This window comes from Aulostomus chinensis, chromosome 10, assembly GCF_037954235.1.
Source record: "Aulostomus chinensis isolate RoL2024-O1b breed Wild chromosome 10, RoL_Achi_v1.0, whole genome shotgun sequence".
NCBI lineage: Eukaryota > Metazoa > Chordata > Actinopteri > Syngnathiformes > Aulostomidae > Aulostomus > Aulostomus chinensis.
Window position 1 is genome coordinate 13,903,962 of NC_141329.1, and position 72,089 is coordinate 13,976,050.

Sequence of the window (72,089 nt, forward strand, 5' to 3'; positions counted from 1 at the left end):
AGTGATAATATAGCATCTTCTTGGGTTCACGTTATAGTCTGGTAGGTTAGCCAAATAGCCCAAGTCGTGTCGAGGTTCCCAACAACGTCATAAACAAAAGGTTACGACGACTCTCCAGCCTTTTTTCAATCTGAAATGCGCCAAAATCAAATCAAGAGAGATGAAAAATCCTCGACCTCTCCAAGCATTTTTGTGCCGACTGGAAAACGAAATCCTTTCTAGCCAGTTGTTGCTTGAACAACTGTTGCTTGAAATGCTAATTAAAAACTACCCTGATGATAATGATCATTGATCAAGCATCCCTACCTGCCATGCAAGGACAGAGTATGAACGGTGAGGCACCCATAGAGGGGAGTTACATTGCTACAGTGTAAACACAGGAACACAGGGAAAACCAAATACTGCACCGTCTCACTAGCGGAAGCAACTCACCTCCTTCTCTCTTTCTTTTCCTCTGGCCTGCTGGCTTTCCAAAGCTGAGTTTCGTTTGTTTTAGAGTAGACTTCTTCATCTTGCTTCCATTTTCAAATTCAACCCGACAAAAAAAAACTGACTGCGCGGAGTTTGAAGAGAACGTAGGCTATGTCCCGCGGTGCTGAGCTGACTTTCACGAGGCTGCGTCATATGATACAATGTTTCAAGTGTTCAGCTACGTTTTGAAATGGTGATGATAAAAAAGATTGTCTTATGTGGACTTTATTTTCAGAATAAACAAATGAGAATAGCAGCTTAATTTTCCACCAATCAAGCAAAGTCAGAAGGATTTTTATCATAAATTTATTTAACATTTCTGAGTTAAAAAAAAAAAACGTGGGAAAAAAAACCACCTAGGATAAGACCTCGGTGTCCTCAATGGTAGTTACGGGCCTGTCATCAACTGTCTCAAATGCAACAAAACTATGATTACAGTACCATACTTAAGTTTGGACACCTTTTGTGAATAAGTACTCATAAAGAAGATCAAACTTCTAGATATCAAATTAAAAATAATAACCACAATATTAGTAATGTGTTTCTGTCATCTGTTCCTTCTTCTTTTTTTTTCTTCTTTTTTTTTACCAGTAATCACCTACGTCTCAACAGTTTATGGGTCAGACACAGTCCTGTTCCTTGTGTCTGTCTCCCAGTCAGCTGTTGTCTCCCCTTGTGTTCTCCCACCTGTTTCATGTGGTGTGGTGTGATTAGTTGATATTTTAGTTAAGCCTTCACTGTCACTCAGTGAGATTGTCTGTTTAGTTTATATGTTTTTCTTCATGATGTACCAGCCTGTTTGTTCTTCCTGTGTTTTTTCTTGGTAATTTAATCTGTTCAGTCTGCGATTTGACTTTGTTTACTTTGACTGTTACACATATTTACTTAGATTAACTGTTCCTGCCTCATCTCTCATTTGGGTCCACCTACCTCCTGCACCATTACCTGTTGAGTTTGGCTTACACAGCAAGAAGAATTAACTTGTATCTATGTGCATTGACAATAAAGACATCCTGTTCATAATACCCAGTGAAATACATAAAATACCTCTTATTCTATGTTATCACCAAGAGAGGGAAATAAAAAAAAGCCATCCACAGAGGGCCAAAGAATAGTCAGTACAAATTATTTAACAATCACCGTGAACGAATGTGTGTAAGAGTGTGGCCATCACGATTCATCTCAAGAAGCCTGAAATATTCCTAGTTTTAATATTTCCTGTCCTTTCCACATCTTCATCGGACTTATCTCAATCCCATAAACTCGCTCTGTGTATGGATTTTTTTTACTTTTTTTTTATTCAACTTTTTAATTCTGTTCAATTACTCCTTAAATACAGTGCATTTTAATCAATTCTACCTGTGAATCATGGACACGACTCTGGTTAACGGTAAGTTTTTCCCCAATGCCTATTTATTTTAATGTGTTTGTGTTTAACGTAACTGTTATTTCTGTGCGCACAAACGTGTCCGTTTCCTCTACCACAGCTCGCAACAATGTGTGATATTATTAAACGTGTTTGATGTAGACATAATTAGGGTTATTGGGGGGTGTCTGACCACATGCCATGTGTGTGTGTGTGTGTGTGTGTGTGTGGTGCGTGTGTGTTTAAGTCTAGGTTTGTCCCGCAATATGCACATGCCCACATTGACTTTTGACAAGCTGCACTACACATCGCTCTCCAAATCTATCATAGATGACATGGAGATATCTTTCAAAAACGATCAAAAGGTGCACCTAACGTTTCTGTATGGGAAGGCGATCATTAAATTACACTTTAGACCTGTGAAGATTAATTTTTAAATAAGATTGCAGCCATGTATGCCCCTCACGTGAGCGACCATGGGCGATATATGACATATTACATGAACCAGGCAGGTGGGGCTACGCCGGGTTTCATAGGAACGAGCACCCAATATGGTAACGGCCTGGGGGGTATTTTTCGCAGTTTATTCAGGATTGCCCTGCCACTGCTGCGAAGAGGTTTAAATATAGCAAAACCTCATTTAAAGACAGCAGCCACCAGCATTATGGGAGATGTGGTGTCAAACATAGCGAGAAGTGCCATGCCGGGGCACCAGGAAGGAAATGGGTTTATTGTACGCTGCGCAAGACCAAGAAGAAGACCCCCCAGTGTCACCGCCCCTAAAAAGAAGAAAAGGAATAAAACACCTGCCAAAACACAAAGTTGTTCCAGAAAGAAGGCAGCACCCAAGAGGAGAAGAACATCATCAGCTCGCGGCAGACCAGCGATAAGAGACATATTTTGAAAAAATGTCGCTGATTCACACCCAGTCAGGAAGAATGTGTGAAAACCGAGCTGAACCTGTTCACAGTCCCATACACGCAGACGTCTATTGAGAAATCTACATATGTGGAGGTAGCACCAGTCTCAGCTCTCACAGAGAATGGCCCCCTGGAGTTCTATATTTCAGCATGCAGTGAGGATTACCTGGATTTGAACGACTCATATATCTACACACGAGTGCGGATCCAAAACCCGGATGGGACGGCTGTGGACGGTCAGGCTGACGTGGGGTTTATTAACTACCCCGGATGCACGTTATTTTCTCAAGTTGATGTTAAAGTCGGGGATAGGTTGATCACACAGAGCTCCAACACATACCCATACAGGGGAATAATTGAGTGTTTAATCAATTATAACACGGACACTCTGAACACACAATTTAGCAATGTGCTGTTTCGTAAAGACGGCCATAATCACTTGAATGACACGTCTATAACTGGCGCTAATCCCGGACTCGCCCACAGAGGAGCGTATACCGTACTCAGCAGAATTGTTGAGCTAATTGCACTGATACATGCTGATTTGTTTTCCAAGAAAAACTTTTGCTCAATGGAGTCGACATATCGTTAAAGTTTTTACACTCTACAGACCAGTTTTGTCTGATGACTCCACAAAATGTCTTGTATAAAGCCAATATCATGTCAGCCAGCATATTTGTGAAAAAAGTCTCCATCTCTCCCGCTGTCAGACGAGCTCACAGCAGAGCTGTCCAACACACAAACGCAAAATATGCAATCAACACAGTTGCCTTAAAGACAATTCTCCATCCCCCAGGGCACCAGGGTGTGCAATCAGGAAAACCTTTACAACGGCCAGGTCCTGAAATTTGTAATTGTATGCTTTGTTGATAACGAGGCCTACACAGGGTCACATATCAGAAAACCATTTCATGTTCAGCATTGCAACACCGAGTTCATCAGCCTGTATGTTGATGGTGCACCCTATCCAGCCAAGCCGTTTCAACCACATTTCCCAAATGGTCAATATGTAAGAGAGTACTTTCAACTCTTTCAAAGCACGGGTCGACACCTGTAGGACAGATCACTCGCCATAAACAGAACAGAATTTGGGTCTGGCTACACCCTGTTTTGTTTCAACCTGGAACCTGACGAGGGTCATGGCGGAAACGTTTCTCTGATCAAGTCTGGAAATGTGAGATTGGAGGCACGATTCAGAAATCCCACAGCCATTACTGTTAACCTCATTTGTTATTCAGTGTTTGACTCAGTCATTGAGATATCCAACAGTAGTCAGGTGCTGCTGGACTCCTACTGAGAACCATGAACACCGCCGAGCTGACCAGAGTTGTTAAAAAAATACTGAAGGGAGACCAGTGTTTTTTAGGTGTACTGGCGTGTGATGAGCTCCCGAAAAAGAAAACACCGTGGTTCCCTGCAATGACGATTGTTAACACAGATCCGTCACATGTGCCCGGAGAGCATTGGCTAGCGCTTTACATCACAAAAGACAAGAACGGATGCTGTTTCGACAGCTTTGGGAATACACCTGATATTTTTGGCCCCGAGATAAACACTTTTTTTTGGAAAAAATCTATAGCTGTGTCTTATTAAAAAAAACAGGTTCAAAGCCATCAGGCTGTCTCCTGTGGCCAACACTGTGTGTTTTTTCTTTACCACATGCAGAAAGGAATGTCTTTTGATAGAGTGTTAAAAATGTATACAGATAATTTACTGCGTAATGATGCTATGGTGTGTACGTTTGTAAACAATATCAAACCTGTAGCCGTGTGCCACGGCCATGATTTTACATGTGTGCAGTGTGGAAAATAAAAAAAATAAAAACACGAGAAATCAGTATGCTCTCAAGCATATTTTATTCTCATAGAAAACATCATTACATATGCACCAGCATTTATTTATAGTAAAAACATACAAAGCAAAACGTGTGTGATAAGTAAAAAAAAATCATGGATTTACATCAACCAAAATGCTTTTAAAAATAAAAGCCGGTATAATGCATGTATTGACAAGGACAATAAAATGACAAAAAAAGAAAAGAAAAGAAAAGAACAATGCAGACATCAATTCCATCAGCTCTTTCACATTGATCAAATAGCTTTTTTAAAAATAAGCCTGTATAATGCATGTATTGACAACAATAATAAAATGAAAGAAAGAAGAAAAAAAAAACTAAACATCAACAGGTCTCCCACAACTCGTCACCCAACATTGTTCTCTTGCTGCCTCTTCTAACAACAGGTGTTGAACAGGTAAAGCTGACATCGTCTGCGTGTTTCATGTCACCGATAGCTCTGCGGACATGAGTGTGTGGTGTCGCCAAAAGCGGCACATTTAAACCAGCCAAAGTTTTTAGAAAAGTCGACCACCGCCTCGGTCTTGACGAGTCGCTCACGTTGTGCCTCGCTGTGACATTCTTGATCAAATCATACACATGTGAGCCTTTAATTATTTTATCATTGAGAATAATCTCCCCTTGGTCTGACCACGACACAGTGTCTGGAGCCCTCCTCAGTCATGTCAAAATGTGCTCCGCGTTTCTCCGACTCCTCTTAGGCATGTGTTTAATTAAATCTGAAACTACGCGTCTCTAGCGTCTGGTGTGTGTGCAGCAGATGTGGCAACAGCGCCCTCTTCAGCATGAGCAACGGCCTGAACAGGGTTTTGGGAAATAGGGAGCGACAGAGTCAACACATTCTTTTCCCGCTCACCTTGTCTCACAAGTGTCAGATATCTCTGTAAGATGGATGCATATTTTTTGGCTTTTTCATGCAAATTCACACCTGGCTGATCCAGAACCTCGGCCATGGCTTTGTCCAGCTCGTTTTGCACATCAACTCTAATTGAGCTGGTGCTCTGCTGCTTCAATGAATCCAGCTGACGTTGGGGAACCAGATACATTTTATCCGCATTTTCCATGGCTCCCTCTACTTTCTCCGGACGAGGTCAACAATGAAAGGGATTGCAGCACCTAACAGCGGCAGTAAAAAGCCCCCAGACTGGTTTACAGATTTTCTCTTTTTAACGAGTTTGACTTTTTTGTCTGCAATGAGTCTGATCTGTTTTTTTTTTTCTTCTTAAGCTGTCTGTATTGCCGGGTGTTCAGAGGTATGTTCCCATTTTGCACATTAAGCGCTATTTCACACAGAGGAATGATGAGATCGGACCCCGAATTTGCTATAATGACCTTTCTCATATTCGGCGGTGACTTATATAGCAGTTCGAGCAGTGGGAGGTTTCTTTGTACGCGTGAAAACGTCATGACTTTTTTTCCTAATCTTTCTTTAGGCACGTAGACGACCGTCTTCTCAGCCAAAAGATTGCTTCTGAGTCTCAAATGATCAGGGGTCTTTGCTTTATAATCTATGAATAGGTACCTGTAAGTGGCGGAGGTTGCGTCATTGAACGACTCTAAAAAATATTTGCTGTTTCCTGGAAACATCTGTCTCCTTAATAATGAGGTTTGGTAACGGTCCCTGGGGTTTTTGAAAAGGACCGGATAGTTGGCGTTTAGGCTTATGGTCCTGCTGGCTTTGCCTTGGATAAACAGATTTTGCACCAGATATATGCAGCTAAGATTTCGATGATGCACATATTTTGTAAAAACATTTTGAACTTCTATATTACCACTGGCGTCATTCATCAAGTCGTCAATAATTAGTAGATTTTTTTTTTTCAGGCGGTAGTAGAGAATCGTCACACAGAGAGTCCGGTGAACCCTTCACAAAGTTTATCTCTCTGAGTTTTAAGAGTTGGTTGTACAGCGGCTGCCAACACAAATAAATGTAAACAACGTTGTCTATAGGGTGTGAAATAATCCACTGCGCCTTTTCTATAATATCTTTAACAAAAAAAGTTTTTCCACAATTGGATGGGCTGCTCACCACCATGCTAAAAGGGTGTTTTAACCGGGGGTCAAAACCAGAATCCATTTTTAAAAACCGTAAGGCAGAGCGGTGTAATCGGTAAACACACGGAGCTTGTTATAAACTACCTGAACTCTTTTAACTACTGTGTCATTTTTAAGGTAGAATCGCTTTTTATCGCGCTTGATCGTATCCAACACAGCTGTCAAGTGGGCGTCTGTGTTTTTATTGGCTGCGAATGATTGAACCAAGCCCTTCAGGGATTGGGGGGTGACGGTTTTGGAGTTGACAGAGTTTAATGTCACACCCTTGCATTCAACAGCGGTCTTGCCGTGGTGTGTTTGGTACGCGTAACACTTGGGCCCTCCAGACACAAACTCTGTGATAAAGTCCCCATCCTCTAACTCATCTGTTAAATCACCCAGATACGGACCTGTCGGGGGGACCCACTCCCTGGTTGAGATGTGAAGATCACAGTGTCGGTGTCGCAGTAAAGCACGCGCTCCTGCAGCTTGTCAAGCAGGTTGTAGAGCTCGAGGCATGCATGCGCGGTGGTCATGGCGCCTATGAACACATTCACGTCTTTCACCCGAGCCCCCACACCGTCTGCGTGTGACCATTGCACCATAGCATCGTCGTCAGAGATGAAACAAAACTGGCTCACTTTGTAATGATCACTAAACATGAGCTGGGTGAACCTCTCAGGCTCTGGTATCAGCTCACATGTGACCATGTAACAACGCATGCTAAAACGGCCCCAGAGCGAGTTGAGGAGGAGTTTGTTACAGCTTCTGACTGCTTTGTTGACACCAATTTTGGCCGGGTCAAGTCTGATACCCTCCTTTTCATAATAGTCGGCTATGTATTTCTCACGTTCCTGAGGTGTTGTGGCGTGTTTGGGGTAGCCTGAGGATTCCTGTTTGCATTTCAGGAAGGTCTTGACATATTCTTTAAACAGCGTGTCGTCTTGTTCGGAAAGTGCCAGACTTCAATGTGCAACAAACGATACCCCTTTTCCAGAGCTTTTTGAAGTTCAAAAGAGACCCACGTCCCAGACAACTGACGCTCTGTGTCACTACGTCTGCACTCATCTGACTGATTTAGCTCTTCAGCACAGGTACGGCATAGTGGGAACATGAGCTTGGCGGGAGCCTTGTATGGGAGGACGGGGTGATAGAGCCCCCGCGGCGGCAGCACAACACATTTAATGAGACCAAAATAGCTTTCAATGTTATCAAAGTTGTAATGAATAATTTGCGGATGACCTACAGGGTATTGTTTTTTTAGACTGCACTGTGGGGTAAAGGCTGGTGAAGTCGTAGTAGTGAATTTTCCCACCACCCATGCACTGGTGGTACAGTTTCATTGCATTTGTACGCCCCCCAAACAATGCATCTCTAGAGTTGAGACGTTCGGGTTTTCTGTACGTGGATAGAAAACCTCTAACGGCCTGGTCAGATCGACACAGTGCACTCCACTCACACCCCCACATCACAACCACTCTCAAGCCATACTGCATTCTCAGGGCTGTCACACGCTCAGAAAACTGGTGGAAGAGTTCACCGTAAGAAATTTTGGACACTGGGTTCTTCTCGCTCTCCACATGACACTTGACACAGCCGTGGTAAAAACAACCAGCAAATTTATAACACATCTTTGTAGACTCACAGAAACCATCAACAAAGTATGGCCCGATCTTCTGCTCACCCGCGTTAAGAGCGTGTTGGATGTGTATGTTTTCAGCGTGCATAACATACTCCAGCCACTGTATGGAGGCGTTAGAGCAGGTCTTATTTTGTGTCACATACGCCCCATCGTATGTCAGAGCCACTGTGTCGCGGGGTAAGAATAGTGTTTTATAAACCCCCATGCAGCTACCCACTAATGTGGTGAAACTGTATGGATCTATCTGTGTACAGTTTAAAAATGAGTCGCAGTAGATTGTGTAGGCCTTTCTCAACACCTCCACATCATTGATGCAGTATTTGCGCATTTCAGATTGTAGGTCAAATGTTTCATGACACACTGTGTTGTACCACTCCATAAACTTCTTCTGCTTGCTGACGCTCATTTTATCAAAGCCGTAGCAAGACGGTTCTGGGTATTTACCCTTGTAGATGTCATTTGCTCTTGTGTTAAACTGGTGCGGAAAGTGTCCTTTTTCCAAATCTTCAAATCCTAGAGTGTTGGGGTTTTTTGCCAAACACATCGGTAGAAAAGAAAAAGAGTCGATCCATCTCTGGTCGTATGATTTATCGTACATATGGATCACTCTGCTTTTGTCCAGCGGGGGATTGTTCTGTCACAGAACAATCCCCCGCTGGACAAAATGCTCCAGCAGGATGTAGTTGTCAAAACCAATGCTCCAGCAGGATGTAGTTGTCAAAACCTGAAGTGTTGTGGGCTATGAATGTGAATCCGCGAAACTTGGGCCATCTGTAATGATCAACAAATGCCCCGACACAGCGCAAAGTGTTGAAACAGAATTTGTTTCCATCCATGTCCATAGCACACACAAAACATGCCTCGTGTCTTCCCTCGTGGTACCGGGTTTCAAAATCATAAAATATGTATTTTCTCTCCAGGTCTTTTTTTTCTATAGGCTGTATAAAGCACATGTGGCCTGAGCTGCCGCTGATGAGACATTCATTACAGTGGGCACATTTTGCAGGTGCACAAGCGTGTTTTTTTTTAACCAACTTTGTAAATCACCCTATTATGTTCGTGTATGACTCAATAACCACACCAGGTGCTTCGTTTATCTTGCCTTTATCGATCTACTGCAGTTCTCCCACTTTACGACACTTGCCGTATATCACAGCTGCAGGCCTTAAAGGCACAGTAACATGTCATTAATTGTGCATAACTTCACATAGCCCAACAGGGCAAAATACTTAACGTTTTCAGACATTAAATTTTTCCCCTCACCCCCTGGAAACCGAAACATGACATAATGTCCACATCCCCCCCCAAGTGTCACTATCATCCTGTCACATAGTCCCCGTGCCAGACAGGCGGAACCCTCATTCTCTGAGGGCGCGCTGGCCTTGCGACTGCATCGGGTGGTGCTGTTGCATCAACCCCCACCCGGTTGGTTCCTGGCCTGGGCTGCCGGCCTAAGGCCGCTGCTGAAAACACGGGTGGGTGATCCAGGTGCCGTGGGGGCTGTGACTCTGTGCTGGCGGTTTGAGTGCCAACGAGTCCCATTTTCCAGTCTGTAAGTGGCCGGCCCCAGCTGCTTCGTCACCCGCAGGGGCTCTGACCAGTAAGACCGCAGCTTATTCTGGTGGTGGAGGCGTTTGATCCTGACCCAATCCCCTGCGGAGAGTGAGGGGGTCTGCACTCTGTGCTTGGCATCGAACCTCTCTTTCATCCGAGCTTGTGCACCCTTCACCTGAGCTCTGGCTTTCTGGAGGCCTGAGCTCCTACATGCAGGAACTGGCTCAGCTCTCAAGCAGTCTAGAGGTTGCTTTAGTTCACGCCCAATCATGAGCAATGCAGGAGACACTCCTGTGGTAGAGTGCTTAGATGCTCGGATGGTCAGAAGAGTTTGGTTGAGAGCGTCGCTGAAGGTTTTCCCTTCTTCCAGACTGGCTCGGATTCCATTTTTGAGTGTTTTATTCAGTCTTTCCACCCCTCCATTACTCTCTGGGTGATACACTGCTGTTCTGATGTGCTTGATGGACCGTAGTGCGAGAAACTCTGTGAACTCCGATGATGTGAACTGGGCTCCATTATCTGTTGTGACGACACTGGGGAGGCCTCAGCGCCCAAACAAGATGTCAAGGCAGTCAATAACCGAGTGCGCAGTGATGGAGCACAGTGGAAAAACCCCTGGCCACTTTGAGTGAAGATCGTGTACAACCAGCATGTAACGAGCGTGAGCAGGTGCCCCATGAAGTTCTCCACACAGGTCGATTTGGATATGCTCCCAAGGTGAAGACAGCCACAGTGTTGGAGTGAGAGGGGCTGTAGCCGGCTGACCCGTTTTTCCGCTCAGGAGACAGCAGGCACAGTTACGTACCAGCTCCTCAACATCTGAGTCAATGTGGGGCCACCACACTGTGTCACGGCAACGCTGCTTTACCTTGACCACCCCAAGGTGCCCCTCATGCGCCATGTGTAGAACCCTGGACCTTAGAACCTCCGGAACGACCGCACGATGACCACGAGCTATGCACACCTCCCCCCAGCAGGAGAGCTCGTCACGGAAGCGGTAATAGGGGAGCAGCCTGTCCTCCACTTTGGCAGGCCAGCCGTCCTGAATGTAGCTGCGGAGGGATGAGAGAGTTTCATCAGCAGCTGCAGCTTGCTGCAGCTCTGTAAGGGTGACCACTGAGCTGAGGGGTGCATGCAGGACGTTGACCCAGTCTTCATCGCTCTCAGTGTCCAATGCTACCCCACCCATCTCCTTCGTCACTGACACAGCTCTTGACAAGAGGTCAGCCACCATATAGGCCCGCCCAGGCACAAACTCAAGACTGAAGTTATACTGGTTCAGCCTGTCAGCCCATCTCAGCAATCTCATGGGCCTATGCCCTGAGCCTTGAGTCGCCAGCAGGGCCGTCAGTGCTTGATGGTGTGTGCGGATGGTGAAGGGCCTCCCATACAGGTAGACATGCCAGCGTTCGCACGCCCAGAGGCAGGCCAGTGCCTCCCTCTCCCCCACCGAATACTTCTGCTCTGTTGGAGTAAGTGCCCGTGAGGCGAAAGCCACCGGGCGTTCCACCCCCTCCTGGGTCTGGGAGAGTACAGCGCCCAGTGCCACCCCAGAGGCGTCACAGGTGACAGTGGTGGGCGCAGTCAGGCTGAAATGGGTTAGTGTGGGTGGGGACGTGAGTTGCTGTTTGATAATACGCACGGCTTCATGGCAAGCCGGGGTCCAGTCCCACACCACATCTTTCCTGAGAAGCCGACGCAGCGGAGCTGTCGCGTCAGAGTAGTGTGGCATGAATCTGAGGTAGTAGGCGGCCATCCCCAGGAAGGACGACAGCTGGGAAGGCGACTGCGGGTCCGGCAGAGACAGAATGGCCTCAGTGTGGGACATAATAGGGGTGATGCCCTTCTTTGAGAGCCTGAAGCCCAGAAACTCAACCTCCTCAGCCCCAAACGTGCACTTCTAATGTCCCAAAGTCACAATGCCTAGCCAGTTCACGTAGTGCTGACACATAATGGGCAACAGTCTCACCCATCTTCTGGGCCCTCTGACGAAACTCGATGCATCCGTCGGCTTCTGCCGGAGCTGAAATGAGCCTGCAAGGTGGCTGTGGCGTACTTATCGTCCGACAAGGAGAGCGTAGCGAAGATCCGCTGTCCTTCCTGCCCGAGACAATGGCGGAGCAGCGTGCACTTCCTCGCTTCTTGTAGGTCCGTGTGACCCAAAGCCAACAAATAATCCTCAAACGACGTTAGCCAGCGATCCCAGGGAACAGCTGGATCGCCGGGAACAGCAGAAAAGGTGGCGGTGGTGGTAAGACGAGTTCAGACATCCTCGTTCGGCAAATATTATGTTCGTGTATGACTCAATAACCACACCAGGTGCTTCGTTTATCTTGCCTTTATCGATCTACTGCAATTCTCCCACTTTACGACACTTGCCGTATATCACAGCTGCAGGCCTTAAAGGCACAGTAACATGTCATTAATTGTGCATAACTTCACATAGCCCAACAGGGCAAAATACTTAACGTTTTCAGACATTACACACCCCACAGCCGATAAAATATTTTAAGATGTCGCAGGGGATCTGGCCATGAGTTTTATCGTGCTCTTTGTGTGCTTTGTAACAAACCTCTGATTTGCAGATATGGTTGCAGTCCTTGCATTTGAAAGTGTTTGACGCTCATTCACAGCAGTGTGTAAAGCACACATTGCACAAATATTTACATTTATGCCTTAGAGGACTGTCATAAGCAGTAATTACAGACATACACTGCGCCAAAAAAGTTTTCACGTTGGTGATTAAGTAGTAGTGATTGTTGTGTAGATAAAGCCAGATGGTGTTTAAATTTGGAGCGGTGTTAGTCTGGAAACATTGCAATCGTTTACGGGCCTCTGTGTGGTGGTAAATCACAATTTTGGCGTTTATTACAGCCTCAAATGTGGCCACGTGTATGAATAAAACCGGCTGGAATCTCACTGGAATCTCACAGGGCGGATCCTCTAGTTGACGCATCGCCAACGACGAATACAAACGCACACCCTCATCTGCGCACAGAAATAACAGCAGTATTAAAACACAACGTTAAACACAAACACATTAAAATAAATAGGCATTGGGGAAAAACTTACCGTTAACCAGAGTCGTGTCCATGATTCACAGGAAAGAACACAGGCGGCAGTCCAGCGGGGTACATCTTGGGTCAGAAACGCATATGATACAGCAACAAACTCTGGGTGTATTTATGTACTACCACAGAATCCCATATGACACGCGGGACATGTCCAGGCATGTTTACGTACTACCATAGAATCCCATTGTTGTTGCGCGGGGGTTGCACGCGCACGAGGACGCGTATTCACATGCACGCGCAAAGGTTTTCACATGCATATATATATATATATATATATATATATATATATATATATATATATATATATATAAAACCGATACAGAATTCAAACCTTAGATTAAGTTGTTTGTAATAAAATTGAATGACAGGGAAAAGGGATTGAGCACAATTAGATTTATTTAATACTTAGTACAAAAGCATTTCTTAGTAATAGCAGCTTCAAGACACCTCCTATATGGAGAAACTTGTTGCATGCATTGCTCAGGTGTGATTTTGGCCCATTCTTCCTACAAACAGTCTTCAAATGTTGAAGACCTCTTCAATGAACTCTGATCTTTAGTTCTTTCCACAGATTTACTGTTGGATTCAAGTCAAGTGATTGGCTAGGCCACTTCAGCATTTTTATTCTCTTTCTTTGAAACCAAGTTTGTTTGTTTTTTTACCAAGAGTTTCCTTGATTTTATGCGTGCCCGGGCTGGGACTCAAACCTGGAACCTTCTTGCTGTGAGGCGACAGTGCTAACCACTGCACCACCGTGCAGCCCTCAACGTCATCTATTAGTTTTGTTTAGTTGTATTAAAGTCCAGGAAACCTTTTTCGTGAAGCGATTCTATTGGTTATTCCTTTCTGCATATTAATTTAACACAGAAACACCACCACCAGACAAACTAGCTAAAAAACAATAATGAGTTAACATTAGCGGCAGGAGATCTCACCTGGAAACTAAGAAAATGCTTTTCTTAAGGTATCAAGGAATTCTTGCATCAAGAAAATTGTTCTTACGAACATTATTAAAGCTTCTAAAAGGAAGCAGCACAACAGAATGAAGACAGAATATTTTGTCCTAATCAATCATAAATTCAAAATCATATTAATAACTCAATCAGTGTCTTTACAGAAAGATATTATGATTCAGACTGATCAGGATTTTTGCCCTTTTTCCCCCAAATTTTCTGAAGCCATAAGTGAAGAGTAATTATTAGGAAGCAATTTCTGTCTTTCCATCAACATCATAAAGCTCATTGTAACATTTCTACTGTCAGTAACTGGTATATTTATACCTTTTAGTATCACCCTCCCCGAACAGGGCACACCGGGTTTGCAGGAGGTGGTTGGATGGCTGGACCTGCAAAGTGTCTGTCATATTTCCTTGACCAGGTACCTTTAATTCCCTTCCCTTAACTACATGACAGTATTGGAGGTAGCAAATAGATTATAGTTGGATTTTTTTAGAACATTCTGGGAGCAACTACCAAAGTCATATGTTAGATTAGAAAATAATTTTATGGGTTGCTTTGTGGGGCAGTTATATTTTCTGGCATTGACAATGGTCTTCCATTGACAATTGCTCACAACTCAGCCATGTCGTTCCTAAAAATTTTAAATACTGACACTTGTTCAGTGACTTTGTAAGAGAAACCCCTCAACCATTACATTTAAGATATGCAGAGCTGTTTCCTTAAGACTAATGGTGAGGGGATCTATATATAGTGAAAACATTCCTCTTGGATATTCTGGGGCAAGTTGAGGGAAGTGTCTAAAAGCCACAGAAAATGTGAATGAAACAATTGGTTGACATAGTTTCAGAAATGAAACAGTTAACTACAATTGAGGCTTACTTGCTGCATTAAAGTTGAAGACAATGATGACAATATTTGTATTTGATAAGTTGGGAGTGCTAACATGTAAAGAAACCAAAATGCCATCAATTATTGTCAAAAGAGAGCAGACAATTTATACTTTTCTAATTCAGGACAACACAACACTTTGTTTCGTATTAATGTCCCTAGGAATGTTTCACGCGTACATTATGTTATGTAAACCAAGGTCCATTGGGCTTTCTCACAAAAGCATTAGGGTGTTATCCACTGCAAGGGCCAGTTAATTTAGCTCTGGTTAGAGTCTAAGAAGGGCAACACCTCCACCACATGAGCTTTAAAGTGATACTTCACCAAAAAGTGTATTTTGACTTTCAAATACTCACAAATAGTTGTTGTGCTCACAAATAAATTTTCTTCCTCCTGTATCCCTTTTCTAAAACTCCAGAAAGCAAATAAACAGACCAGTATATTTAGCTTGAAGCTATTGGTAAATAATGGCTACAACAACAACACAACAGCAAAACTGTTGAAAAAAATGTCAGTTTACAAACTGTTAGCACATCCTCTAGTATAATACCTGTCTTCTTTATCCAGTCTTATGCTCAGTAATCCACAAACACTTTGATTTTAGCCAAAAACAAAATAAGCATAATACTTCCAGTTCAGGGCTGCACGGTGGTGCAGTGGTTAGCACTGTGGCCTCACAGCAAGAAAGTTCCGGGTTCGAGTCCCGGCTCAGGCACGGGATCTTTCTGTGTGGAGTTTGCATGTTCTCCCCGTGTCTGTGTGGGTTCTCTCCGGGTACTCCGGCTTCCTCCCACAGTCCAAAAACATGCAATTGGGGACTAGGCTGATTGAATACTCTAAATTGACTGTAGGTATGAATGTGAGTGTGAATGGTTGTTCGTCTCTCTATGTTGGCCCTGCGATGGACTGGCGACCTGTCCAGGGTGAACCCCGCCTCTCGCCCGTTGACGCTGGGATAGGCTCCAGCCCCCCCGCGACCCTTAATGTGTAGGAATAAGCGGAAGATGACGATGGATGACTTCCAGTTCACCATTACCTTCAAGTTAAATATACATGGCTAGCACTTTCTGTATTCTGCAGTTCCAAGAACAGGAGGAAAACATGTCTTCTTGAACTAAAGCCCCTACAGTATTTGTGAGTTCTTTAAATGCAAATTACACATTTTGGTTGAAGTATTGTTTTAAACTCATGAAAACAACAACAGAAAAAAAAAACAGGTTCCCCTGTGAACATACAACTTTAGATAGACCCTTAGACTCATAACAATCATTCCAGTTGTCAGGGCATATTTGCTGAATTTCTGAAGGCATTTTGATTCAGACTCAGGGATCCATGTTTAGTCTGGGCTTTCCCCATCACACCTGCTCTTAGTGAGTTCTGAAGTTGAGGTACAGCTTGTCTAGCTGCTCGTCTGTGCTTGGAGGCTCGCTCTGGGAACTGCTTGATGTACAGCTTTTCGGTGTACTGCAGTTCAGGAGTTATTAGTCTCTGACACATTATTTTGTTTGGTCCATCTATTTTTGGATTTAGATTGTAACCCTGGATTACAGCCGCTCCATACTGGAATGGCTTTAGTTTAGTGTCTTTCACCTGGGATGGATTAACTGCCCTGCCATCTTTCAGACAGGTGTTTGTGAGCTCTGTTTGTAATGCTCTCAACTGAGATACTTCCACCTTCATTTGCTCTCTCCCAACCAGACTATCCACTTTGTGCCAGAAGGTGGAGTTGAAGTGCAAGTAGATCCTCCAGTCGAGAGCATTCCACCTCTTGACTTTCTCTGCAGTGGTATTTGAAAGAGAGTGGCGAGATTGTTCACTACGACTGTTGAGCTTAAAGGAAGCCACATCATCTAGAGACCAGCAAAGGACGTGCTTGAGCAAGATCATTGATTCATCAAAATATTCAGAAATAAGAATGAGATGGAAGTCCTGTTCAATTGCTGTGACAACCCTGCTGGCTCTCTCCTCCAGGTCCTTAGAATAAGCAGTAATATTGTTGTTAAAGCCAAAGTCAAAAGCCATAATATTGTGAGCATAATGGTTGTTGGAAATGGATGGGTTGTATCGCTGCCAGCAGTTGTCGAGGAACTTGTCCAGGCTATGAGTGTTGGCAAAGGCTGGGATGCTCTTGTAGTAAGTGAAGATAGACTCCATCAAGTCCACAGGATTCCTCAGGATGGAGAAGTAGAAGGTATCCGCAGGCATCACCTTTGCCACCTGGAACAGAATCAAAGTATCAATACAATTTTGAAATTTAATGAAATACTTATAATTATTCAGCTGTTGAAATGTGATGATTATCCTTTTAGTTGTGCTAGCACATGACTTTGGCAACGTTTTTCAGACTACTTTGTTCAAAGCTAGTCAAAGCTTTTGAAGGACTGCCAGCCCAGTTACCAGAATAAGATGGTGTCAAACCACAACCCTGAACCCCAGACCACACTGCTCTGGGGACGGGAGTGATGGGATGGGATTGTGGATGAGAAACAAAATGAAGGTTTAACTAATTTTAGATAGAAAAAATCAAATTTCAAATAAGCAGACACTTCATCTCAAATGTCTTTCAACCTTAACTGTATTAACTATCCAATATTTCTGACAAAAAAAACCCCAAAAAACAATAGTGTGTTGACACCAAGGTTAGGTTTGGGGCAGTGGACTGGAGCAGGACCATTTTGAAGACTCGGTGAAATGGATGTCAATTCTACTTGTCTCCTCATATTTGTGTTTCCAGTAAAAACATGACGCTATTTAGTGATGTTTTAATTTTTAGTAATTTAGTAATTTATCTTTGCCAATGTTTATTGTGTAAACACCCCCCTATGTTGGAGCATGTGCACGAGTGACATACATTGCCCAAACTGGCTACTGCTAACTAATGTAGATACAAAATTTAAATGTACATCCGTTCAGGTTTTCCAAATGCTATAAAACCAAATGGATCATGTGATGAGCATAAAATATGTAAGGGTTATTTGAAGGTCAAAATTATTTATCAAATTGTTATAGTGCCACTTCTTTCAACAATGTTTCTGAAAAATAATTATTTTGAGGCAACAGTGCATCATGTAAAGACTGGAGAAGGGGCATGAATATTGGAGACCATTTTCAGGGGACGAAAATCTAACGCATTCCTGATTGACTGTCATCAATCGTTGAAATTTTTCGAAGAAAAAAGAAAGGTATTTTGGTTGAAGTTTTAGTTTTTTTTAAATATTTGGGTTTTTTTTGAAGATTTTATGGAATTATGTTCAGCAGAATTAGATTAATGTTCTGTGGAATAAAATACGAGGGCTGCACGGTGGTGCAGAGGTTCGCACTGTTGCCTCACAGCAAGAAGGTTCCAGGTTTGAGTCCTGGCTCAGGCACGGGATCTTTCTGTGTGGAGTCTCCATGTCCTCCCTGTTCCTGTGTGGGTTCTCTCTGGTACTCCAGCTTCCTCCCACAGTCCAAAGACATCAAGAGGGGACGAGGCTGATTGATACTCTAAATTGACCGTAGGTATGAATGTGAGTGTGAATGGTTGTCTGTCTCTATATGTTGGCCCTGTGATGGACTGGTGACCTGTCCAGGGTGAACCCTGCCTCTCGCCTGTAGATGCTGGGATAGGCTCCAGCCCCCTTACTTATTCCTTACTAGTAAGGAATAAGCGGTAGACAACGATGGAATAAAATACACCAGTAAATACTGCACAGAATTAAATTCTGAAGCATTTTAGGTATTTTATAAACGGCGCTTGCTAACAAGTGGCTAAACAGGACTAAAATGTCATCACGCAAAAAGCAGACAAAATGCAAAGCAAGTTGAGGTGATGAAGTCCGGCATCCAGAGAGTAGTTCATTCTTTGCATTAAAAATCCTCTGTGCTTTTCTATTTCATCCATCCATCCTTCCATTTATCCTGCTAAGGGTCACAGGAGGCTTATCCCAGCGGCTTTCAGGTGAGAGGCAGGATACACGCCAGTCCATTGCAGGGCCAACACATATAGACAGACAACCATTCACACTCACAGCCATGCCTACAGTCAGTTTAAAGTATTCAATTAGAAAGATCCCGTGCCCAAGCAGAGACTCGAACCCAGAACCTTCTTGCTGTGAGGCAACAGTGCTAACCACTGCACCACCGTGCTGCCGCTTTTGTATTTATCCTTCAAAATTGTTTGTTACTGATGGTGTTCTTGCTGAAAAAAATGTTCAAGTCTCATTAACTTTTGTTTACCACAGAGAATTGGGATTACCAGGCAATGCTAAATTCCAGGCTTTACCCATAAAATAACCTCATCCCTGTGAAACACATCATTATCAAATGGCTATGATTGATTGCTATGGCACTTTCTACAGATACCCATAACAAAATTCTCCAAATGAGTTCTATAATGGGACCTCAGTTAGCACTTAACACTAATGCCTATATCAAATTCAACAAAGCTACCATTGCTCCAACAGTTAAATCACATAAATCTTGCTGTGATGAGACTCACCTCAGACTTTTTAAACCTCATATGATTGCACATGATGTGGAACTCCTTCACACCATTACTGCTGAAACCCTCCACAAAATGTGAAACAAAGAAATATGGGTAGAATAATTGGCTGTGCTTATTCTTAGGAAGAGCAAAGCTGAGGTTTCTGCTCTCTCCGTAGCGATAAAGGATGTTCAGGACTGTGCTACTAGCTGTTTTGTGTGTCTTGAGGAATACAATGTGAGACTTTGGTTGGCACATTGCTGTAGTGTGGCCACTTTTGATGTGAGTCTTGAATGAGCTGGATGAAGAGTGGGTGATGAGGAGATTTTTGTCTTCATCAGCAGTCAAAACATTTCTAGTGCTCTGTGTGAGCAGGTTGTTAGTCAATGGCTTTCCATGTTCCTCGTTCTGATGATGATCATTTCCAGTTCCTCGCATGTGTGGGGGCAACATTTCCTGCTTTACAGCCTGGGAAGAATCCGTATGGAGACCCTCCCAGACATTTTGTAGAGGAGTGAACAGGTTCTCTTTGTTAAAGCTGAAAATAAGATGAGGAAATCCTGTCAGCTTGTCATTCCTAGAAGAAGTTAAAAACATTTGGAATCATCATATATTGTCTCTCTAGACTCCCAATTTTTTTATGAGCACATTCTTAGGTTTTTTTTTCAAATCTCACCAGAAAATTCTAAACATGGTTGTACAAATTATACATAAAAAAATATATATATATATATTTTGAAATCAATCAAATAATAATAAAATAATAATCATAATAAAGTTAATTATGAGTAGTTGTAAATGATTGCATTTACATGGTGTTTTCCACAGAAAGTCCATTTAAACATACACACACACGCACATACACACACATACACACACATACACACACACACTCCTGACACACACATACACACACACACTCCTGACTAAGGAGGAGGGTTACAATTACAGCACAGTTCAAACAAATAGCATAAAGGATCAATAGCATGTTGATATTTTTTTCCTGATCAGCTCTGTTTGAAGAAACCATAAGAGCATGACAGTGACAAGCACTGATAACAGTGCATAATCAACAACAGTTGTGGGACTACAGTTCTAAGCCTGTTGCCTGCCTGATGCAATTTTTCTCTGACTCTATTACATAAATGAGCAGCATTCACCATTTCTTTGCACCGTCATGTCCTGTTGTACTCAACTGTTACCTGTATTGTATGAGTCATTTTTTGTTGACAAAAAAATGATTTTACCTGTTGAAACAAAGGTTCAATAATTTGAACATGTTTCTGACATCAATATATATTGAGCTATAATATACAAGAGTGTTGGCACAGAAATGTAATATAAAATATATTTATCTCAAAACTGTGAGGAGAATTTGAGGATGTTATTATGAGACACCCCCTCCCACCTCACCCCCATATATTGCACTGCCTGTAACACAATATGCTTCCATCATATTCTTTTACAGCAAAGCGGCAGGTCAGCAATGTCTTTTAAGTACATGTTTATCTTTGAGGCAAAGACAATCTTATTTTTTAAGTGTTTGCCCTCACCTTGACAAGCTCCAATATATGCAAGTCGTTACATGGTGCCATAACACTAAATCAGTCTAAGTTTATATAAGGAGGCAGCATGGCAGCACGGTAGTGCAGTGGTTAACACTGTCGCCTCACAGCAAGAAGGTTCAGGGTTTAAGTCCCGGCTCAGGCACGGGATCTGTCTGTGTGGAGTTTGCATGTTCTCCCTGTTCCTGTGTGGGTTCTCTCCAGGTGCTTCTTCCCACCGTCCAAAGACAGTCCAAGACACAAATGAGGACTAGACTGATTGATACTCTAAATTGACTGTAGGTATTAATGTGAGTGTGAATGGTTGTTTGTCTCTTTGTGTTGGCCCTGTGATGGAGAGGTGACCTGTCCAGGGTGAACGCTGCCTCTTGCCCGTAGATGCTGGGATAGGCTCCAGCCCCCCTGCGACCCATCACAGGATAAGTGGAAGAAAATGGATGGATGGTTATATAAGGTTACGCAGTGTGGAGTGACAATCTAGTTGCCTTTCCCTCACGAATCCACAAATATTCTACTACCTGTTAGTGGGCTATCATAATCAAAGGCAGGATTATATATCAAAAATCACCATCGTCATCTTGTTTTTTGTCCAGCATTTACTGACGTCCAGTGTCATCTCTAACAGTGTCAAGTGGGTGAAAAACTGATGGAAAATTTAGAACAACCTGCAACTGTCCTCTCCATCTTAAGAAGGAAAAAATATCATTTAACGTAGTTATTGGTATGGTGAGTGTGACATTACCTGACTTGGCGGGTGACAAAGGTGTGAACAGCAAAGCAGACCACCAAGAGGATGAGGAGTGTCCACAGATAGGGACGCCTGCTGCGCAGTAGTCTCCACATGCCCCTGTGGGGGGGGGCAAAAACACACACACACACACACACACACACACACACACACACACACACACCCCCATTACATATCCCGTAATTAATATGTCTATTAATTAATTGATTTTGACAACAGCTGCAGATTGCATGAAAGCCCGTGTGCAGCCACTGTCAGCATGAGAGAGTACTTTTGGCATCACATCTCTTCAGAGGACTTTGGCTGCCTCTGGGTAAAACAATAAATCAAACTCACATGGAATGAATTTTCCATTTTAGCAGACAGAAAGCCGCATCCTCCCCACATGTGTTACTACTAAATAATCCTCCTGATAACGACACATATCATTATTTGGTATTCAATATTCCATTACACTGTGTGGGACACACACACACACACACACACACACACACACACACAGGCATATACAGTATACATATATATATATATATATATATATATATATATATATATATATATATATATGTGTGTATATATATCTTTTGTATACATGTGCATGTGTGTATGTGTGTGGATTTGTTTTGTGTGTTTGGGTGTTTGTTTGGGTGTCCAAACCAGATGTTTTTCAATGACAAAGCTCCATTCACTGCAAACATTTTTAGAATAACAGTCATTATCCATGCCCTGATGTCAGTTTCTGAAAATGACATTCCTTGATCAAAAGTAAAGTCTGCTAAACAGTGCATGTTATGCATCGCCTACAGCCAGTGAAAAGTGGCTTTTAGAATGGATTTAGACACATTTTTTTCTATTTTTGGTAAGGTGTAGTGGCCTAGGTCACAACAGCAGGATTCTTAAGAATGGCAAAAATAGTCAGGTTTCACATAAGTCTAAAATGAGACAATTTGATGTGTTTTTTTGTCCTACATGATCTTTGTCACCTTTGAGTTTATGTTGGCTTAACAATATTTTTTTGTCAGTAATTATCATAATAAGCAGAAATTGTTAAAAAAAGAAAGGAGATGAAGACAATAGTATTGCAGCAGAAGCTGAGATATTCTTTTAGCTTTTATGGGTCAAAACACAAAACCTGTACTTCCCATAATATTAATCAGTAGCATAGTGCATTACAGTGATTACATGAACCTACACAAAATATTGGGTTAACAAGTTAACATTATATATTCACCTAAAAAATTGTGGGAAGTGTTTACTAGCAATGGAGGTATGATAATAGGAAAATGCAGGTATGCTCACCTTTCAAATCTACATAAAGCGAAAGCTACTGACATTGTCACTGAGAAACTGGAGAGCTGTGCATGAGTTCGGACAGGCACAGTGCATGCTCCTTAGTCTGCACAGTCCACGTTCCTTCGCCTGCATGGACCTGGGTGCTGTCAATTAAGTCCCAAATATAACGCACCCAAACAGCCACATTCACCAAAACAATGCCCAGTAGGCCTTTGGGACTCTATGCTTTTTCAGACACAAGTACCCTCTGCTGATGGGACATTTTTCATTGCCTGTACCGGTGTGGTTAGGTTGTGTGCAATTATACCACCTAAATGCTATTTGTTGGTGGGGGTTTTACACCACTGTGTTGTGTCAATGTATTTCCTGCATATGTGGCTGAAACAGACCAACTGATTAAGTGGTGTGAGCATGTAACAACAATTACAATTACTGAAATGACATCACTTATGAAAAGAGCTTAGACCAGAGAAGGAGATGGTGAGGGAATGCCACATAATGAAGCAGACCAGTATCAGCAGTTACAGTCTTTATTGCTGCACATTACATTTGCCTTTCTAGGAAGAAGCATGTGAAAGTACATTGAAGTTAAGTCAAGTCAGATTTATTTGTATAGTGCCAAATCACAACAAATGTTATCTCATGGCACTTTACAAATAGGGTAGGTCTAGTACCACCCCCTTCAATGACTTTACACCTTTCTTTACTTCTCCATGAGCAAGCACATCCTGCAACAGCGGCGGCAAAAGCCTTTCTTGGCACTAACAGGACCTCAAGATGCAGGTCAAGTGGCGTACAGCTGCCCTCCGGAGGGGTGCCGGCCAGACTGGAGGGGGTCAGGGAGAGGAGCACCTCACGGAATTAGAGCAGCGGGTGGCAGCAGTCATGGGCAGCATCTCTGTGGGGGGGGTTGTCACCGCCACCCACGCTGGCTCCGAGACCCTGGAGGGTAAGTGGCAACTCCATTTCTTATGCAACATTTCCACATGCTTTGCCACAGATGTAAACGCAACAAATACTCAGAATCAGCCACTTAAATAAACCAGTATGTTTAATGTTTAACAGAAATTGATCCGTCAGCCATGCCACCGACGTGCAGCACCCCTGCCGGCTCCCACGCCAGCCCGTCCGCCGGCCCCAGCACCAGCACTAGGCCGACAAGTGGCGGACAGTCCTCCAGCCCACCCAGACCCAGCGGCGCATCCTCCGGCCCACACAGATCCAGTGGGAGGGTCCTCACACAGGCAGTCCTGCAGTCGCAGGAGGACATTATTCAGGGAATAACGGGAATCAATGAGCAGCTCGACCACCTGATATGTGTTCTGGAACGTTTAGTGGACGAAATAAACTAATCTGGCTTCATGAATTGTGTAATCGCTTCTTATCCATTCACATTTTGGATATGAAATTCTGGCGTGCGAGGACTGCTGCCCGGCCGGGATCAGCGTCCATCCCTCCAGCTTCTGCGCATCGATGATCTGCACATTGATGGAGTGGAAACCCTTACGATGAACGTAAGTGTATTCCTCATGGGACGACGCTTTTATGGCAACATGAGTGCAGCCAATGGCTCAGATTACATGAGCCATTTACTGCAAATTGCGCTTTAATATTGGCCTGTTCAACCGCACCGTAAGGGAATTTAGTGTACCTGCGGGAGAGGCAGATGATCAGATCCACCACCAAGGGCACGGCCCGGCTGAGGGTCGACTGCCCCCCCCCCCCCGATCGGTCCGCCATCTGTCGCTGGAAGGAGCCAGTGGCCAAAAAGCCGAGCGTGCTCAGCACCAGTGTCGACACTGGCACAGCTCGGCTCCTGGCGGGTCTGCGCTGGAGCGCCGGTGGCAGCTCCTCACAAATTTGCAGGAGGATGGCCCTCGGTAGCCAGAACCGGCTCATCAGCCACTCATCAGAATTGTGGAGCAGATCTTCCCACTCCCTGAAATGTCGCTCCCATCTTATTGCACCGTTTGCCACGTCCTCCAACAGTGCGAGTGCTGCCATTGTTGAAAGTTGCACATTCAGCACTATCATGAAGGCTCTTTTATAGCAGCTTAAGTAATGCCAACAGGTGTTTGGGTTTGTGTTGATGGCTTTTTTTGTGCCCGATGTATGTGTGGTTGTCAAATAATGTCAGTTACCAAACACCGCCACAGGGTGTCGCCAACGGACCAAAGTGCAGTCAAAGCAAGAACTGGCTTTCTGCCAACTTCTACTGCACGTCCGGAGTTGCCGTGAAACAGTGCAAGTTTTGGCGAAATTTTCGCATTGATACATCTGAACTTGAGCACCAATCCTGGTGTACGCAAGTTTTTCCTGAGTAAACAGCGTTGATACATGAGGCTCCTGGGGTTGTTCTTGTGTTCCTCGATTATTGTTGAGTAAGAGCAAGTAGTGAGTTCTGTGGAAATACAACTAGATGTTCAGCTTCAATTCCATACGTCAGGATGAGGTCGTGGGTATGGTTATGATACTGAGTGGGTTCATGTACAGAGTGATGGAAACCAGTTGAGTCTAGAAGAGAGATAAATACAGTACCCAGACTGTCGTTATCAACATCCACATGAATATTGAAGTCACCACAATAATGACTTTATCTGTTTTAACAACTAAACTGGATATAAACTCTGAGAATTCAGATAAGAATTCAGACCAGGACGGCAGTACACAATCGCAAATAAAAGCTGCTGTAGAGTTTTCCAGGCTGGAAGACACAAACGGAGATCCGACTTTATAATGAATACAAACTTATTTCATGTTTGGGATTTATTATTAAACTTCTGTCACACAGCCAGGTTTCTGTCACACAGAGTAAGTCAATGTATTGTCAGATATTAATTTGTTTACTAAAATAGTTTTTGGCATCAGAGATCTGATATTTAGCAATCCACATCTAATTTTTGTATTGTTTTTCTTAGTTTGCTGGACACCACCTCGACAGCCAGCAGTTGAACGATGACATGTCTAAATGTCGTCGCTGGCCCGATGAGGCAGGAATCCAGAGAAAACTCCAGGTCTCACATCGTCTTTGTTAATGTACACACCAACTCAATATTTATTTTGGTGACCTCTGACTGGTGTAGTTGGATGTCATTACCAACGACTTGAATAACATCCATCCATCCATTTTCTTCCACTTCTCCTGTTAAGGGTCGCGGGGGGGGGGGGGGGCTGGAGCTTATCCCAGCGGCTTTTGGGCGAGAGGCGGGGTATACCCAGGAGGACAGGTCGCCAGTTCATCACAGGGCCAAAATATATAGACAGACAACCATTCACTCTCACAGTCATGCCTGAGCCAGGACTCAAACCCGGAAACTTCTTGCTGTAAGGCGACAGTACTGACCACTGCACCACCATGCCGCCCATGTGAATAAAAATTGTATCATATTTACCTTTACTTTTAGCCAGCAGTGTTAGATTTGACTGAACATCACCCGCTCCTGGATACATTTGACTGCAATCACCGGTGTCGGTAATTTCATGTTCCTCAGAATGAACTTCCAATTACCAGAGTTGTCTTCTCAACGGGTGTGTCACTGAGTGGGGAACACCTCATCAGACTGACCAACTGGTGGTTGGTCACTGACAGTCAGTTTGCTTTTGTCACTTCCAGGCTGGATTACTGCAATTCCCTCCTATCAGGCTGCACCAGTAGGTCCCTAAAGACTATCCAGCTGGTCCAAAATGCTGCTGCCCGCGTGTTGACTAGAACTGGCAGAAGAGACCATGGCTCTCCTGTACTGGGTTCTCTGCATTGGCTCCCTGTCAAATTAAGAATAGAATTTAAAATTCTCCTTCTAACATACAAAGTCCTCAACAGTCAGGCTCCTTCATACCTGACAGAGCTCCTAGTCCCCTATTATCCAGCTAGAACCCTTCGCTCCCAGGATGCAGGGTTACTGGTGGTTCCTAGAGTTTCTAAAAGTAGAATGGGAGCCAGAGCCTTCAGCTATCAGGCTCCCCTCCTGTGGAACTGCCTCCCAATTTTGGTCTGGCATGCAGACACCCTCTCTATGTTTAAGAGCAGACTAAAGACCTTTCTTTTTGATCAGGCTTCTTGTTAGGGCAGCTTCGGCTAGCCCTTGAGTTGCTGCTATAGGCTTAGACTGCTGGGGGATCTCCCATGGTGCACTGGGCTTCTCTCTCTTCCTCTTTCCTTCCTGTCCTCCTATATGTGTTATACATTAATCATACTCATATATATTACTAACTTATCTTCTTCTCCGGAGCCTTCAGCTTTCACATCAAAGATCATGGGTGCTGCTGGAGGAGGCTGCAGACCTGAAGAGACTCAAGCTGCCACCCGTAGCTCCACCTGCTCACATCCCTGTCTGTCCATCAGTTTCTTTCTGTTTCTCTCCCTCTTCATCTCTGCCCCTCTCTTTCCCTCTGTATATCTACCTTTCTCCATTATCTGTCTTTGTCTATGCCCCTCTCTCCTGTTCTTTCCCCCCAACTGGTCAAAGCAGAAGGTCGTCCCCATTGAGCCTGGATCTGCTCAACGTTCCTGCCTGTTAAAAGGAAGGTTTTCGTTGCCACTGTTGCAGGATGTGCTTGCTGATGGAGAGTTGTTGGGTGTAGATTCATTGAAGGAGTGTGGTGCTAGACATACTCTACTTGTAAAGTGTCATGGGATAACTTTTGTTGTGATTTGGTGCTATACATATAAAATTGACTTGACTTAGGACTATGCCTCCTTCGGACAGTCACCCAGCCACCTTGGTTTCCTGACTGCTTGGGAGCTGCCAGGGGGAATGCTAGTCAGGGCTAAGCTAGGATTTAAGCTAGGTCTGTCCGCACCAGCTAATGGGGGGTGGCTAGCTCTAGTGGCTAATAATCTGGATCCATCAGTGCGGAACCGCCGCAGGTCCAATTCAACCTCGCTTAGCCTTGCCTCCAGCGCTACAAACAAACTACAAACACACTTATCAGCATCACTAAAGTAGGCAGAGGAGTAACTAAACATGTGGCACACTTAGCAGGAGAGATGAGAGCGAAAGGAAAGGCCATCGCTAGCTTGAAGTGGGGAGTTGACAAGGCAGACTGTAGCGACAAGACAGATGGTCCTTTAACCCCTTAAGGATCACTGCATTTTTCAGTAATTTTGTTAAAACGGCATGCCAACATTCAAAGCAGCACAGTTGCCACATAGGTCAAGACTCAGATGTATTCTTGGTCTCTTTGGAAAGGTAACATTCTCAAGTGTCTTGCAGAAGTGTCCATTTGATTCTGTGATTTACTGACAAGGAGATACAGTGGTTAGAAGAAAGGGTTTTTAGTTCCACCCAACTAATCTGTCTGAATGTTGACTATGAAAAACTACTAAGACTTAATGTCCCCATGCTTTTAGGTTTTATTCATTCGTGGTATCATCTGCACCAACATTTATTTCTCACAAAAAAAACAAAACTGAGAGTTGCCTGTCAGAATACATGGTGACTATGACATTCCTTTTTTGGGCTGTCACTAATACCCCCTTCACACTGAAAAATGCGTGTCAACGCAGGTTTTTGGACCCACGTTTGCTCGGCATTAAGGCACATTCAAGCTTCCAGCAGACCCGGGTCTGAACTCCCGCTGTGAGAGCTGTGTGCCTGTGTGCCTGTGTTTTACTGTCTTGTACATCATCGCGCTGACAACGTCATAATTACAAATAAACGTGCGCTGGAACACAGAGAGGTAAACAAATGACAACATGGACATTGTTGAGTCGAACATTAGTGTTGTCGTTGCATGCATTGCAATGCTGTCTCTTTTGCAAAGCATACAAACTCGGCACAGAGTGGAAAGTGTCCGAGTGCTAATGCAGCAAAAGAGGATGGAGTTTTTGGCTAGTCTGGAAGGGAGCTGAAGAAGCTACAGGTGAAGCCTGACAGGCAGCACACTGACAAAATCAGGATGCAACAGGAAGGTCGCGTCAAACCTGAGATGACGCGGGTTGCCTTTTTCACACTGCAGGCGAGCCGAGCTGAGCCGAGCCAAGACACTAAACACCCGGGTCGCTTGGCGAGTCAGTTGATGTGGGTCGAAATGCCGAGTCAACCCTTTCAGAGTGCCCAAAAACCCGTTTTTGGTGCAGTGTGAAAGGGGCTTAAGACAGAGGTTTTTTGTCCAATGTAGTGAGGCAGGAGCAGAGCAGACAGAACAGGAAAAACGACACATTGCATCTGGCGCATTTTGTTATGTGAAAGGTTACATATTTGTAAGTCAGACTACTGATGGTGTTGGCTATGTTAGTGGTTGGGCTTGGGAAATGTATGAGATGTTTCAGCAATGGGTGACAATTCAGCATTCTTAGACATTGCAGGGTATTGGAACCAACAGGAGTCATGATGCACCTTTTGAGTCTTCACCTACTCATCCTTAATTTCTAATGTCAGAATACACATGAAGTGTTTTTCGGAATCTTTAGCAGCCTGATGAGTAGAAAGAATGGTACTCTCATATTTTTAAGAAGTAGAAAGGAATTGAAAGTGAAAATTTCAATCCAATTCTGTTCCATTTTATGTGTATCGTGCCAAATCACAACAAAAGTTATTTAATGACACTTGACAAGTTGAAAAGGTCTAACACACGTGTAAATAAATCTGTTACCAAGCCTACCACCCCAAACAAATCATGCATCAGTTCCTACAATAATTTCACAGGGATCAATGTCATAAATACATTTCTTCATAAATGGGCAAAATTCAAACTCTAGCAGCAAGCTATGCACAGTGAAGCAAAGTCTTAGTACAGCACCTCAAATCAAACAGCACCTCATCAGGAGGCCCATGATGAGCTATTAAAAAGTTTTCCCTATTCTTCCTGGGTCATATTCACAAACATAATCTAAACATGGATTTCCAAATGCTTTATTGCTTCAAAATGATATTCTTGTCCTTAGTCCTGTGTATGCTAGTTTGAGGCAACATTGTTTAAGATGAGTGAAAACCTCATGCTTTAGTTATCAACTAAGAATATCTGTCCCTCCTTCTCAGTGTGTTAACAAGAGCTACAAAATTCTGTGTGCATCTTGCTGCTTGACAGGGTATTTTAGTAAAAACAATCAATCAACAATTTTGTGACCAGACAGATATATGTGATATGATATGTTCTAAAATTTCTTCATTAAAATCTTCACTGTTTCTTGCACAATATGTGCTGCCATTATTGAGAGGTAAATAAACTGGTAGAACGTATGAGATTTAATCTCTGGCGGCAATAAAATAAAATTGTATGGCCAGGAGTTGTCAAGCATCATCAGAGAACAGAGAGCAACAAGCTAACCATACCATGCTATTCTGACATTGATGCTGTAACAGCAGGAAAAAAAAACTGTAACTCATTCGGCAGAAGCTCTATGAAAATAAATGTGTGTATTAAGTATCTCCCCGCAACCCTCCAAAACACTGATGCAAATCTCACCCCAGACAGCAACTCTCTCCTGCACCCTGTCTGTCTCTTATTCAGTGCCTAGATTTGTTATTGGAGTGGTCCTGGGCCCTGTCTGCCAAGATAAAGTTCTGGAAGCACTCAACAGCTGCCTGAATAAGCACAACACATATGAAAACACATACTACAATCTTCCCCACTCCTTCCACAGGGCTCTACTCTAAGGATGAAGGTTTATAATGTTACACACATCTATTGCAATAATGTAGTGTTCTTTACTTATTCAGAAATGATACAACTTAACAGTGTTTAGCTTGGATCAGTTTATTCTTGGGAATATGTCATCATAATAACATTGACCTGCTCCCTGACAGTGTCTCATGTAGAGACCATGGTGGTGGAATATACCATTTTTAATTGGAAAATACATGGTTTGGGGTTTCTTTAGTGGCAATCCCTGTAATTGAAGCTGGTGATCGTTAAACTGCATAATAGTTTAAGTTTAAGTTTGGGTAAATCAGGGATTGTTTTTTTCAAGCAGGAGGGGCTTAAGATTTATGACGTTCTTGCCACAAAGCTCACTGGAGTCGGTCTGATGGGGGCTGGAAACTATAAAGTGACTAGGAAAACAATTGGTGCCTATACTGCCTTTTTTGGTTGAGTCTTTATAAGAGGTCATGTTTCCGATGGCTTTTATCCATTTGGCTGTCCTGTTAGCAGGATTGCATAGAAATATGAGGGGACTTTCATCAATTTTGATGGAAGGCTGAAGCATGGTCGAAGGAATTACCCTTCAACTTTTGGGTCTGGTTAGTTTGAGCAAAAAAACTAAGTTGGTAATGAATCAACACAAGATGGAAGATAGATGACATAATTTTGTCTTGGTAGATGAGCTAGCCCGGTAAGACCGTCTGTAACTCACAATCTCAAAATTTGTGTTCATCAACTGCACATCTGGAACCACTCCTATCGAGAACCACTTTGATAAATTATGAAGTGACCACACCAAACTGCTCTTCTGCCAATGCAATGTAGTTCCTGAATTCAACAGGAATTCAGCATCAAAGAAGAACTCACATTCTGAGTGTCTTAGTGCAAAATAACTGCGATTCTTCTGACTAAGTTATGTTATGTAACCCTGAATGTGTGAATTCTACCTTCTCAAATCGGGGAGGGTTTTCAGTCATCCAGGTCAGGGGTGTCTCTTAAGTACTGTATCTCCTCTTGGATTTGTAGCAAAACTTCTTAAAGCAAACTGAAAGAGTTCAGTTAACTTCATCACAGCACCTTAGGTCTCCCCTCTCATAGTCATTCTAAATAGGAGGGAGGCAGATATAGCTGGAATACTCAGATTTGGAGCTTGCAAGATAAAGACTGTTTCACCAGAATATGAGTTTATATCCTCTTTTAGTGCCCTCTTGTTTCTGCTGTTTTACTGCAAACTTGTGGTTTTTCACTCTTGTTATCAATGGATGTCTCTTACTCTTTTTGTTACTCAGGCATCTTCTTTCTGCTTCTTTTAAACCACTGACTCACCAACTTTTAAGCTTGACATTAAAATGTGTGTCTATAAAGCTTTTTTAGTGATTCCCAGTATCTCTAAAAACAGACTGGGAGGTAGAGCCTTCAGTTATAGGACTCCTCTACTTTGGAACCAGCTCTCTCCATGGGTCAGAGAGGCAGACGCTTGAACTAAGTTTAAGTCCAGGCTTAAGACTTTCCTTTATTACAGAGCCTTCAGTTAGGACTGGTTAAGGTAGCTCTGAACCATTGATAGCTATGCTGCTATAGGCTTAGACTGCTGGGGGACACATCAGGTTACATGGAGCCCTTCCCTCCTCTCCTCTCCTCTCCACCTCTCTCCCCCTCTCTCCTCCCTGCACATTTTTGGAACTGTGACTACCACTACTTGTTGCACTTTGTAGTTTGGCCTTGGTGTCTCGCAGTCTCTCTGTGTTTCCACAGATCCACCAGAGCCCCAACCGCCGCCTGCATCGCCCCCCCCCCCTTATTCCCTACTGTTACACTGGCCTGCGCTCCCCTTCCATGAACCAGTCTGCCATCCAGTCCCCCATCAAGCTGGCTTGCTCTCCCTGCCTCCCCTACCAGAAGCTTCCTTCTTCAGCTGTTATTAACATTTCCGTGTTTCCCACATTTTGTATTGTAAACTGTTTTCTTGTCTGTAGCAACATCTACTGCACGTCTGTCCGTCCTGGGTGAGGGATCCCTCCTCTGTTGCTCACCCTGAGGTTTCTCAGATTTTTCCCTGTTAAAAGGGTTTTCTATGGAGTTTTTCCTCAGTCGATGTGAGAGTCTAAGGGCAGAGGATGTTGTTATGATGCCATGTGAAGCCCTTTGAGACAAACTGTTTGTGAAAACGGGCTCTACAAATAAAATTGCCTTGCCTTGCCTTTTTGGTTGAGTCTTTTACATACGCCAAAATGATGGGGTGTTTTCCTGGCACCCAAACTTCCAAAAATACATCATGGTTTGCCGCAAGATCTAACTACTGCCTGAGAACAAAGTGGAAAATCAAATGTGTAATGTACTTCAAAACAATAATCAAGTGGAATGTTAAGATTCCCACTACCTCATGACAAACTTGCATGATAGTTAGACTAGGGGATTCCAAGATGTTCCCAGGTTAGTATGGAGATATACTCCCTTCACCTGGTCCTTGGTCTCCTCCATAGCCTCCTCCGAGTTGAAGATACCTGGAAAACCAAACTTGGGAGACAACCAGGTAGCCTCCTTCCTATATGCACAAACTACTTTCACTTGCTTACCTAATCCCTAAGGGAGACATCAACCACCCTCATGGGGAAGCCAACTGTATGTCCAGTCCTTTCAGTCATGATCCATGATCAGTGCAAAAATGATCCCAGTGCTGCAATTCTCACACTACTTGAAGTCCTTGGGGTAAGGACTCACCCAAAGTGAACAGTCCACTGGTTTTCCCTTTATGAGCAAATTGCGTATTGGTTAATTATGAGTGCATGTTATCAAAAATGCCCACACACACCATTTGAGAGGATAAAATTATTCAAATTAAAAGACAGCATAAAATGTCTACTCATGTAGCCTTGACAGCTGGAGCCAGTTCAAATTCCTATTTCCACACTGCAAAGAAGTGGCCATTAGCATTGTCATACTGTGGTTTGATGTCACAAAGAGATTTTTATAAACACGCCTTAGCAGCCAGCCATGGCTCCAGTTTGGAGAGAGACTAGAGATATGATTAGTTTATCCAAAATTCCCTGCAGAGCACTGCTCAAACAATACAATAGTGTCGCAGCAGCCTGTGACTCTGTCCATTGGTACTAAATTACTATTGTGACATCTACTCTTATAAACAAATTTTCCTCCATCTTCTGGCTCTCCCTGGTGTCTTCCTTTTCCCCTCCTTCCCATTGTCACGATCTAAACTTAAAAGCTTCAGGGGTTGTGTATTGGATGCCATACATCATCCATTAGGTTCCACCATGGACCATTTCAGCTCTAGTGTACTTATTGTGGGGCCAATTTTTTTTAGCTTTGGTTGACCAGGAGTATTCGACTTTTTTCAGACTTTTAAATCGGAGAGAATGATATTGATTTAAGCCCAGTTCACACTACACGATTTTAGGCATTGTGACGTCGGCGATGTCCCTCCCCCAAATCGGGGTGAGGCACTAACGACCGCCGCGACAAAAGTAATGAGGTGTGAACAACTTGAAGACAATGGACTGGGAGGTCGCATGCGACGTCGGCGACAAAAAGTGGATATCTAGCACTGCTAGATATCTAGTGACGTAAACGGAGCTGCAGCCAATGAAAGCAGACATGGGAGGTACTGCGAACCCAGACAAAAGGAGCACCAGCAGTGGGGAGTCACACATAGCGAACAACAACATCAAAAACGACAAGAGGCATGGATTCTACAAAGGGTTCGCGATATCCGTGGACACAGGAGGATCTGGAAGGCTTGGCTGAGCATTGGCGTGAGCACCCCTGCCTTTACGCTGTTTGCGTTTGCCAATCCATTCCTTCGCCCACACTCTCTTCCTCTTTTTTTGTTTTTTTCACTACATAGTAGCTCAAAAAAACGACCTGGAGGGCTGCATTTTGCTCAGCGTCCATGTTTACGACGAAAGAGGCATGCGCTGCGTTCAAGAGTTTCCTGGCCAGCTGGGCAGTCGGCCACGCCTACTGACGGGGAAAATCGTGTAGTCTGAACACTCCCGTCTGCCAACAAATCTTGTAGTGCGAACAGCAGCCTGATTGAGCGTCGGGTGGTGTGAACAGCAGGTTGTGTCGCCAACAAAAAAAGTTGTGTAGTCTGAACAGGGCTTTCATTATCTTTTCTTCATTCTTCAAATGTGAGAGTAAGATTATTTCTGACAGTTGTTTTTCCCAGGTTTCAGTTGTCCTTTTGTAAAGATGACTCAATCACTAATGCATGTTCTGTTTTTCACAAAGCTGAGATGTAACAGATTGGTTATCATTTCTTATTGGATTGTGACCACTACTTGAAGTGTGAAGTGTCATGAGATAACTTTCGTTGTGATTTGGCATGATACAAATAAAACTGACTTGACTTGACATGACCAGATGAATTAAGGTCAAATGATAATTTGATGGATGAAATCCTTAACTGAACATCGAAAAAACAAACAAGACAGATGGACATAAAATAAAAATCCGGTCGATGTGACACTTCAAGTTGGACTTGAAACTAACAAATAGCAAGCAACAAAAGAAGTTTGAATGTCTTGTTTGATGGACATTAACATTTGGATGATCCTTAGTCAGTTTTAGGTATGAATATGGCACCAATCTTCATTGTTTTTTGATTGTTTGCTTAAAATGAAAACTGTAACTGAAAATGTCCCTGAAAAGACCTTATTTTATTACCAAAAAAATTGAAAATATCATAGTGTGTCATAAAGTTGACAGAGACTGGGCACCAGCTTTATTTTTCTGTCTAATGAGTGTCAGAACTTCGAAGGACAGTGACTTAATTTCAGCGGAATCAGAAACTGTAGGATTCATTTGCAGGGATGAAGAAAGCCCTCCAGAGTTTATCTACTGTGAAGTCCAGTTCAACACATCCGTTTCAACTTTCTCTGGCACTCTGGCACAGTCTTTGATGCTGCCCAACAGTGTAGTTTGCACATTGTGCAAATACAACGTTGACATTTGCCACCAGAAGACGCACACATACTGTACAGTATCAGACATTATATATTTATCTTGGTAAAACATAGTTTTAAGCAAGTGTACTTATGTTAAACATATGATTGTATTGTTATCAGAGCTGATTTATGTAATAATAACTTGACATGGCGTTGAAGTGACAAATGAACATGTGCCATGCAAAGTCATGTGAAGCACAATGCATTCTCGTGTGACACAGCTTCCAAGGATGGTAGTGTCATAAAGTGTCATAAACTATAACTTATAACATGTAAGTCCTCGTTTACATGGACTTAAGTATCCCGGTTATGGGCCATATACCATCTTTGGACCTGAACATGGATATCACTGTATACATGGTAAATATTATGTATACACAGTAAAATAAACCCCACGTTGTTCAGTTAATTCAGGTACATGTCAAATCTGCAAAGTGAGTTTCATTATATAGAAAAGAATGAAATTACGAGGTGCTTAAGGGAACACTTTCAATTAAAAATGCTATAATATGCATAATCCGCTGTAATGTGAAGTCAGACTTTTTTTTTTCAAAGAGCTCTGCTCACTGTCATGACAGGAGAAGAAGCTCTCTCCAGGCTACAGCAACATCTGGATCCTAATATATTTCTGCTCCACGCTACAGCCCTTACGTATGACCTTTTGCCCTATATGTGTGCAAAGCGGTAGCTTCAGGTAGGTGACTCTCTTTTTCAAGAATTCCAGGCATCTCTTGCCATCAGTGAGCTGGAGCTCAGTCAAAAGCAGTTTGTAGGACAGTGTGTCCTACAAACTGTGAACTGACACTGCCTGGTCACAGTCTGTCTTTGGATAGAGATATCCCTCATAGCCAGGTCACCCTGAGCAAACAAATCATATTAATGAGCTCAACTCAACACAGGTTTCTGATATGAAGCCTTAATGAGCAATGTAAACTGTGTCCGTAGCACTTTCTGATGCACATTTGTAACAACAAATATTATTTAAAAATAAATAAAGTATTAGAATGAACATATCCTTGGAAATGAGACACATCACTGACACTACTGAGAGAAGGTAGATGATATATTTCATTGCAATCAGTGAAAATAAAAAAGAAAATCAGATTATTTATGTATTCTTTCTCCTAACAGCTTCAGCAGGTCACATTACCTGCAAGTTAGAACACCTGGAAAAGATCAGAACTGCCTGTTCTTCCTTTGGCATGTTGCTCTACAACATTTTGGGTCAAGCCTGTGCCACTATCTGACCTTGGAATTAACCTGAACAACTACAATCTAAAACCACACAGGCTGTTACACATATCAAGGCCAATCTGCAGACTGTAATCTGATACTGCTGACAGGCTAACATTTCACACCACCAGCAACCTGTGATACGATATCAACAGAGAGCTGACTGACACTAACCAGATGAACTCCTCTTTGGATTTAGCTGCTATGGTTTCACATATATTTTAAGGTTATGGGGCTCAATAAAGAGTGTTTCACATGTCCAATTTAACAACTAAGAATATGTGAGGAAGAATACAGACACAGTCCCACCATCCACTGACCAGGGCTATAGCCTATCCCATGAAACACCACCTGACAAGCATTTTTCTTTGCAGGAAATTATCTTAATTGAGTTAACAATGCTGGAATGGACTGTCGGGGGGGGGGGGATAATTACAAATCCTGGGCTGCTAAGTCAGGTGACACAGCTCAGTAGAGGTATATTCTACTCTCTACCCTCTATGTCAGCAGCCTTTACAGGTCCAAAATTTTGGACCCAATTCAAAATTAGTGCAGCAAAATTTTTTACAAACCTAATCGGCATCAACAGTCTTGGGAATAAAGCTTCAAGACATGAATGCCTGATCTACAGTGATTAGCACTGTTGCCTCACAGCAAGAAGGTTCCGGGTTTGAGTCCCGGCTCAGGCACGGGATCTTTCTGTGTGGAGTTTGCATGTTCTCCCTGTTCCTGCGTGGGTTCTCTCTCCAGCTTCCTCCCACAGTCCAAAGACATGCCATTGGGGACGAGGCTGATTGATACTCTAAATTGACTGTAGGTGTGACTGTTAGTGTGAATGGTTGTGTGTCTCTATATGTTGGCCCTGCGATGGACCTGTCCAGGGTGAACCCCACCTCTCACCCATAGATGCTGGGATAGGCTCCAGGATGGATGGATGAAAATAAGGTCAACCCAAACAGAGCATGGAACACATTAAGCAGCATGACGCCCCAAAGCTACAGTGGACAGCATAGATTTTTCCAAAAATTCACGGTTCACACTCTTGATGTCTTCTCTCAAAATATATTTTCCTCTAGTGCTGATGGACTCAATTTTAGATAGCGCTTTTCTACCTTAGCAGCACTCAAAGGACTTTACAGTGTCAGCTCATTCACACACAGATGGTGGAGGCTGCCATGCAAGGCACCAACCAACTCATCAGGAGCAACTATGGGTTCAGTATCTTGCTCAAGGACACTTTGACATGGTTGGGGATCGAACCAGCAACCCTCTGGTTGCTAGACGGCCACTCTACCCCTGAGCCATGCCGCCCATGATGATAATGTGATAATGATGATGCACCACCTTATCGGAGTTGATAATAATACTACAATCCACTCAAATATCTGACACTAACTGCAACAATTGGAACTCGACCAATATCTCAGTCTGTCTTTCCATACACATTTTTATTGGCATATGCAGCATAGGCTTAATGTAGATCAAATGGCCACAGATTAAACAAATGAACACCTCCAGTCATGCCTAAAAGATTATCAAAAAGTGCTTAAACATTAGTGGTACATCAACAGCAAACTAAAGCAAGAAAAATATTTCAAGTCTGACCGAATAGCTAAGACATTTCAAGAGCTGCTTTCCACTTCCATGATCAGGATTGTAAGGTAAATTGGTCATAAAACTTACATCAGAGTGTTTTGAAGCAGTCATACTCTAGTCTTGGCATTATGATAAAATTAAACGAGTTTAACATTGCTACAGGTGTTTAGTCTTGCCTTATGCAAATTGTGCTGCTGCATGCCATGAACATGGTACACATCCAAAAGGTGCGGTCTCACCAGTACAACACAGGGAGCTGCAAACCACTGAAAAGAGTCAAAGTGGTGAGCCAAAATAACCTGTGGTACCCTTGGACTGTGGAAAAGGAGAAGAAACTGGTGGAGTTGTGGAGAAGGCACTGATGCCTCTGACATGACCTCCCATTTGTTAGTTGATTAGCTAAAATCTACAGAACTATTTGTTACATGTGACATTTCAGTTGCCATTTTGAAAGTAAATGAAGGAACTCAGAAAAAGTAGCATAGAACCCCCACTGTCAAGTAGTCTTTTAGTAATGCAATTGCAGCACAACACAGTAACATTCATCTGAGAATCCCTCTAGATCTAACTATCTATAGAATCTTCCATCAATCCCACACAAAATGGATAATTTCAAAAGGAATCTAGTTTCAGTCTCATAAATAGTGACCCTGAAAGATCTCCAGTCTTGGCAAAATCTTAATCTTAGATGTGAAAAGCCGTCACACATTATTCTTCCCAGAAGTCCTCTGTTTTACTCTGTTCTGGACCCTGTGGGGTCTTTGCTGCTGCTCTCCATACATTTGGCTTTCCATGTATATTCATATAAGGACAAGGAGGTTACAAAAAACAACAACACATACAGCCAAATTACTCGTATTGAAATGGAAATTAACGGTGCACATTTATAACTTGTTTTCAAATCGAATATGAGCCGAATAAGAATAATTATTTTTTTAATGCCACTAGAGTTCTTACAGTTACTTTGAAATGTTTCATTGTCATCAGGTGAAATGAGTAATGTCACTTTCTGACAAATACAATTTGAAAATTAAAGATATCATTGCAGCACATTTAACTAAAATGTAGCCTGTTTTGACTGTCACAAATTGTTATTACTGATATACATTTATCCCAGGTGGAGGGAATGTGAAACACACAGCAGACTAAAGAATACAGGATCTCTCATTGCTTTAATCATATTTATGGCATTGTCTCGGAGCACAACGTGAACAGCTTTTGAGGAAGCCCCACTTTTGAAGCATATCATCAAATGCATATGAATTGGCTTGGCTAACATGCAAACCCTAAAACATTTGTAGGACTCTCCACAGGGTAAAATCCTCATCAACTGCTGTGCAGTTAAGGTAATGAAAGACACTGGGCTGAAACTGCCAGTCAAAATAAATACGTGGTGAAGCTGACCACCCATTGCAACAGACTGGTTTGATCCTCACTTTCCCAGGTGACCATGCTGAAGTATCCTTGAGCAAGATACTGAAGCCCTAATTGTTCCTGATGGGCCTTCGACAGACTCACGCCCCACCCAGTGTGAACCCCACCTCTTGCCAAATGTCAGCTGGGATAGGCTCCAGCCCCCCCCCCCCCCCCCCATGACCCTTAACAGATAAGCCATACGGAAAAAGGATGGATGGATGGATGGATGGATGGATGGAATGCAGATGCTTAAAGCCACAACTTAACATCACAAACTCCAGATCTCTATATTGAAACCAACTGGTATACATTAACACAGGGCCAGGTACCATTGTGGGTGGCATTTAAGCTCCAAAATCAGTGACAAAGGTTTGGCTGCAGTAGCCAACAGCAAAAAACAGGTTGATCTAGCTATGACTTGATCAGCCTGTTAGGGGCCCAGGTTTTGTCCATCCTTGTTGCTGATCATCCATCTTGATCCAGGGTAATGATATTTTAAAAATGCAAGTCTGTTTCATAAATCATAGTGTGACCATGACAGAACAATATAAAAAGTTAGCACAAGCTACAAGGACAAGAACGTTTGTGATTGGTAATTTTTAATGTATTCATTCTCCCAAGTGCAACCACTGTTTTCCATTCAGGATTTACCTCTAATGTATGTGTTGACATTGACTTCTTTTTTTTGTACCCATGTGTGCATGTGATACAAGCCAACAGAACAGTATCAATAAGTGGAAAACCATCCTTATTAGGCTGCACAGATGTGGATGAGCACATGCACTACACGCGATTCCTCAAAATTTGTCCCTTTACAAAAATAATCTGCTTTGTGGTGAAAAACTGCAAAATACTAGACAAATGATGTGAATTACTTTCTAGTGGAACACAACAGAGTAACACAAAATGACAAGAAGAATATGCATCAAAATCACAGCATTCAAGATTGTACCACAATATGAGGGCAGGACAGGAGTCATTCTTGGACTGAGATAGAAGAGGAGTGTTAGCAGAAGTGGCAGGAGGGAAAAAACACTGTGAAAAACACATTTCACTTTTATGGTTGTGAACTTACTCAGGCACATAAAAACAGAAAAAGTGATGAAATTTCAGTAGCAGAGATCATAACTTCTCCTGACAGTTTTGAACACTTTTTGCAGTTTAAAAAAAAACAAACATGTGTATGTATTATGGTGAGGAGAAACACTTCCAATTTGACTTGAGAAACATCCAAATATGCTAACAGAAATCACCCCTAAAACGTTTAGGAGTAGGTACTGTATGTTTAGCAGTTCAGCAATAAACAAGTTCAAATCAAGATTACACCACACTGTAATGTAGTTATTTGCTTTTTAAGCATTTATTCACTCTATATCAGTGACTTTATCTTCTCTTGTGGACCTATTAAGTTCTTGGCCAGTTCCCCTACCTAGCTTGGATTATCTAACATTACATGCTTATTATACACCATTTTGCATCTGATGATTCACACTGGAGATATTACCGTTCATAGTGTACATGTTGATTAGCAATATAGTCTACTCATATCTTTTTTACATTGTGACAAATATTCATTCAACTTACGTTAATATCATAATATTTTTCCAATCATCCATGTCCTTCTCTTCCTCACCCTTATTCAGTGTGTGTGTGTGTGGGGGGGGGGGGGGGGGTTGCCTATATCAGCTGCCTTTGGCAAAAGGCGAAGTTCACCTTGGACGGGTCGCCAGTCCATGGCTGGGACAAACATTCACATCTACGGTCAATTTACAGTAACCAATTTGGTTAATTCCCTCTTTCATAGCTTTGGACTGTATCAGGAAGCCGGAGTACCAGAGAGAACCCTCGCAGGCACAGGGACGACACACAGAAAGATCCGTGCATGAGCCAAGGCTCGAACCTGAAACCTTTAGCTGCGAAGCCACAGTGCTGACCACTGCACCACCCATTAATGCTTAATTTTACCATCATTGTTATAGCATCCATTCCGTCTTATTGCAATTTACTCTTTATTTTGCACAACTGTCGACTTGTGCATTAAAAATTCAGTCATTTTGTAAAGTAAAGGTGGTGGACCTAAAAATATGTAGTTTAGCTACAGGAGTTAATTACAAGTGGCTGAGAAATATTGAAAAACACATTATCTTTCCTACACTCTTTATATCAGATTTTAATTCAAGAGTGTCATACGATTTATTATGTTGCCCACAACAGAGTAGTTTTAACTTTCTGTCAGTAGATAGTTTGCCTTTTTCTTCGAAGATTCTTTAGTCCTTGGCATGTCCTAGAAGTCCTACTGTACAGTGACAATGCGAGCGCAAAGGACTCACGAAAGTACAGAGTTGAAAGGCAGGTCTCGAATCCATCTCCTCGCTGGGGACGGCATCTCTCCGAAACCCCGGCGAACAGCTCCAGCTTGCTCCGACGGACGCCACGATCCTGTAGTGTCTGCTTCTCTCTCTCTCTCTCTCTCTCTCTCTCTCTCTCTCTCTCTCTCTCTCTCTCTCTCTCTCTCTCTCTCTCTCTCTCCCCTTGGGGTGCATCTCCGGCGCACGTTCAGGCTCCTCCCGCTCGACTCTCAGCACTTCCTGCTCTCAGACTGGAAAGCTCAGACATTTCAAACCGCTGAGCCTTACCTCCAGTAATTCATGTCTAAGTTGTACCCCAAAGTTTGTTCATGTGGAGTTACTTTTTTTTCTTTATCGTTAATTGTGATCGTTAATCAATCTGACAATTATTTGGAGTCAAACTAAAACTAATAACATCAATAAATGAAAAACAGGTTTATTCCAATTCAACTATTAGTATTCACTAGTATAACATTGAATAATATTAGTATAACTCGTGAACAAAACAGTGTCAGAGAATCAATCAAAGAGTGCAAGGACAGTTGTACTCACTGCTATAAACAATCACAAGGAAAACTAGGATTTTATATAAAATATCAATTATTTAATTCTAGGTCTTTGGGTCATGCTGTTGTTGAGGACAAATCAAATTCTACACATTAATGAACATTGAACATGACCTTTCCCTTCGGCATTGGCCACTGCCATCTGTGAATGGTGTCCTGTTTGGCAAGGGCTGGTTTGGAAGGAAATAGTGGAATTTACACACAAATCTTACAACAGATATAGAAATCTTTGTTTGTTTGTCCCGCCTCCCATCTGTCCATCCTTCAAAATCCAGTAATGTCCTGGCCACGTATAATTAAACCCGAGCTCCTGACACATCCATGTTCAATCAGGGTATGACCAGAGACATGCCATACACAGAGCAATAATCTATATTGTTGAATTTCACTGATTTAGTCGTCTTATACAAAACAGTGCTTCGGCTGCCATCTTCTTTTTCTGAGTTAAGACAACAGTGCTACTCTGCCATTGCAACTTACATTGTAGTCAAAGATGGAATTGATTTGCATTGTTTTCTTCTACCTGTTGTTGTGCACAACTGAAAACAAAGACAACGCCATTGTGCCATCACAACCCACATTCCATTTGAAAGTGGAATTGCATTGCATCAACGATATGTCTACATTTGCTCACAGTGGTCATAAATCTATGTTGTTGTCACATAGCAATCATGCCACAGACACAATTTTGGTCAGACAGTGATGTAACATGGAAAACACATGTTAAGTATAAATAATTTAAAATGTCCTCATCAACTCCTTGTGCCACAACATCACTTGTGATGTCCTTGCCTGTTATGACTCTCTTGTGCTCTACCTGCCCAAGGTCACTTTCTCAAGTTTGGTCTGCAGAGTTTTGCTTTGTAGCTTTCTTAATAAGCCCGAAACATTTAACAAAATTTTGGGAAAGAACTTTAGCATTTGCAAACAAAAGATTTGGATCCACAAAGACATGTTGTTTTGATTTTTTTTCATCACAAAATACACCAAATTGTGGATTATAAAGCATTAGGCTTCAATTGCAAATGAACAGGCTGAGTTAGTATATAGCCTCCCCTGTTATTTGATCAAATTTCAGTGTACTTGTGATTGAGTTGCATGTATACACAGTATGAAAGAACATTTCAAATTTAGAAGGAGTCCCTTGGTTTCACACATTGTGTATTACCCTGAGGCTGCAACATGTCTGGACACATTCCGCTGCCTCTGTCAATTTCATTTTTCCCCAAATATGGGTTTGTGTTTTGGTTTGAGTGTGTCTCAGAGTGTGTTCGTAGGTTTCCTTTGGACCGTCTCACTCAAGCACTTTGTGCGACTGGATTGCTTTGTTTGCACATGGAGGAAAAATCCACACAAACTAAACTATATCAATGGAGCAGGAGCGAAATAACAAATACACGATGTTGGTCCTGTGATCCGGACTTGTGCATACTTCTATTTTTTTGCACTTCTTTTTTCTTCTTTGCACACTGATGCAAAATGCAAGGAAGAGTTGTATATAGAAGCCATGTAGCTCATTCCTTTCGCCTGGTAGCTGCGTTGGATTCAGCTAAGATCATGTTCTTACCATAAAAAATATTGAAAATGGGATTTGGTGTACACCAAAGGGCAAATGTTCCTGGGTATACATCATCAAACTGGAGAAGGTGTGAAAGTATGTGTTTCTATTTAAAGTCTTCCTCAAGACTAAAGAATGTTGTTCTTCTTGTTCCCACAGCTAAATGTCTGAGTGCCACTCTGCATGGAAACTGATGTCTGTGCTGAGTTTTACCCAAGGGTGACTGTCCCCATTCGTTGATTAGGGTGTATCATTTCATTTTCAGAGACTGTTGAGTGTCTGACAATGGAAATGAAATGCATTCACGTTTAAGCCCATCAACTGTATTCTCTGAGCTTTTCAGTCTCTGGTATCCACCGAATATACCCTCTGCATAATTGTCTGTGTAAACCATTGTGAAAGAGATGTGTCCCCCCCTGGTTCATTCTCTAGAAATACCCTTGTATTTGTTGGTGGAGACTAATTACTGAATTTAGATGCATAGAGCAGTAGAATAAGTAGTCATGTACCCAACTGATCATTTCATCCACTCATCCAATTGCATTTGTTGCAGGTGAAAGCAAAAGAGGTCAAGCGATGCATAATGGCGCTTCACAGTGCAATACAACTTATAAACCTCCTCTGCTCAGAAAAGTGAAGCCAAGTGGATGTGAAAACTCAGCAGGAAGAGACTTAACCACTATAGGTAACATTTACGATCAACAAAAAATCCCAATAAATAATTTGAATGAGATTATTTAAATCTTTACAAGTGCCCACTGTTTGGATTGTTTCAGTGTTATTCAGTGTTCAGTCCATATAATGTATCAATATAGTGTTGATTTGTATTTTAAGATGCTGTGCAGTGTTTGATTCTGGTTCATTTGTTTTGGTGAATATAAAACGTTTCATACAAAATAAAAAGGTTCTGTATAAACATTTGTTTTTGCAATCAATGTCGTTCTTATAAAAAGATATCTAATTTCTTAAAATGAATAATTGAACTACATACACTCACAAGAGTATTTTCCAGCTTGAATATGCACAATGTCATGTTCATCCCAATGACTGGTGCGGTCTCATTTTACCTCCTTGTTCATTGAGACAAAGGAGGCTTTTGTGGGCCAAAAATCCATGCCACAACTCTCAATTCTTACCCCCCAGAGCAGCACAAGAGAGGAACAGACAGCAGATATTTAGAGTGGACTTGGCTGGCACCAAGACACACGTCTCCAAAAGTTAGTACACTCTAGGATCAGGAAGCTGACAGTGCATTGTGCATGAGGATCTATGGATCTAAAGTGATAACTTAAAGTTATGCAGCATGAATGTAGTAATTTTAGCTTAAACTTACAATTTTATCATCATTGTGGTGATATACTGACTCATGAAAAAGGAGAATGTCATCACTTTAATCTTCTCAGCTCTGAACACCTTCTTCTGAACTATGCAACTTGAACTGACAGTGCTAGAAATTCCTGTTAGTTTCAACTGACACAATCAAGTTGCTATGAACGAGCTTTGAAATTTTATCACAGAGCCGTAAAGGACTTTTATGGAGTGAACTAAGACACTTTGGTAGCTATCCAAGTGCAACTGTATTCTAATACATACGTACACAACTGCTGTAAGTCCAGGTTGATGTCAAAGCCGTTGGGTCACCACACCTAATCAGTACACATAGCTGAGTTCTGTGTTCATATGATTACAGTAAGCAGTCAAACAAGTTTTGAAGTAACTCTCAACATTGATATTACTTTGTTTTATTCAAACAGGATACGAACACATTCAGAGATGCGATATTTGATGATTCAATATGGGCCACCTTAAATTTTGTTTTAGCTTTGCATTTATATTCTGTATATAAACTCAAAGCCATTTTAAAAACAAATGTCCTTGTTAATTTCTGATGTTTGCAGCAGTTGCTGCAAGACATTTTTAACAGAATAAGGGAACCTCATGGAAGTGCAAATATATGTCATTGGGATTCTGCAAATTAAGTCTCCCTCATGAAAGAAGAAAATACTTTGAACAGCATCATGCTTTGCTGGTGAAAAAATCGAACAGAGTTTACACATTCGCAGTTGCTAAAAGATAGAGTTAGCTATGATGGGAAGGGTGGTAAACACAAGAAGCTGGACATAACAAGAGGAGGGGAAAATAGGAAAACTTATATGGCAAAAATGTTTATGTTCTCACTAGGAGAGACATTCAAGCTGAATGTTGAAACTTTTCATCATAACAGAATTGGATTGGTCTTAAAACCTTGTTCCTCAGGTCATTCAAACTGTAACCTGCCAGGCTAACATATAGATGTAGCATGATAGCGCACTAAGTTCCCTCTCACACTTACGGTATGTTAGCTTTCTGTAATCCTGTTCCCCCTTCATTGTAATTAAAAAAAAAATCCTCCTTTTCTTATTTACACAAGCTAATGTCCACCCTCCTGCAATTTTTCAACAGATATTTGCATAATTTCTTTGGTTAAATCAACTCCTTATGAAGTTTGTTTCCAGTTTTTTGTGTTTTCTGAAAAACTTGACAAAATGACTTCAGAGATTATTTTAAGAAGGCGACAATATGTAAGCGGAGGGATGCACACACACACACACGCATAAACACACAATCATACACACACATGCAAACACACACAAACACTAGCTTCAATTTCTCCAGACTTCTCCATCTGAGAGCTGCAGATTATAAACTTCAGTCATGAGTAGAAAGGTCATGCCTTCAGTGTTTCACCAGAGACAGACTGGCCTAATTTGGCTCTTCTTCATGGACTCTCAGGGATACATATTCATTATGAACTGCTGTCACCCTTGTAGAGCCCCTGAAAGTCTGTCTCTCAGTGTCCTGCTCCATAGTGGAAAGATGGAGAGGAAAGAGATACAGAAAAACTGGGCTGTTCTCAATGACCAGAATAGTTTAATGAACTAACCAGAACTGGAGCATTCATCTCAAGGACAAATGGGCACACACTTCCTTTAATGCAATGTTAGGTAAAGGCGTCAACTCACCTAATGGTCATGTTAGAGAATTGGAATAATCAGTTCAAGTTTATCTATAATGTTGTATCTACCTCAAATGAAGACAAACATATTTTCATAGCACCAAAACATTAAAAAAAGGTAATCCCAGCAAGGGTATGGGATTCAGGAGGGATGGTACTGGGACATGTCCCTACCGATATCCAGCCACTAATGCTTTCCATCCATCATCATCTTCCACTTATTCCTTACTAGTAAGGGCCGCGGGGGGGCTGGAGCCTATCCCAGCATCTACTGGCAAGAGGTGGGGTTCACCCTGGACAGGTTGCCAGTCCATCACAGGGCCAACATATAGAGACAAACAACCATTCACACTCACATTCATACCTACAGTCAATTTAGAGTATCAATCAGCCTCGTCCCCAAATTGCATGTCTTTGGACGGTGGGAGGAAGCCGGAGTACCCGGAGAGAACCCACACAGGCACGGGGAGAACATGGAGACTCCACACAGAAAGATCCCGTGCCTGAGCCGGGACTCGAACCCGGAACCTTCTTGCTGTGAGGCCACAGTGCTAACCTCTGCACCACCGTGCAGCCCATCCACTAATGCTTTGTTTCCAGCAATATTGCCCGTGTCCGTCAAGGCAAGGCAAGGCAAGGCAAGGCAAGGCAAGGCAAGGCAAGGCAATTTTATTTGTAGCTCGTTTTCACAAACAGTTTGTCTCAAAGGGCTTCACATGGCATCATAACAACATCCTCTGCCCTTAGACCCTCACATTGACTGAGGAAAAACTCCATAGAAAAGCCTTTTAACAGGGAAAAATCTGAGAAACCTCAGGGTGAGCAACAGAGGAGGGATCCCTCACCCAGGACGGACAGACATGCAGTAGATGTTGTTACAGACAAGAAAACAGTTTACAATGCAGAATGTGAGAAACACGGAAATGTTAATAACAGCTGAAGAAAGAAGCTTCTGGTAGGGCAAGCAAGCTTGATGGGGCACTGGATGGCAGACTGGTTCATGGAAGGGGAGCGCAGGCCGGTGTGACAGCAGGGGATAAAACTACGAACTGCAACAAGTAATGGAAAAGACAGTTCCAAAATGTGCGGGGAGGAGAGGAGAGGAGAGGAGAGGAGGGGAGAGGAGAGAGGAGAGGAGAGGGGGGGGGGGCTCCATGTAACCTGATGTGTCCCCCAGCAGTCTAAGCCTGTAGCAGCATAGCTATAAATGGTTCAGAGCTACCTGAACCAGTCCTAACTGAAGGCTCTGTCATAAAGGAAAGTCTTAAGCCTGGACTTAAACGTAGTTAGAGTGTCTGCCTCTCTGACCCATGGAGAGAGCTGGTTCCACAGTAAAGGAGCCCGGTAACTAAAGGCTCTACCTCCCAGTCTTTTTTTAGAAATACTGGGAATCACTTAAAGACCTGCCTTTTTGGAGCGGAGAGCTCTGGTAGGACAGTAGGGACTAATGAGTTCTTTCAAATAGGATGGAGCTTTATCTTTGAGAGCCTTATAAGTCAGCAGAAGGATTTTGAAGTCGATTCTAGATCCTACAGGAAGCCAGTGGAGAGAAGCTAAAGTGGGAGAGATGTGTTCTGTCTTCTTAACTCCCGTCAAAACCCACGCTGCAGCGTTCTGGACCAGCTGGAGACTCTTTAGAGAGTATTTAGGATGTCCTGACAAGAGAGAGTTGCAGTAGTCCAGCCTAGAAGTGATAAATGCATGCACCAGTTTCTCAGCATCACTCTGGGACAGGATATTCCTAAACTTAGCAATACTTTGCAGATGGAAGAAGGCGGTCTTAGTCACATGCTTTATGTGGGAGCTGAAGGAAAGGTCCTGGTCAAAAATGACCCCAAGGTTCCTTGCAGTTGTACTCGGGGTCAAGGTGATGCCATCTAGAGTAGAGATCTGATTATAGTGTGTCCCTGAGGTGTTTAGGTCCAAACATGATAACCTCAGTTTTATCTGAATTTAGCAGTAAGAAGTTAGAAGACATCCAGGATTTAATTTCTTTTAGGCAGTCTTGCAGATTAGTAAACTGGCTTGTGTCGTCTGGCTCCATCGACAAGTAGAGTTGTGTAACCCAGGCTTGAAACAACCGGCCTGAGTTATAATAGTTCATGGGATGAATAAATAAGTTTATTTCAGTTGATTTAAAAGTATTAAAAATGATCTAAAATGCTTTTCAAGTAACAATATTTAAGTTATATAAATACATCTAAAATGTTGCTCTACAAGTCTGTTTAAAATGCGAAACAAGCTGTATATATGGAAAGGTAAAAATGTTTCAAACAAACAAAAGCAGGGTGTCAAACACATTTCAGCAAAAAGTTAAAATTACCTGGCTCTGTGATTACCACCCTAAGTGGCCAATCAGCAAGCCTGAAACAGTTTATGTCCAGCCTACCAGTGATTCTGTTTCCTTTCAATACTTAAACAGATTAACTCCCATTTCCTGTTTATTGAACTCATGGTAGTCTGGGTATCCTGTGCTAGACAAACACAGAGAGAACATTTTTTTTCCAATCCACTTGGTAAGACTAAGAAATAATCTTCCAAATCAAAACATCCATAATATTAATGTTGTTAGACAACTCCTGACCCATATATATATTGTATTGTTTTAAACTTTGTAGAGCAGTGGGAGACCGTGTTGAAAATCGCTGACCAGCCAGGCAGTGTGAGCCATTCATTCACTGATCAGCAGTGAGTAAGATGATGCATAAACAATGGATGGTTATCTAAAATGGTGTTTAACAACAAGCTGACAATGATTCATTTTGGGTAAATTACATTTTATGATTTGATACTGTTACTTTTACTTTGTTTGTTACTGAAGGAAATATATTATTTCTGTACATTATTTGGGGTATGGTAATTGAAGGTAAATTTTTAGTGCATCTCTCACCTGTTACTAGCCAGGGAGAGATATTAAGAACGTTGAGCCATAAATACCTACAATTTACTGAACAAAACACCGTGAAGCTATTTAATGTGCATGAGGTACATTGCACAGCCTCATTTCATTTTGGTCATTAAAGGGACATTTCATGTATTTTTGTTTTGTTAAAAAAGGAAAGTTCTTTGAATATTTGAAGATTGTAAAAGAAAATAAGCGCTTTAAACATTCTAAATGCCTTGAAAACAGTGTATTTTAGATACATGAGTATAAGAAATGTGAACATGATTAAGATGATTAATGCAGTAGAAAAAAGGTGTTCATTTATGCTAATTCATGAGAATTTAAAAACATTTACACAGTGTGTGTGAATAACACATACTATTGGATCTTGTCTGATCTACTAGGTAAGGTTTTTTTTTTATGTGGGTGATTCAGATCACTATCTTCATCCCCTGGAGCATCCCGTGGAGAAGAGGACCACGCATCCATTCCCATTTACCAAGCCAGGTGTATGAGAGGCTACACAGTCTCAACCCAGTGATCCAGCGTCAACAACCCCCGGAGCTACAGGTTCCCAATGCACATCATCAGCATATGTCCCCTCCCTCACGGACTGTGTGGTAGGATAAACACTATTGCAAAACACATTAAGGGCCCTAACGAGAACACAAAACAAACTTTGGGTATTACAAGGTTTGTTCTTTTTGCTGGCTTTTTCTTATTTTAGTTTTTTTTTTTTTTCCTATGCTGCAGCTGCTGTACAAATTTCATATGTTCATATATGGTAATAATAATAATAAGTGGCCATTCAACTGATTCAAATCATTGTTGTCTGTGTCATGATTGATGTGCATCACTGGCTCTTAAAAACACTAGAATTCTTCTGATACTAGTCCAGTTATTGACATATACATTATTGACTATTACCACCTGTATGCTCTATTAATAGTTTGCAATTAAGGTTACAGTTGTGTGTCGTCCGCATAACGGTGAAAGTTTATTGAGTGCTTCCGGATTATGTCACCTAATGGGAGCATGTAAAGAGTGAAGAGAATCAGTCCTAAAACTGAACCCTGTGGTACACCATATGTAACTCTGCTGTACTCCAAATGGTCATTATTAACTTTAACAAACTGAAACTTGTCAGATAAGTAGGACTTAAACCATTTTAGGGCAGTTCCTTTAATCCCAATTTCATGGTCTAGTCTCTGAAGCAGGATGCTGTGGTTGATGGTGTCAAATGCAGCACTGAGGTCCAAAAGGACAAGCACAGAGACAAGACCTCTGTCTGAAGCTATAAGAAGATCATTAGAGACTTTGACCTGTGCTGTTTCAGTGCTTTGGTGTTCCCTGAATCCAGACTGGAAGGCTTCAAAGAGCTCATTGCTGTGCAGATGTTCATGTAGCTGCTCCAGGACAACCTTCTCAAGGATCTTGGAGATGTAGGGGAGGTTAGATATAGGCCTATAGTTGGCTAACACATCTGGGTCAAGAGGAGGTTTTTTTTTGGTGACTAAGGAAAGATTAATTTGGTTCAATATAGAAGTGTTGACTAGAGGGAAGGCATCCTTAAGTAGTCTTGTCGGGATGGGATCCAGCAGACAAGTGGCTGACTTGGAGGAAGTAACTGCAGAAGTTAAGTCTGACAGGTCGATGGGAGAGAAGCTGTCCAAGTATGCACCAAGTCTGGGAGGTGCTTCTATGGGGACTGTAGTCTGTCCTCCATTACTGGCAATCTTCGTTCTAATATTCACAATCTTTTCAGTAAAGAAAGAAAGGAAGTCGTTACTGCTGAGAGTTGGAGGGATGCATGGCTCAACAGCACGATGGTTCTTGGTTAGCCTGGCCACAGTGTTGAAGAGGAACCTGGGGTTGTTCTTATTCTTGTCTATTAAGGATGAGTAGTAAGCGCTTCTAGCATTACAGAGTTCTTTTTTATATATTGTTTTAGCGTAGTTGCACACCGAAGCCATGTTAACTTTAGTTAATTCCGACTGGCGAAGCCGGGTGTCATTAGCGCCGACGTGTATTCCAATCTTACTGTATTTAACCTTGCGTTATGCCAGCAGCTTTAGATGAGCCTCAACGTCGCCCCTGGGACGCACTTTATGCTCGCTGGAGTCTCTACCTTCACGTTGCGGAGAACAGAGCTGCCAATGACTAATGTCGGCTTCACAGCGGGGCTGCTAGCAACAGAGCCGACATGTTGAGTTTTACTCTCAGCGGGTGTGTCGCTGAGTGGGGAAAAGCAGTTGGAAACATGAAGGGGTTGGTGGGCAAACACGGGCTTACTCTATCTAGGTTTCCCTCGTGATGTCACCCAGCGGGACTGGCTAGTTCCCAGCTGCTCGGGGGAGCTGCGGGGGAGCTGCTTGCGGTGGCTAGGCTAGGTGGCTCCGCACCCGCTAAGGTGGACTGAGAAGCTCCTGAAGCGAAGGGACTAGCGCTAGCCTCCATGGTGCAGAGTCTCTAACTCACTTAGCCTCACCTCCAGGACTACAAACAAACTACGCTTATTACATGTACCATAATCACTAAAGGAGGAAGAGGAGTAACTAAACATCTGGCACATTGAGCAGGGAGGGAGAGGTGGTGGGGATGCAGAAAGAGAGAGCAGCCATAGTTAATATGCTAAGGTGAACGAGTGGACCTGTGGCAAATATATCAAATAGAACGGGGAATTTCAGAGAAAAGTCCTGCTAAAGACTTAAGTGACAGAAACCTATGTATTACACCAATACGTAGTTTACAGTGGTGCTTAAAGCGATTCTACAATTCTACAATTTCATTTAGCAGACGCTTTTGTCCAAAGCGACGTACAACACAAGCAAGAATTTAGACCTAATTAAGGAAAAGTCCATAGGAAGCGCAAAAGTGCTTCAGTTGTGATTTGGTCACAGGTACTGCCATCTAGTGGCAGAAGAAGTGTTGCCCCCCCCCCACCTTTTTTTTTTTTTATATAACAGACATACAACATCACACAACACAGTTAGTGCTACATAATCACTAAGTGCTGGGTCTTGGACCCTCTGACTTATTCTACTCCAAAGAGGAGAAGGGTCAGGTTAAGTGCCTCGGTGCTCTCTGAACAATTGAGTCTTCAATTGTCTCTTAAAAGTAGAAAGGGACTCTGCGTCTTTCGCATCCAGAGCGTAGTGGGCGAGAAGGAGAGTAGACCAGGATCAGGGATTCCAGGTAGGCTGGAGCCGTTCTTGTGATTGTTTTGTAAGCCAAGAGAAGTGCCGATTAAATTAGCAGTACACCTGAGGGAGGATTGAGAGAGTCGAACACAACACAGCGACAGCATTACAGGCAGGAAATGATGCAGCACGCTCATCGTAAGTCTTGAGGAGGAGCCCTGCAGTTTGCGGTTTCTTTCGCCGTCAGTGTATAGTTAATTTATTAACATTTCATAGTACTCTTAATAATCAAAAATTGATGTGCAACTTGACTATCATTGCCTGTTTTCAGTAACAACAACATGCCTCTAGTGGTTCCAGACTTCAAATTTATATCTTGGGGTCATCCTCTCCGAAAACTGCAGCATAGGCAAAACCAGACTAAGACCTCTTCAGCTTCCTTCAGAAGGCTAAGATGGTATTTTTGAACAAGGACCTCAGTATGCAGACCAAGGTAGCAGCCTACCAAGCCATCTGTGTCTCCACCCTGTGCTACAGCTGCGAAGCCTGGACCCTGTACCAACAATGTCTCCAGCGCATCCTTGGACTAACCAGGTGCCATTGAGTACCACATACTGAAACCCTGGAGAGAACTGGTACCAAGAACATGGAGGCCACTGTTCTCCAGTACCTACTGGGGTGGGTTGGCCATACCATCAAGATATCAGAGGACAGACTTCCACACCAACTCCTCTATGGCCAGTACACCATGGTCAGCAATCTGCAAGAGGTCAAAAGCAGCGATACAAGGACCAACTCAAAACATAATTCAAGAGGTATGGGATACAAAACACGCAGCTGGAATGCTCTGCCTTTGAACATCCTCTTTGGAGAAGACTCTGTGAAGATAGGCTTCAGCACTTTGAAAACGTTAAGAGTGAGGTGAGGCCAAGAAAGCACCAGGAGAAGAAGATGGTCACTGCAGCCAAAGTGACAGAAATCACTGACTTCACATGCCCTCACTGTGATAGACCTTGTCGCTCTCATGAATGACTGCACAGTCACCTCAAAACTCACCAAAAGAATAAATAGAATGTGATTGTTGGACACGACAGACTACCATAAGCAAGGAAGAAAGGGTGTGTGTGTGTGTGTGTGTGTGTGTGTGTGTGTGTGTGTGTGTGTGTGTGTGTGTGTGTGTGTTAGAGTGCCTAAGGGGTTGGTTAGAGAGGGTCATTCAGCATTGAAGTGGTATTTATGGGTGGCAATTCACTTGAATGCAGAAAGACATCACAGTGCTCCAATAAAGATCCATCCATCCATTTTCTACTGCTTATCCTGTTAAGGGTCGCGGGCTGAGGCCTATCCCAGCTGCCTTCGGGTAAGAGGCAGGGGTCACCTGGACAGGTCGCCAATCCAACATATATAGACAGACAGCCATTCACTCTCACAGCCATGCCTAGAGTCAATTTAGAGTATCCGATTAACCTAGTCCCCTCTTGCATGTCTTTGGATTGTGGGAGGAAGCCTGAGTACCCAGAGAGAATACGCAAACTCACACCACAAGTCCAATACACGGGGCTCCAACCCAGAACCTTCTGACAGTGCTAACCACTGCACCACCGTGCCGCCTCCAATTCAGATGAAGGACTTGAATCCGGGACAACAAAAAAATGGGAGTGATGTTTGGATGTCCAGATAATCAATGGATGAGGGTCTTTTCACAGTGTCAGTGGATGTAGTTGTGTATACCAGCACTAAATGCTCATGAAAACATGGATAAAAGGAAGATGAGATGGTGAACAGAGAAAGGGACTTGCTGTTGGACAGGCTGGAGATGGTGACGAGGTCAAACAAAGAACAGAACAGGAGCACTGTCTTGTCTTCCCTCACACTCACCTGTCGAGCAGAACTCTCAGCTTTCCCCTGAAAACAATCATTTTTACAAAGCTCAGCCAGCATGCAATTGAAACCTGAAATGTGACCCCACTCCACATGCATGCATACATACACAAACACCAAACCAGACTAAATCATGTGATATGGATGGCTGCATTTCATAATATTTTTCAAATTACAGATAAGAAATTTAGAATTTCCTTAACTTCAACTCAGGCATCACAGCATAAGGTGTGACATACAAATCTACAAGCTTTAATAACTCAGTTCATTTGTTTCAGCATTGTAAACTGTAACAGGGGTAAATGGGGAAACAGGAACCAAGTGCAGACAGTAGGAGTTCAACAAAATGTATTTTAATTATTAAAGGCAAAGTAACAACACAATGCATACAAAGTTCAACAGAAGAAAACAAAGTATCAAACAAGTGGGTCAACAGGCCTTAGTCCTGGACAAGTACAAAGTAACAACGAAATCAATATAAAACAAGGCTGAAACTAAACTAAACTAGGCACACTGAGGAACTGGGAACATGACATGGTAGCATGACATGACAATGACAAAACCAAGTACAAACACAATGACCAGATGAGAGCCAATGGGAAACACAAAAGTTAAATACACTGGGGGAAAATGAGACACAGGTGAGACACATGAGGTAATCACAGGAGGGAGCCAGGAAGACAGGACACTATCAAGTAAAACAGGAACACGAGACAAGGATCATGACATGGACAAGATCATCCTTAGTGATGTGCGACGTTAAAACTTCACAAATTTAACACTAATGCATTTGGGCTTAGGGCTTTACATTTATTTATTTTTTTACAGATATTGTGTTTATGATTTGTTCTGTGATTTTTCCATTTTTTTTCTATAACCCTTCTTCATTAGCTACTGTGAAAATGTTTCAAACGTAGATTGAGCATTACCACATGGCACCATCAGATTATCATTGACGCTGTGTTATGATGCAAATATGAAAACTTCAGATAAAGATCGATTATCACTTTGTTTGATAAAGGTAATAAAAAAAAAATTTTAAAGTTTAAAACATCAACATGTAGAATGTCAAAAACAAGATAAACAAAACAAAAACAAATAAATTAGTAAAACAAATGAATTATTAACATTTAAAAAAATAAATGTGAATTTTTCCTAATTCTTCAATGTCACAAGCTGTATCCCTTTAATAAAGGACAAGGATAAGTCTTTGCTTCAGTTACACATAGCATGGATCAATCATTTTTAGGCACTTAGATTGTCTATCATATTTGCACTTCATACTTGCCATGGCCTCAGTGCATATGACACACACAGGTATTTGCTCTGCTCAGTGCCCATAACTCTATGTCCATGTCACTTCCTAAATGCAGGTGACCTACGCTCAACAAATAAGTACCAGAATGCCTCCTGAGTAATCACTGTGCTGTTTCACACAATGAGATTCTTTGTTTTATCATACTGATGGTTTACCAAAGCAAGGAAACAGTGAGCCGTTAGGTGGGTATTCATTGTTTAGTCATCATATTCTTCTGCTGTTTCCGGCAGACTCTGCAATGCTTGGTGAGTTATTGTCGATGGGTGTATACACATTGACCTGGAATGGCCCTGAGTCTGATAGGTCAGCAATGACTGTCTGTCATACAACCAAATTCCCTTGGGCAGATGCCCTACACTGTATAATTAGTACCTAGCGTAATCACAGTCTTAGGAATTGGCTAATCACATTGTCGCAAAATGTGATTTGGATTACCCAACTCCACTGGGTACAGAGGTAAAAAAAACAAAACAAAATGATTACAGGGAGTTAACTGACATCTGACTGTGTTGCAATCCAGCGCTGACGAATTGAGTATGAAGCTGAGTAGAGCTGATGGCAACAGCTATCAAGGATTGATCACCCACCCCCATCTCACTGACTCTCCCCAACTCCAAACAGTGCTGAACTAAGTGACATCAATTGATCAGATTTCATTCTCTGCCATTACATTTTTATACTGAATCTCAGACCCAACTTTCAGTTGGTGAGCTGCATTATAGGTACTGTAGTGATTGCTGTATATCTCAAGGATTCAAGGATTCAAGGGTCTTTATTGTTATACCATTTCACATTTTTATGTTAGTGGTACAAAATTTGGACTCAGGTCCCGGGTTAGCAAGAGATAGAATTATAAGATAAAGTAACAGAATAGGTATTTAAGTGTATCTATAAATAAGGTATAAAATCAAAAATAAACTCTGTGTTAACAGTGCTGTTGAGGGTGGGAGATATTGCACAATGGAGGGGTACATACATATGAATTTAAATATATAAATAAAAACAATATTTACATGTACACAGTTGAGGGATATTGTACTCAATGGAAGAGATATTGCACTGAAGATGGAAAAGGGTGGGAGACTACAGAGCACGGCTCGAGTTCGACAGTCTAACAGCTGCAGGGAAGAAGCTGTTCCTGAGCCTGGTGGTCTTGCTCTGGATGCTCCACAACCACTTGCCAGAGGGGAGAGGACAAAACAGATTGTGAGTGGGATGGGTGGAGTCCTTCAAGATGTGGAGGGCCCTCCCCTTGCATCGTGAGGTGTAGAGGTCCGAGATGGAGGGAAGACTGCTCCCAGTTCCCTGTGCAGCCTTGACCACCCTCTGCAGAGCCTTCTGTTCTGCAGTAGTGTAGCTGCCATGGCACATGGTGATGCAGGTGCAGAGGACGCTCTCCAGCACACATCGGTAGAAGTTCCTCAGGACGGAGCTCCACAGTCCAGCCCTCTGCAGCTTCCTGAGGAAGTAGAGGCGCTGGTGGGTCTTCCTGACCAGACGGGGAGCATTGGCACTCCGGGGGCCTCATGTATCAACGCGGTTTACGCAAGAAAAACTTGTGTATGCCAGGATCGGCGCCCACGTTCAGATGTATCAACGTGAAAAGTTCGTCGATTGTTGCACTGTTTCACGCCAACTCTGGAGGTGCCGTAGAAGTTGGCGGAAAGCCGATTCTTGCATTAACTGCACTTTGGTCCGTTGGCAAAACCCTGTGGCGGTGTTTGGTGACTGACATTATTTGATAACCGCACAAACATTGGGCACAAAAAAGCCTTCCGGTGGGAGATGGCGGACCGTTCCGGGGTGAGTCAGTCCACCCTCAGCGGGGCCATGCCCTGGGTGGTGGACCTGATCATCCGCCTCTCCCACAGGTACATTAAATTCCCTTACGGTGAGGTTGAACAGGTCAATATTAAAGCGCAATTTGCAGCATTAGCCAGACTCTCTCATGTAATCTGAGCCATTGACTGCACTCATGTTGCCATAAAAGCGTCGTCCCATGAGGAATACGCTTATGTTCATCGTAAGGGTTTCCACTCCATCAATGTGCAGATCATTGATGCGCAGAAGCTGGAGGGATGGACGCCAATCCCGGCCGGGCAGCCGTCCTCGCACGCGTGAATTTCATTTCCATAGTGTGAATGTGTAAGAAGTGATTACACGATTCATGAAGCCAGAATAATTTATTTTGTCCACGAAACGTTCCAGAACATTTATCAGGCGGTCGAGCCGATCATTGATCCGTCAGGTGCCCCTCTTCCTGACCCTCACCTGTCTGGCTGGCACTCCTCCGGGGGGCAGCTGTACTCCACTTGACCTCCACCTTGAGGTCGTGTTAGTGTCATTTTCCATGTTGTTATTTAAATTTAGATTGAAGCCAATTGATTATTGTAGTTATTGCATTTAGTGATTGCGCAGTGTTGAATTTAGTCCTACGTTTAGCTTGCATTGTTTAGGAAGTTAGAATTGTAGACATGCATTAGAAATAGAGAGGAAATCTTTCAGAGCGCTAGCAGTGGTGCAAGCTGATGACGTAGTGATGCTCACGCAGGTTTAGTGAGGAAAACTGTGCTTTGTATCTCTTTGATCGTTCAGTAAAGGAGGAGCCAACACTTTTCTACCGTGGTCATAAAACCTCAAACTCATAGCGACTCGTTCTTTCCATCATTAGAAGAGGTTAAGATGTATGAACATGATGATCAATAACACTGGTGATTAGAAGGGAACTTTAGCCAATAACAGGTCCCACCACTTTTTTTTTCATCTCGTGGGGGTGCGTTGCTCCCAACCCACTCTCTCGCACTTCTTATCCCACTCTCAACGTTTATTGTTTGTACTGACACCACTGGACAGGCTGCCAAACAGAATCTGCTGTCTCTCCTCCACCTTCCCGACTAGCTCGCAGGCAGTGAACCTCTTTTTCTTTGACATTATTTTGCGAGTGCAGACAGCGGAGACCATATTGAAATAAATTTGCATATTTATAGATGGGCGTAACGGGGGCGGGGCGGTCCTCCGACTTCTGCGCACAATTCCACGCTGATTGGGATGTATAAAGCAAACGTGTGTGGATTCCTGTGGACTAAGCCCAGCAGGTACCAGAGCAGCTTCTTCCCCACAGCTGTCACATTCCTGAACTCTGTCTCCTGACATCTGAACCACATCAACACTAATGTCAAGTCAAGTCAATTTTATTCATACAGAGCCAAATCACAACAAAAGTTATCTCATGACACTTTACAAGTAGAGCAGGTCTAGTACCAAACTCCTTCAATGAATTTACACCCAACAATTCTCCATCAGCAAGCACATCCTGCAACAGCGGCGACGAAAACCTTCCTTTTAACAGGCAGGAACATCGAGCAGACCCAGGCTCAATGGGGACGGCCTTCTGCTTTGAACAGTTGGGAAATACCGAAATATCTATCCAAAATATACAAATGCAACTATGGTCCCATAAGTAAAAATGTTAAGTCAGATATTGACAGATCTCAAGTGATCAGTCTCAATTGCCCTTAGACATGCACAACAGGATCGAAACAATAAAGATGAACCTCCTTCCCCAAATCTTATATCTTTTTCTATCCCTACCAGCAATAGTTACATAATTGCAATTTAACGAATGGATAAGTGGATTTCAAGATTCATATGGGCAGGTAGAATGCCAAGGATCCAGTTTAAAACACTGCAACTGGCTAAAGAGAAAGGGGGCAGATCACTACCATACCTGGCAGTCGACAAAAAGGCAGCACAGTTGAGACCACTGGTGTGCTGCTGCAACCCAAATTATACAGCTAAATGGAAGGATTTGGAAACTTCACAATAAGATATGTATATTAGCAGTACTGGGAGGAATGGATCCTGTACATATCCACAAGAGATGCTCACTGAGCCATCATTGTACTTGTAATTCCATCAATATAATGTCTGAATGAATGTATAGGTGACCAACTGTTATTTTCTCCCTTTTTTATTTTTTTTCTTCCTTCTATGTTTTATTGTATGTTGTCAATGTTTCTTCTATAAGAATAAAAATAAAAACAAAAAGTTAAAAAAATATATTGAATCTTCATAGGATGGAAAATTACAGTATCTTCTTAGGTCAAAATCCTAACTACCGATGCTTCTCTTAACTGTACTATGCACAAGTAATTCGGAACACTGTCATTCATCCATGTACCTTCATAAATTTAAGCCACAGATGTTGACCAACCTCTGACAGCATCACATTTAGTATGTATCTGATCCTGTCACAAGACCATGGTGTAGACTTCTGGAGAGATGGTGTCACAGCTGTCAGGGAAGTCTGCTGCTCCCAGTAACCACCCCAACCAGACCCTGGACAATCTTTTGTGTGCAATATTTAACACTTGCTATGCAATACTCAACACTGCACTGTGCAATAGTCAACTATTATGCTGCTAGAATTTATTGTAGTTTGATTGAAGTTTATTACAGTGTATTATTGTTTTATTGTAGTTTATTATAGTTTCTGCTATTTATTGCCCTTGTGCTTCTTTTGTTGCTTCTTCTCTGTTTCTGCTGCTGTAAAAGTACCAATTTCCCCACTGAGGGATGAATAAAGGTTTACCTTATCTTATCCTATCTTAAGACGAAAACACTAATTATGTAATTATCAGCTGCACCCTCACTGCTGAAGGGCTGAAGAGCCTGGAACCTCACCCAGATTTTTCATTTGACAAAAGCCTGCCTGATACTGTATAATTTTGGAAATCCAACTAACACTGTACAATAACGTTTACAATTCATTCAAATTTACATGCTCACACTGTAGAACTGTTTGACAAGCAGTCATAACCACTTTCAGTTCAGCTCTTCCATGAACATTCTACCTCATGATTCAACATAATATCTGAAATTTGTCGTTAACTGAAAAAATTAAATACATCATCATCATTATTCTTGTATCACAAATATTCCACATGTCAAGGCATGTTAATACATGCGATAAAGTACATATTGTTAGTTCATGTTCTGTCCTCTATCCATACTGCATCTTTGGGTTGTTGTGGAGATTCACTGAAAGAGGGACAAAGGAATATTTGTATCTGTTTAGGTAGCGTTTCTTATGCCCTACAGGGATCCTGTACCTCTTGTGTGACGAGAGCATCTCCAATTCCCTGTGGAGAGGATGAGGTTATCTTCCTGGCCAGTCTCAGTATGGTGTTAAATAACACCCTATGATACTCCCCTTTACATCATGCTTTTCATCAAGTAAAGAAAACTTTCCTGCCCGTGACAATTAGGTGTGAGAGCAGCCATACTCCTCCCATCCATGAGTCAGCTGATAGGCCCCCGAGCAACAGCACATTATCAGCAAATCAATAATTCTTTTTCAACCCTAAAACCTATCCAGTCCAGTTTTCCACCAATCAATCAAGTTCATTTATATGAATAGACACAGATGCCACGCTACGATGAATCTACTTATGTTGTGCGTGTGTGTGTGTGTGTGTGTATACGTGTGTGTAGAAACACCTGTCAAACTAGGCAGGTATTTTTCCTCTGGTGGCAGATTGTGTTTACTGGAATAGTGTCACAGCTGTGCAAGATCCAGTCCTAAAACTTTACAATGACTTGAATACTCATGTACAATAATGATATGGTAATTACTATTGAATACTCATGGGCAGGCTGGGGTTGCTGGCTTCAAAATTGCTTTTTGGAAAAACTCTTTTATTTTCAGTAAGTTATTATGTATCTACAGTGGGAAGAGCCAGGGCCAGAATAACCTACAAGGACTTCAGACAAATTCATAAAGTTTTCTGCTTCAGACTTAAGTTTCAATTGTAAGAAATAAGTCAGACATGAGTCATCAGAGAATCTTATTGTGAACAGTTTGGACAAGCACAGTTCTCCCACCATTTAATCACAGCCAAATTCATTGTGAGGCTTCTGTCATAGAAGGTAGGGCAAATATTCATCATGAACAATGCATATACCACAGACCACTGCAACACATATGGCATGAACACACTTACTGTTTCTGATATTGAGTTTGAGAGTGCAAGAAGTTCATGTCAATGCAAAGTATGCCTACACATTGTGACCATATGTAATGCATTCCAACACTAGTGGGAAGGAGAGGGGGGGGACAGTCTAGACCTGGACTGATCTGCCAGTAGCACTGTGACCTCAGTGATTTTGCTCTCTGTGAGCCTGCCCTCCTTCATAAAAGAATGCTGTGAAGTCTTGATAATATTCTGGGTCTTTGACAGAAATTAGTATCAAAAGTTCCACGAGGCAGGTTATAATCCTTTTGTGGTAGAAGAGGAGCAGAGGTATGCAGTTTCATAAAGCAGCAGGGATGCATTTTTCTACCTCAACCAAAGAGGTTATGCCTCCACTGCTGTTATTTATATCAGTTACAATAGAGTGGAGTAGGAAAGTCCTAAAACCTGGAAATGAGTTAGCTTTGTTAAATGTCCAGTTCTCTCAACTCCAAGTCAGTGGGATTTTTTTAATCAATTTCTATTTAAATACCTGAAATAAAGGGACATATGAGCTTGAGATAATTTTTATATACATAACTTTTTGTTCTGCACAAAATACATCTCCTAAGTGCTGTCATAGGCAACTGGACTTGTTTCAGTTTTCAAGAGGCTACTTCAGTTTTAATAAACTGGTGGGGAGTTGCAGGCTTTAAACCCTGTGAAGGTGTGAATTAATCTAACTGACTTGCATGACACAAAATGAACCTGCTCTGCTGTACTCTCAACCACCACAGATGTCAATATGACCCAGCCACAGCAGTAGTCACCTGATTTCACATGTGACAGCCTGAATGACAACAGTTCACTTTGCCCAGATGCAAGTGGTCTCTTTTGGTTTCAACTTGTAGGAGCATTCTCCATCCATCCATCCATCCATTTTCTTCTGCCTATTCCTACATTAAGGGTCGCGGGGGGGGGGGGGCTGGAGCCTATCCCAGCATCTATGGGCGAGAGGCAGGGTTCACCCTGGACAGGTCGCCAGTCCATCGCAGGGCCAACACATAGAGACAGACAACCATTCACACTCACAGTCACACCTACGGTCAATTTAGAGTATCAATCAGCCTCGTCCTCTCTTGATGTCTTTGGACTGTGGGAGGAAGCTGGAGTACCAGAGAGAACCCACACAGGAACAGGGAGAACATGCAGACTCACACAGGTGTGGAGTTTGCATGTTCTTCTTGTGCCAGCATGGGTTGTCTCCAGGTACTCCAGCCCGGATATTATTTGTATATAATTTGGATTATCGTTAAAAAGATCTAAGAATAAATTGGTGGAATAGGAAAAAAAACACATCAGGACACTAAATGAAAACTATAATGATTAGTGTTTTATTTATTTAATTGACACAACATAACTTCTCTGCAATTATACATGTAAACTCGAACTGCAACCATTTTCTCTGTGAAATAAAAACAAATGTATCCTGCTTTCAAAATAGGTTGGTGTCATACTTAGACCTTAACAATGAAAATGATTAACTATTATGAACATTCCAATATGCTGTGATGGCTGCCAGCCAGCTGAGGACACTGCTGTTACGATGCCAAGTTTTTTTTGCTTATGGCTCACCATCACTCACAGTCAACCCAGGTAACCTGTACCTTCAATGTGCGGCTCCCACACACTGTCTTGTGACATTTGACACAAGTATCCTTTGCTTTGTTTTTCTTACACTTCCTTCGCACTTGGCACTGCCTTCTCCTCTCCATCTTCTGCTGCTCCAAATGGGGCTCTTGCACCATCAATTGTCTGGCTTTTGCTGTCATGTGTCCGGAGCGAAGTTCATTTGAGTCGCATTGTGAAGTTCCTCCGTGACATCATCAAATTGGTACATTTCTTGAACAGGATTGAAGCATTTATGGCAGCCAGGTCATGACTATTATAAAACACTGCCAATGGCCATCTCCGTGTAGGTGCTTTCACTGAATATTTCCTTCGTTTGATCAAGCATGTCTACTCCAGCCTTGGTTCTGTTGTAGTATGTAACAGTCTCCAATTTAGCCTTGCAGCCACTTGTGATGTTGACAGCTGTGTGGACAGTGCTTGGAATGGAGACATTTTTCCTTGGTTTGCATTGATAGACTGTTAGGGTTGCAGTTCCTGTGCAGGGCCCTTTGCTTCTTTACAGATGGCGGGAGCTCTCGTCTGCTCTTATTTACCATACCAACCAGGCTGGTTTTCTGGGGCTTTAGTGCCTTGGCAAGTTCAAGGGAAGTGAAGAAGTTATCAGTGGTGATGTTTCTCCCCTTCCCCAGGAAAGGCTCAGCCAATTTCAACATCACACTGTCTCCCAGTCGCTGTCCTGGCCTCCATGTCTTATCTTTGCCCAGATACGGTGCAGCATTCAGTATGTATTTGGTATCAACATCAGCAGCAAGCCAGAACTTCATACCAAATTTATCAGGATTGCTAGCTATATACTGGATGAGGCTGCACCTTGCTTTAGTTGGGAAGAGCTGGTCATCAGCAGTTTTATCAACACCTGGTTTGTAGCAAGTGATGCAGTTCTGGACAAATCTCTCCCAAACTTCAGATGCCGGGGAAAAAATTTTTCTCCTGCAGATGTGTGCATCTGGTCTCCTTTTGCAGGAATTGTAAGATTTCCTGGAATCTGTTTCAGGACATAGTGTCCTTGAAAAACACGCAGTACTGAATAAGTTCATGATCATGCTCTGAAATTCCTCAGAATAAGAAATAAAATAAAGCTGATAGGTTCTCTGTTTTAATAGTCGGCTAATTTAAAAAAAAAAAACAAAAAACGCACAGCCCCAGTCAGCTGACCAAAACCTCGCCAAGTCCAGGCCTTTTCCACCTTGTGCACACCGAATGTAGATTAGAGCAATGAAGGCCTTTAGCCCATCGACAGTCATATCCCATGAACTTTCCTCTCTGACTCTGTGCACCTCAGCAGTGGTGCAGGCCCTGATGTGTTTCAGCATGGCATCATCAACCAAGAGAGAAAAGAGGTGAGGACATCGTCAGTGTTGGCATGTGCTGTGGGGCCTGCAGCTTCTGTAAAGATATTGTGACTGACACCTTTGCTGTTTTCACCTGACTGTATTACCATCCACACTGTGCCATCTTTTGCTGTTCATGCCTCTGTGCTGAAGGTTGTGGGAAAGCTTCTTCATCCAATGGCGGGCTGAGTGCTCTTGCGGTTGACGCAGTAGGTGCCGCTGAAGTTTCAGGATGTTCCACTGACACCAGAACATTATAGCCTAATTAGTTGTATTTCATGGAATATTCATCTTATCAGGCCTTTTCCAATTTATGGCACACTTGATAGACCAAAAAGCTGTCCATCAGAAAATCATGCCGTTTTGTAAATTATTTGGAGGCCCCTTGCAATACCTAAATAAAGGCTAAGAAGCCCACAGTATCACATGAAACTAGCACAGGCTTACACTACAAAAATATGCATGATAGCAAACAATAGCCTCATATCCCTTCAAGATGGTGCCGCTCCAGTGGCCACCTGTTGCAGCAGCTCGTGCTCACTGTGTGTTTTTCTCCCCTTTCCAGTTGTCTTTTTATTATATTTTCTAACTTTTCTGATACGTTTTTTTGATCAATTCAGTATGGAGCCCAAAACGACTGTACTTGCTCTGGGGCCTCATGTATCAACGCTGTTTACACAAGAAAAACTTGCGTACGCCAGGATCGGCGCTCACGTTCAGATGTATCAACGCGAAAAGTTTGTCGATTCTTGCGCTGTTTCACGCCAACTCTGGAGGTGCTGTAGAAGTTGGCGGAAAGCCGATTCTTGCGTTAACTGCACTTTGGTCCGTTGGCGACACCCTGTGGCGGTGTTTGGTAACTGACATTATTTGATAACCGGGCACAATTGGGCACAAAAAGCCATCAACACAAACCCAAACACCTGTTGGCATTACTTAAGCTGCTATAAAAGAGCCTTCATGATTGTGCTGAATGTGCAACTGTCAACAATGGCAGCACTTGCACTGTTGGAGGAGGTGGCAAACGGTGCAATAAGATGGGAGTGACATTTCAGGGAGTGGGAGGATCTGCTCCACAATTCTGATGAGTGGCTGATGAGCCGGTTCTGGCTACCGCGGGCCATCCTCCTGCAAATTTGTGAGGAGCTGCGACCAGGGCAGAGCCGCCAGGAGCTGAGCTGTGCCACTGCCGACACTGGTGCTGAGCACGCTCAGCCAGCAAGAGATGGCGGACAGTTCCGGGGTGAGCCGGTCGACCCTCAGCCGGGCCATGCCCTTGGTGATGGACCTGATCATCCGCCTCTCCCACAGGTACATTAAATTCCCTTACGGTGCGGTTGGACAGGCCAATATTAAAGCGCAATTTGCAGCATTAGCTGGATTCTCTAATGTAATCTGAGCCATTGGCTGCACTCATGTTGCCATAAAAGCGTCGTCCCATGAGGAATACACTTATGTTCATCGTAAGGGTTTCCACTCCATCAATGTGCAGATCATCTGTGATGCGCACAGGCTGGAGGGATGGACGTCAGTCCCGGCCGGGCAGCTGTCATTGCACACCAGAATTTCATTTCTACAATGAGAATGGATAAGAAGCGATTACACGATTCATGAAGCCAGATTAATTTATTTTGTCAACAAAACGTTCCAGAACATTTATCAGGCGGTCGAGCTCCTCATTGATCCCCGTTATTCCCCCAATAATGTCCTCCTGCGACTGCAGGACCGCCTATGTGAGGACCCTCCCACAGGGTCCGGGTGGGCCAGCCGTTGCGCCGCTGGGTCTGGGTGGGCTGGAGGACCGTCCGCCGCTTGTCGGCCTGGTGCTGGTGGACGGGCTGGCCCGAATGCTGCTGGTCCTGACGGATGACTCTGAGCCAGCAGACGGGCCTGCGCGGGAGCCGGCAGGGGTGCTGCACATCGGCGTCATGGCTGACGGATCAATTTCTATTAAACATAATGGTTTATTTAAGTGGCTGATTCTGTGTATTTGTTGCCTTTACATCTGTGGCAAAGCAGGTGGAAATGTTGCGTAAGAAATGGTTGCCACTTACCCTCCAGGCTCTCGGAGTCAGCGTGGGTGGTGGCAACAATCCCCCCACAGAGGTGCTGCCCATGACTGCCGCCACCTGCTGCTCAAATTCCGTCAGGTGCCCCTCTTCCTGACCCTCACCTGTCTGGCCGGCACTCCTCCGGAAGGCAGCTGTACGCCACTTGACCTCCACCTTGAGGTCGTGTTCGTGTCATTTTCCATATTGTTATTTAAATTTAGATTGAAGCCAATTGATTATTGTAGTTATTGCATTTCGTGATTGCGCAGTGTTGAATTTAGTCCTACGTTTAGCTTGCATTGTTTAGGAAGTTAGAATTGTAGACATGCATTAGAAATAGAGAGGAAATCTTTCAGAGCGCCAGCAGTGGTGCAAGCTGATGACGTAGTGATGCTCACGCAGGTTTAGTGAGGAAAACTGTGCTTTGTATTTCCTTGATCGTTCAGTAAAGGAGGAGCCAACACTTTTCTACCGTTGTCATAAAACCTCAAACTCATAGCGACTCGTTCTTTCCATCATAAGAAGAGGTTAAGATGTATGAACATGATGATCAACAACACTGGTGATTAGAAGGGAACTTTAGCCAATAACAGGTCCCACCACTTTTTTTAATCTCCGCGTTGCTCTGAACCCACCGTGTTCACCTTCTCACTTCTTATCCCACTCACGTTTATTGTTTATCCTGACACCACTGGACAGGCTGCCAAACAGAATCTGCTGTCTCTCCTCCACCTCTCCTACCAGCACCTCCAGCTCCACTTCGTGAACCTCTTTTTCTTTGACATTATTTTGCGAGTGCAGACAGTGGAGACCCGACTTAAATTAATTAGCATATTTATAGGTGGGCGTAATGGGGGCGGGCCCATCGCTCCGACATCTGCCTCAATTCCACGCTGATTGGGATGTATCAAAGACACATGCGTGGATTCCGGCACTCGCGCACATTGATACATCCGGATTTTTTTGTGCGTACATAACTTTCCCGATTCTTGCGACCGCAGTTTTTTTAGTATGAGATCCACACAAGTATTGATACATGAGGCCCCAGCACAGTGAAGAGATGGTCTGTGGAAGCTGAAGAGGCTCTTATGGACTGTTTTGTCACGACTGTGTGGGAGGAGTTCAGTGATTCCCACGGGGAGGACATGGACAGTCTGACAGACTGCATTATGGACTATATTACTCTATCTTCTGTGAGGAAAACACCGTACCCACCAAGACTGTATGGTAGTTCTCCAACAACAAACCATGGATCAACCCCGACATAAAGGCTCTCCTTGAGGAGAAGAGGAGAGCCTTTTGGTCAGGAGACAAGGATGAGCTGAAGGCTGTTCAGAAGGAACTGAGGAGTAAGATCAGGGAAGGGAAAGCAGCCTACAGGAGGAAGATGGAGGATCAGCTGCAGCAAAGGAATGTCAGTAGAGTCTGGAGAGGCCTGAAAACCTTCTCTGGACACAAGGTACCGGACTCCCAAGCTGCAGGGGATCAAAAGTGGGCAAACGATCTGAACGTATTCTTCAACAGATTTGATCAGTCATCTGCCTCTAACCTGATCCAGTCCTCCATGCTGCAGCTCCCCTCCCCAGCAGCTCCGTCTCCTCCTCTTCAAACTACTTCAGGCAGCCCCTCCCTCACCTCCCCCTCCCCCACTGCAACACTCAGCCCACAGCCGCCCCCCCACTGCTCATCCCATCAATCCAGCACACACCCCCACACACCCTCCAGTACACAGCCCCCCTGTTCTGACTTTTCCCTCACAATGGCCCAGGTGAGAAGCCAGCTCAAGAAGATCAAGGCAAAGATGGCTGCAGGCTCGGACGGCATCAGCTCTAGACTCCTCAAGTCCTGCGCAGACCAGCTGCACGGGATTATTGAACACATGTTCAACCTGAGCTGTTAAAGACGTCATGCGTGTCAAGAATCCGCACCCCAAGAACTTCAACAGCTTCAGGCCAGTGGCACTAACATCCCAACTTATAGCGACTAGTCCTTGGCAGCCCCCTGGTGAGTCCATCACTGGATCCGCTCCAGTTTGCCTTCCATCCGGGAATCGGAGTCCGGGAATCAGAGCGGACGACGCTGTCATCTTCCTCCAGCACCGGGCTCTCTCTCACCTGGAGAAACCTGGGAGCACTGTGAGAGTCATGTACTTTGACTTCTCCAGTGCTTTCAACATCATACAACCTGCACTCCTGAGGGACAAGCTGGAGCACACCGGGGTGAACCATCACCTCACACGCTGCATCCTGGACGAGTTTAGTTTTAGTTTAGTTTAGTTTAGTTTAGAGTTTATTGCCATTTGTACAGGTTAAAAACAATTTTAAACAAGTACATTGGAATTCTTGTGTGTGACCCTGAGTCAGTTGGAACAATAAAACCTCATCCTAAAAAAAATAAACTTAGAAAAAACACAAGGAAAAAGAAGAACAACGTGTTGTATACAAGGTGCTAAATATATATGAGAAATACAAGATATGTAGGTGCAAATGTCGCAAAATTTACAGGAATTTACAGTCAGGTAAATTACAAAAGTGCTGCACATTATAAAGAAACAGTGAATAAGGCACTAAGGAAATACGGGTATTAATAGGTAGACCGGGTATTTATACGGAAAATGAGTTTGACCTGAGATTGTTAGATATATTGCACATGGATGGAGTAGTCATTGTGTAACGTCACCCCTGATTGGTTGGCAGGATGGCCAGTCCGGGCCCCGTTCACAGGAAGGAAACTGGTTTTAAAATGACGCTCCGATCAGCTGGAGAGGGGGCATCTTACCGGTCGCGTTAGCGCTGCATCCAGTGGCCAAGTCCGGCAGTCGGGGTTGTGAGTCCTCGAATGGATCGACGTGGTTTGGAGTCTCTGTCAAAACCAAAGGTTGTCACCAAGCGGTAGATACCGAGGACGATATCCTCACCTCGGTCACCGTAAAACAGCGCTTCCCCGGGAGGCTAACAACCAACTGACATAAGACGCGTCTCTGCAAGTGAGAGCCTAGTGTTTGGGTTGGCTACTTAATTATAAGAGCTGTTTCTCTCTCTCTCTCTCTCCTGAATGAGAGTGTGGGGGTTTTTTCTTTTTTGAATTGGACTAAATTAATGTATTTGAGTGAATTGATTTTGTTTTTCTCTCCTCTTCTGGATTATTTTTTGGGGGGATTTGGATTGAATAATTTTTTTTTGAACTAATTAAGATTTTATAAGATTAGATAAGATTTTTTTTAAGAATCTTTTTTTTCTTTCTCCCTCCTCTCTTCATTTATGGGATTACTAAAAACTGTTCCAAAAAAAAAGAACTTCTGAACTGAACTGAAAGAGAAAAAAAAGGAATATATTTGTGTTAAAAACGAACCTGAGTTGTTGTTGTTGTTTGACTATTTCTGTAGTTCTGGGCCGGGTACTTTTACTTCAGGATTGATCATTTTTTGTTTGGGGGGGGGGGGTCATCAAAGTATATCCTTGATGCTTCCTTGTGTGCGTGTGTAAGGGGGACTAAAATGTGACTGACAAAAAACAAAACAAAATCAAACAACCAAAAACGAAAAAAAATATTGAAGTCATAATAATTAAATATCATTTATTTGTCAGGCTATATGCCTGGCTGGCACCCCAGAACAACCCAGTCCCCGAAAACCGTCTCAATTGCACATTGAGGTAACATAAATGGTTCTGAGGTAATGGATTATTGCACATAAATTGTCCAGCAGAGTGATGTTTAGTAGTTAGTGGAGTGAGGTGTTTTCCCTCTTTAATATCCTGTGCCACCTACCACCTCACTACTACCTGACTACCTCACCAACCGTCCACAGTATGTGAGGACCAGGAACTGTGTGTCTGACACGATCGTCTGCAGCACAGGGGCCCTGCAGGGTATGGTACTGGCTCCGTTCCTCTTCACCCTCTACACTGCAGACTTCTCCTACAACACGCCCACCTGTCACGTGCAGAAGTTCTCTGATGACTCTGCTATTGTTGGACTCATCAAAGATGGGGACAAAAGACAGTACAGAGGACTGACGCAGGACTTCGTGGACTGGTGCCAGCGGAACTGCCTCCAGATCAATGCGGGGAAAACTGAAGAACTGGTGGTGGATTTCCACAGACATGCACCCTGCCCTTTGACACCGGTGAACATCCAGGGACAGACATTGAGATGGTGACATCTTACAAGTAACTTGGTTTTAACCTCAACAATAAACTGGACTGGACAACAAACACAACCGCACTCGACAAGAAAGGACAGAACAGACTATCTGCTCAGGAGGCTGAGGTCTTTTGGGGTGCAGGGGGCACTCCTGAAGACCCTTTATGACACTGTGGGGGCATCAGCCATCTTCTGTGGAGTGGTCTGCTGGGGAAGCAGCATCTCGACTGCTGACAGGGAGAGGCTTGACAAACTGGTCAAGAAGGCCTGCTCTGTCCTGGTATGCCCCTCAGTCTCAGTGGGGGTGGCAGGAGAGAGGAGGATGTCACACTTTACAACCAGCAGCTGTAGAACCAGCAGACCACATACCCATCAGAACTTTTTCAAGTACAATATCACTGTACATACAGTACTGTATGTACAGTGTCAAGTACCCACGTGTTGACTAGAACTGGCAGAAGAGACCATGGCTCTCCTGTACTGGCTTCTCTGCATTGGCTCCCTGTCAAATTTAGAATAGAATTCAAAATTCTCCTTCTAACATACAAAGTCCTCAACAGTCAGGCTCCTTCATATTTGACAGAGCTCCTAGTCCCCTATTATC

The 72,089-nt window shown here is 43.0% G+C and overlaps 1 protein-coding gene across 1 annotated transcript; it reads right to left on the reverse strand.

The window, feature by feature from the left end:
- Positions 1-13,302: 13,302 nt before the first annotated feature.
- On the reverse strand, positions 13,303-42,090 carry gal3st2 (galactose-3-O-sulfotransferase 2). Its single transcript, XM_086216111.1, has 4 exons — positions 41,958-42,090; positions 21,536-21,640; positions 19,244-19,766; positions 13,303-16,980 (listed from the first exon to the last, which is right to left on the reverse strand). Exons 1-4 carry the CDS (start codon positions 42,011-42,013, stop codon positions 16,042-16,044), a joined length of 1,623 nt encoding a protein of 540 aa, XP_086072237.1. The 5' UTR covers positions 42,014-42,090; the 3' UTR covers positions 13,303-16,041.
- Positions 42,091-72,089: the final 29,999 nt, after the last annotated feature.

Excerpts from the sequence above, each read along its gene's own strand:
- gal3st2 (XM_086216111.1), bottom strand. The coding sequence starts at position 42,013 with ATGCCGTCCCCAGCGAGGAGATGGATTCGAGACCTGCCTTTCAACTCT. Across the intron at positions 21,641-41,957 it reads CCTTTCAACTCTGTACTTTC|GGGCATGTGGAGACTACTGC; the intron begins GTGAGTCCTTTG and ends CCCCCCCCACAG. Across the intron at positions 19,767-21,535 it reads TTTGTCACCCGCCAAGTCAG|CTTTAACAAAGAGAACCTGT; the intron begins GTAATGTCACAC and ends TCTTATTTTCAG.